At 30.2% G+C, this 72089-nt stretch overlaps 2 protein-coding genes across 2 annotated transcripts; one reads left to right on the top strand and one right to left on the bottom strand.

The window, feature by feature from the left end:
* Positions 1 to 12933: 12933 nt before the first annotated feature.
* LOC121119887 (uncharacterized) lies at positions 12934 to 64430 on the top strand. The gene is made up of 5 exons (XM_040714708.2): positions 12934 to 12952; positions 38844 to 38902; positions 62476 to 62637; positions 62703 to 62834; positions 63745 to 64430. The coding sequence occupies exons 2-5, from the start codon at positions 38845 to 38847 to the stop codon at positions 63819 to 63821; spliced, it is 429 nt and encodes a 142-aa protein (XP_040570642.1). The 5' UTR covers positions 12934 to 12952; position 38844; the 3' UTR covers positions 63822 to 64430.
* LOC121119886 (nose resistant to fluoxetine protein 6) lies at positions 63872 to 68482 on the bottom strand. The gene is made up of 3 exons (XM_040714706.2): positions 67609 to 68482; positions 64490 to 65056; positions 63872 to 64427 (listed from the first exon to the last, which is right to left on the bottom strand). Exons 1-3 carry the CDS (start codon positions 68463 to 68465, stop codon positions 63932 to 63934), a joined length of 1920 nt encoding a protein of 639 aa, XP_040570640.1. The 5' UTR covers positions 68466 to 68482; the 3' UTR covers positions 63872 to 63931.
* Positions 68483 to 72089: the final 3607 nt, after the last annotated feature.

Genomic DNA, 72089 nt, shown 5'->3' with positions numbered 1-72089 from the left:
TAATCCTTAATTTTACTCTTCGTCTTTAATGAACACACAAATGTTCTGTCAGGTTTTGAATATAATATATGTTTTAAGTTTCACTAATAATTAATTATATTTCTCTGTATTTATCTGTTTTTTATGATTTATTGAACGTTCAATTATGAGTAAAAAAGACACAAATATACGTCATTAGTTTTTTGTTCTGAAATGGAAATGCTCTCAACAAACGGAATGGACTTCATGGACCAACGAAATACTTCATATCAATAGGATTACAAATCATGAAGATGCTTTTATATGATTTTATTTTATTCTATAAATTGCAACGAAAGAAAGATAATTGATCAATATAGAAATGTAAATATAAATATTAAAATAAATTTAAGCTTTCTTATTTTCCTTTATCTAATGTTAAAAAAAGCTTCATTCTTAAAGTATATATACTCTTATATCAATTTCAAAACCTTAATATTTTAATTTTAATATTTAAAAGTTTAATATTAGTCAATTATAAAAATTATTTGGAAACAAAATAAAAAAAAATATATCAATTTTTAATTAATTTAATATTATAATTTTTTATGTACATATATATATAGTAAATCACAATTCTTCAAGAGAAGAACAAATTTTGAAACAATAAAACGATGCCTTCTAGTATTTGATATGCCGCCTTTGTTATTTGAACGCAAAAAAAAAAAGTGTAAATATTCATCTTTCTAAGACATACAGAAAGTATTATTCATAAAAATATGTATTCAAGAAATTTTATTGAAACAAATCCGGAAACCAATAATTTCCTAAATGATATGATCAAAAGGCTTGTTTCTTGCAATGCCCTCCTCAATATGGTTAGTCATCCCTATTTAGGAAAATTAATCCTCTCATTTTTTGATTGCAACTTGTGCAAGTTGCATATACAAGTTACAACTTATACAACAAAAACAGGGCGACGACTTAAAAAATGTAACTTCTACACATTTTTATTTTGTGCCTATTTTATGGGGAAAATTTTAAGCAAAAGTTGGTAATTCTACAATTTTTTACACTTTATATGTCCCCTCTATTCTGAATGGTTGCTTCAATATGGGGACAAACAGAAGCACAACTGGCCTTGATGAAGTCCAGGACAAGTTGTTCCACTGCTCTGTGATCACGGCCTTCAGGACATTGATATTCGAGTGCGATATGTCTTGTTTGTTTCTCCTTCTAAGACGTACTAAACAGGGAAGTCAAGGGGGGTTCACGTCAAGTAAGGACAAAGTCCAGGAGTTTGCTCTCCAGAAGGCAGCCATATTTTCTCTACAGGAATGCCCCCCTCTTTCTTAGACATCTGTGCTGTGGTGCTGTCTTGAGTACACACATAGTTGTCTCTGGGGAATGTGATCTTCAACCATGGCAAGACATGCTACCTGAGGACCTTGTAATAGACGTCCGTGTTGAATGTCTCATTGTCCTTGAAAAAGTAGGCAGGTATCTTACTACAGTCGGACACCACGACGCTGAGGACTATGACCTAAGCTGAATGTTTGTTCCTGAAGGTTCCCTTGACCTGAGCTCTTGATTTAGCTAAGAAGTGATCATTTTTCCAGTTCAGATTAACGTCCACTATGAAGATCTTATTGCGGAGATCGACTTGTGCGGGGAGGAGATCGCACACCTTCTGTTGTTTTGCTTGTTACTTGGGCATTTTTGATCGCACAAAAACAAAACAAACATGAAATTATAGCTGTTGAATTGTTCTTTGGAATGGCACTAAGTATAAAATTATCAGACTTTTAGAATTGTGGCTAGATGGCATTGAAATAGATTCCAATTTTTAGGTCGTAACCTGTATATAACTTTATGTAATCCCGTAGTTTCAAATACTACTTGCAATAAATGATGACTACGCATTTTCGTAAAATATGACATTTGGTTTATATATGTACAAACACATAGACATATTATTAACATAAATCAAAGAACACCTTTAATTAAAAATCTTCATGTTATTGCTACTGACAGTAGTTAATTATTCATTTGTGACTTTTGAAAAGTAAAAAAGTCAAAAGAAGGGCTCTACAATGATAAAAATTGTAACTTTCAAGAGGACAAAGAAAGTCAATGACAGTATAATTAAACTTGTAGAAAAAATGATTAAAAATACTTATTATAACAGTTATTATAATAATTGTATGGATAATTTTATATCTATTTAATCATGTAGCACTTTGTAAAAAAAATCTGTAAATACTAATTAATATAGAATATTGTGTAATTCAAAGAAAGGTTGTTACTTTTGTATGAATGATATCACATTCATTATTTTAAAGTAGTTTTTTAATTAGTTTTTTATATTGCAAAAAGACATAATACTTTTTGCAAATTAAAAATATATACATTATTTGATATACATACATTTATATTTCAGATGTATGTACTAATGAATTGAATTAATCTTGCTGAAAATAATATTTCAAAAAAGTATAATAAATTACAGAACCTTGAGACAGGGTATATCATATGTATGGAGCTGAATTATGGTTACATAAAAAATAAAGTATAAAAACACGACAAAATGAATTGTCATCATATAGGCATTACGACTACTTTTTTGAAATAAATAACAGTTTTCAAGAGGATGATAATTTAACCAAGATCAATCTATGTATCATCAACTAAATTAAAGTAATACACTGGATTTTAATTTTTATATTAATATTTATAAATCAAGATCCTTTGCTTAGAATTAGTGACATTACATACTCAATCATTGACTTCTTTATTTTTGAAATTATCAATTCAAGTTAATAATTAACTTCAAAATAATAATTTAGATGCAGCATAAAAAAATACCATAAACCCCCTTTTTGGCTGTTATTCGAACGCTATATGTTCCTAGTTTTCAAATATGTAAAAAATCCATACTATTATGTGAGCCTATTATCAATAATTTACAAACAAGTAAGTTAAATCTTAATAGAAATTGAGATTTAAGTAGAAAAACATCAGGGTAAAAGTTGACATACAATCTCGAGCCATTTTTCATAATTTCTAAATAAGGCCTTTTATATTAATTTTAGGGAAAAATGCTCCCATAGACCTCATAAAAATATGGACAATTTTTTCTAACTTCCAAACTTTTTAATCAGTCACAATTTCACTAAAACCTTGATTCTCGACAAATTAATCTATAATTTGAAAGAAAAACTATTATATCAGGTGAAAGAGTGGATGAGTTTTCCTTCACATACTCATCCATCCAAATTAATATTAGATTTACATCTATGAATATTGCAATATACATCTGCTATCATTAAATTTTTTATTCTCAAAAATTACTTCATATCTATAAAATGTTCCAAATCGCTCATCAAATATAAAAAAATTAATATATATAGGGTTGTCCAATAGTCTTAAGCCTGTTATATTTGGTAGGTAAAATTTTGGCGGTTAAGTATACTACCTGCAATGTGATTGGTTGTTATGCAATCTGAGTTTAATCCCTCTCTTCTGATATAAAAAGAGGACCAGTAAAGATATTTTTATTACTCAAGATGCATCATCTAAGAAAAGTAGTAGAGAGTGTTCATCGGGCTGGCAAATCATCACTTTAAATTTATCATATTTTGAGACCTTGAATCAGTCTCAGTTATGTTAAATATAACGTAAAAAAGATTTGAGAGACTGGAAGCGTTGATGATAAACCAAGAAGTGGACGCCCAATGTTCACTCGGAATCCGAATAACGTACGGAAAGTTAAACTAAAAATATACAGAATCCCCAACAGATCAATGACAAAAATGGCTAAGGAGATCAACGTGTGAAGTACTTCGATGACCTCAAGGACCTAGAAATGGGGTCTTTGAAGTTTAGTTATGGTAAGAATCTCACGGAAGATGCATGGATGAATCGGATTCAAAGAAGTAAAACGCTAATACGCTTTGCACGCGGAGAGGAAATATTGTCTTTTCGGATGAGAAAAAATGGGGTCTGTATCAAAATTTCTTTCTTCACAACGACCAAAATTAAGCCTTATCATCAAAAAATGTATCCTTAGACCAAATAACTATTCTGAGACGGGATAATAGTAAATCCCTTTTGGTTAGGGGAGGGATTTCAAGTAAAGGAGATAAGCTTATTATAGCATTTATTCCGGACGGGCGACTACATTTCATATGTTTTGGAGGCTGTGGTCCTTCTGTGGTTTAAAGCCAATTCATTTACAGCAATTAAGGTGACCGTTCAGCAAGATGGATCTCCAATACATACCAGCGTTCAATGCCAAGAGTGGCTCAAAGGGAATATTCCTTTCAGAGACAAATATATGTAGCTCCTTCGAGTCCAGATCTTAACCCTCTTGACTACTTTATGTAGGGTTATCTCGAGTTGAAGGTAAAAACTCCTCAATATTTAACTTTGGAAGATCTCCATACCTCAATTCAGATGAAACATATGCGAAACTTCCCAAGGTGTGTGCAGCATGTAAAGCATTTCAATCACGTCTAAGGAAGATTAAGGAGACAGTTATATTGAATAATTTATAAAATATGGAATAAAATTTAGTAAATTTTCTAAAATATTTAGTTTCAATGGTTTTCTCTACGATCAATCTATCACTCAATATGTAAAATTTAAAAAGATTTAAAACTTATAGTCACCCCTGTATATATAAAAATAGATAAATAATTACTGTATTAAATGATACTTGTATAATAATAATTACACCTTACTTTAAATAATTTATATTTAAAGTGCTCCTTTTTATTTATTGAAAATTGGAAACTTTTTAACTGACATGTAATGAAAAAGAGTTAAAAAACTGGGGCCATTAATGAATTTAATTTACATATATAAATATATGCAAGTTTATATTGGATTTAGAAGATATCTACAGCTCTTGGGGATGGATTAAGTATTTTTTTGTGTGTGTGTCTGTTTTTTCCATTTTTTTTTTCATGCAATATCTCATTGATAATTTGAAATTCTTTAAGTATGAAATATTCTTGTGTGTAACATACATAGAATTCAATACTTTAAAAAAAGTTACATCGCAGCAATACTGATTTCATCAAGTCAAGCACTGCATAAACATAGACACTTACAAAGGACCAGCAATAAAAAAATGGCAAATGGAGAGTGAGGGAGGGAGGGAAGTAAAGTATATTGACAAGAGCTTTCTTTAATAAGAAACCTCGTTAGAAATGATTAACGCTAATGATTCAAAGGTTATACATAGTAATTGGTATGTTATGTATGTATTGTATATACATACTTAGTATTCTACAATAGAGAATAAAATGCAAACAAGAGAAGTTACCTTTCATTAAAAAGAGAAAAAAGTCGGTAAAAGGTAGTGCAGAGAGACTTGTTCTAGATATATTACTCACATAGAGGGCGCTGTCAAAGTTCTTCTCATTTTTAATATATTATTTGATTAACCAATTTAAATATATACATATATTGGATATTACATATTATATTCGTGTATATTACATTTCATGCTACTCTATAGCTTAAAATTTTTGCAATCTTAATCTTTAACTTGATTTCAACCGTCTATTTTAATATTGACAATGATATTGGTTGGGCAATTACCTATTACTATTGGTTAAAACTAAACGAAATATAGTCAGCACGAATTACTATAACGGCTTCTAACAAGATAGCCAAAATGTGGCTTTGAGGATAGTGTCCAAAGTAGTTGAAAAGTTTCAGAAAATAGGGGTGAAAAAGGTATCCCTGGGAGGCCATATCTCAAGAAAAGTCGCCCAGGTCGCTGTGGGAGAGCTTAATTTTAAAGAAGTATTTCGCAGGGAAAAGTATTGAGATACATACGGCGTGTGTTTATTAGTTATTAGTAGGATATTGTTTATTTATACAAGTATTTTTACTAATTAATTTCTCGGAATATTTCTAGAAATAAACGAAGTCTCCAATCTATGAATTGTATTTTCAATGTTTTACTATTCCTAGTGTAGTTTTTAATTTGTTTCAACGGAATTTAATTATTGTTATATGTTGTATCATTCTCTAATAATCATTTACCAGTGATATTGGTGTGGAAAAAAAATAAATAATGTAATTGTCAATAAATAAAGTCTTTTTCTATTATATCTTAAATTTTAAATAAATTCGGATTGAATATATTAACAGAGCTGTCTAATTCATGAATGATGGATTAGATCAACCATAATTGATGAATAAAGAATAAAACTAAGGGAATCGTATCTCATTAATAAAATTATTGGATATAAAACGACATCAAAATTAATTAGAATGTTCACTCGGTAGAGGGCAAACCTCCATCATTGATCACTTTTCCTAAATTGATTTTTTTTCTGTATGAAGGTTCTTTATTAAGCCTACATAAGGACACCAATTTGAGCTCTCTATGTCCCATAGTTATGGTTGATTATGTATTTTAACGTTTTGTACCTCTCAAAATTCAATGCCCTCCTACTGTGACCATGTATAAATGCCGTACCCAGTTAGATCAAAATCCATGAGTAACTTTTGTTGTCATCCTGGCGACCAACAGACAAATTAAAAACAAACCAAGAGAGACAAAAAAATAATCTCTGTTCAACTTTCTTGAAACAGGTAATAATATTGATTGACTAAACCCCATTTGTGCCATTAAAAGACTGAACGATTGCTCTCCGAAAAGTAACACTTCTCCTTTAGACTCATGGAACCATAATTACCTACAGGCCTTAAATGGAATATTTTTGATTACAAGTCAGAAAGCTAGATATCCATACAATCAATGAAATGTAAGTCACACAACTTTGTTGTGTATATTTTTTATATACATATGTAATACACAACACATCAAATCATAAATCAAATAAAATATATGTATGTTCAAAGAAAATAATAGTCGGATTCATATAATTTATCTATAAATGTAGTATTCATGCTTTATATATTATACATGTATTGTTATAATATATTTAGAAACGGGGGAAAAATGAATGGTTTAAAATCCTTCAAGATTATTCTTCCCGTCTGTCTTTCTTTTCCATATTTTTTCTCTCATTCTCCTTTCGTCTTTTTCTTTTTTCGTCATTCATATACTATTATTAGAAGGAGCACTCGTATACTGCTTCTTTAGTTATAATAAACTCGTATGAAAGGTGTCAGTTATTAGCGTGGAGTGGTTTCTACAAGATCTATTACTGGAGTTAATTATTTAAAAAGGTATGTCCTTGTATTTACATATACCTATATTTATTAAATGTATATTGCCTTTTTTAAAGACATAATATTAACCAACTATCTATTTATGAGTTTTGTTACGATACCAATATATTTGTACTCGTTTCTTATAGTAAGATTTATATCCGTATTTGCAATTCATTGTATGCTATGTGGATATATGTGCAATGATAAAATAAAGAGAAAAATTTAGTTGCGCAGACCGCAGTAGTAAAATTGTAAACTCCAATCTGTCAATGCTATTTTTTTTATATTTTGCCATTTTTGGGGGGAAACATATTAATATTTTCGAAAGATTTTACACTTATCTCAATTTTTTATTTCAAAATAATTTTTTTAATACAAATTTGAAAATGAGAACCATATACCTTTTATATTATTTTACATATTTTCTTAGACTTCTATTACTAAAATCGTAAAATTACGACAAAAAGATATTGAATTAAGTTACTACTAAACTAGTTTATCAACTTGTTTATTTTTTATCAATTAATTAATTTAATGAAATGACTTGGCAAAATTGATTTATAATACGAATGACTTACCCCCTAAAAAAAAAAAAAAAAAATTATATAATGTGAAATAATATATAATAATGAAATCATGATCATTTAGGACTATCTGACAACACGTTAACAGCCATATATTAGATATTTTCATTGTTTCTAGATCAACTACTAATCAAAACAGGATGATCTCCAGAGATAAAATTAATTAAATAACATTGGAGATTTTCTTTCATATGCTGGATAACAAAATTAAATTAAAAAAAAGTGAGACACCCTTAATGACGTTGCGATGAATTGATCTGACCTTCTTTAAGGACCAACACGTGGTACAATTAAGTCAATGTTCTTCTTTTTATTGATTCAACTCAATAAATTAATATTAAAGAAACACATTTACATATACAAGGGAATATGTATAATAATCATATTAAGGTTTGCCATTTTCGTGAAAAATTTCTTTCAGTGTGGTCCTAGCGCACAAATTTTTAATTTCGGGATCCCGGAAACTTCTGAGATGATAAATAATATTTTATAAATGAGGAAAAAAAATACGACAGAAATTCGAATGGAAAAAGTACTAATCACTTAATTATCCGTTATGAATTATCATTAGACTTTAGACATGATAGATTATTCATATTGGAAAATCCTCATTGTGGGCCAAATAACCTTAACATTAGATTAGGCAAGAGCAGTGATTTCCTCTTCGTTATGAACCAGGATGTATCAGTAGAAGAGGTGGTTGGATGTGGTGAGGCAAATCGCTATGCGGATTTTAGGAGGCACTCTAAGGTTGGATCGTAGGAGATCACGGAGAAATGAGAGATGTAAGGGAGGAAAAATTGTACAGCTCACTACATTTGAAGCAACCTAGAATTGAAATAGAGAGATGAGAACGATTTATAAAGTCATATGATATAGTAACACGCCTGTATAAATAATCAATTTATATATGTATTTTAAGTAACATTGAAATTAGATTTGATCCAAATGATTTGTATTAGCATTTTGTTTTATTTAATAGTTAATTATTTACATACAAATAAAAAATAAAAGGAAGGTAAATTCCAAGATATTGCTTTCAAAAATTTTAATTTTTAATTCGGATTATATTGTGTTATTACTTATTGCGAGCTTTATCATATACGAATTTTCCCAGGGCGGGTAATCCCAGTACAAACATTCCCTATACAAATTTTCCATATGCGAGCTCTCCTGACACCAATAATATAAAAATAAAAACTCCCTCAATAACATCACGAAGGATTGATTTTTCTTTCTTTAAGGACTGACATGTAGCACCGGACTGAACCTATGTCTTTAGGTGGAAATAAGAACTGACACAATACTATTCATACGTACTTCATGAAACATTTTTGTCGATGAATAGAGCACATCTGTTGTATTGTACCATAAATCGTTATAAACTTTATCTCAAGCGAATCTTCAATATTATGAATTCTACGTTCCATTGAATGAGTTAAATAAAGAAGGTGTATATTATTAAATAAATTAAATTAAAGATTTGCTGGGAAATACTTTTTCCTTAATAATTTTTTTAGTTGTAAACCACCCGTGAATCCAGCGAAAGCGGGATAAATAGATGCAAGCAGATTCACAAATGTATTGATTGACTATGGTAGAGAAGAATAACGGAAGATCCATGAGTTAATTGTATAATTATAATTTTTTATTACCTTATAATAATATCGGGGTTTACGCGTGAGATATTTTTTTTTTTTTTCGGTAGGGAGTGCTACTTAAAACATTGGCTATTTTTTTCATTAGGTCACACTAAAATATTCTAAGTGTTCCACTATTTTTATGTTGGAGCTGGTCACATTAGATGTTGGGTAAATTGCCAACAGCAATTTCGATTAATATAAATTTTGTAAAGTTGACATTTCGATAGAAATGAACATACGTAAACAAAAAAAAATCTTCAAACCCTATATTTAATGTTAAAGTACTTGTCGTGCTGAGTAAGAATTTGTAATTTTTTTTCTGCATATCTAATCTGATTTGATTCAAGGTTTAGGGTTGTATGAGTAAAAATACTCCAAAAACTCGTTTTAATTCGAAAAAAACTAATTACAGGAAATAATTAGCACGTACATTAATAGAAGATATGAATGATAATAATCCTATAATACACCCCATGCACGGGTTACGCAAGTGAACCCCTTTTCCTTAAGGTTCATCAAAACCTATCGCTATCTGTATCCTGAGTATATTATAATGAACCCCGATCCACGGGTTATGGTAGTGAACTGATAGTCCACAAAGAGGATCCAAATCTATCGCCGCTATACTGATTATCAAGGGCCCGTTATAATATCCTATGATACAGCCGGCCCACGGCTTATGCAAGTTAACCACTGGTCCAAAAGTTAGATCATTACCCACAGCCACTGCCTTCCTGATCAGCAAGGACGCCTTTTAATATCCTATAATACACACCACCCACAGGTTGTGCAAAAGAACCGCAGGTTTATGAAGTGTATCATTAGCCACCGCCACCGCTTTCTTGAGCAACAAGAACCCCTTTCAATATCAAATAATATACCCCATCCCATGGGTTATGTAATTGAACCACTGATCGAAAAGGTGGGTCATTAGCCACCACCATAACTTCATTGAGCATCAAGAACCTTCATTATTCACACAACTCAAGGGATTGATTTTTTTTTTGGCATGATACCTAGTGGGCTCTGTAAAGGTATGTGTAACTTTGGTGGTGGTTTATTACTGTCATGCGGCTCTGTAACTTGCTTCTCTCTGGGAACTTCATCAACACTGAGGAATGACTCCTTGCAAGGAAAAAACTATTTTTTTGCATTAGGCTATATTAACAGATCTTTATTTGCGCCTAATCTATATTATCACTTTTCTGTTTCATGGATCACAACAGCCAAGAAGTAGTGGGGATCAGTTTTTCCACAGTCGATACTTGAAACTTGGACTTTGACGCTCTGTTCTACCTTAGTCTCCTTAAACTGCATTAAGGAGAGTTGCATCATTCTGATTTCTTGTTTTCTTGGATGAGATAAGCTCCTCTCTGCGGCCGTCGCATTTAAGGCCGCAGATGAACAATTTTGTTCTCCGGATACAGATTGTTGGCAGAATATCTATTTCTTGTAATAAACCGCTGTCCTCTCTATGCTTTCCACTTTGGGCCTTTAATGGTCTAGATTTCCACACATCTCTATTACGTGCTGCTCCATGGTTATATCACACTCTTTGGATAAATACAAGCCATCAAGTCCGACCTTTATCAGATGACAATAGATTACATTGTATGAAGTTCCCGCAATACCAGAGTGAAAGCGATGCTCCTTGGTATACTGAACAAACCACTCTCTATCAGCCAACTTACTTGTCTTGTTGTCACGTTGCCACATGATAAGAATGTCTTGAACGTTTCTGTTTGCTCTCTCATATGATTCCTGAGATTGTGATTGATGGAGATTTCCATGCACAAGTTCACTCGTACAATCCGTGGGCAGAGATCTATTATAGGCTATTTGAAGGAGTCGTCCTTAATGGTCAATGAAAAGGTGACACCTTTTCTACCAGTGGATCACTTGCACAACCCATGGTCTAAGGTATATTATAGTATATTGAAAGGGGTCTTTGATGCTGAGAGAAGCGGTGGCGGTGGGTAATGATCCACCTCTTGAACCTGCGGTTATTTTGTACAACCTATGGGTGAAGTGTATTATAGGATATTAAAAGGGGTCTTTGATGCTCATGGAAGCGTTAGCGGTGCGTAATAATCCACCTTTTATAACAGTGGTTCACTCTCACAACCTGTGGTCTGGGGTGTATCATAGGATATTAGAATGGGTCCTTGATACTCAGGATAGCAGCGGCAATAGATTTAGATCCCCCTTGTAGACTAGCAGTTAAATACCGTAACCCGTGGGTCGGGGGTTATTATAATATAATCAGGATACTTGTGGTGATAGGTTTTGATCAACTTTAAGGACCAGCTGTCCACCTGTACTTCCTGCGTGTTGAAATATATTTTGTAAATAAAATGGAATATCTTTTGATGATTTCTTTAATAATATACTTTTATTGTCTGAATACAATATAGATTTCAAAAGAAAGTGCACTAGATTAGGGATTTCGAACCTTTTCATATAATGGGCTGCATTGCCACTTGAAATATTTTAATGGACCGCAGAACCCATTAAGCTAAATTTCTTGAAAAATGGGTTTATAAAATTAAAAGGATACAAATTATTTCAATTATAGAACAAGTATAAAATGAGGCCTAATCTAAATTGTCAAGGTCAAACTGCTTAAAAAAGCTAATTTGTAGACCATGTTAGAGTCTCAGAAAATACATGATACTGTCATATATTTTTTAATATTTTAAAGTATTTTGAGCGTTTTACGTATTTTGACCATATTGCGACTACTTCAAGTGAGAATGAGCAGTGATCATACCCAAACATTTGGCGGTCCTAAATGCAGCTCGTGATCCACAGGTTGGCCATGCCTCCACTAATCAAATTGCTTGCAATGAAATTGTATCATAATCAAATCCTTAACGATCAAATTGTTTAGCATTGAATCGTTTAATAATCAAATCCTTAACGATCAAATTGTTTAGCATTGAATCGTTTAATAATCAAATTACCTACAATCATTTAACTAACTATGTAAATGAACCTAAAATGACCACTCTATTGATAATTTTATAGAATGCTCAGTCATTTTGCACATTGCCCCGACATTCTACACATTGCCCGCTTTAACATGAATTTGCACTTTTCCTGTAACATATAAGTGATGTTTAGATATGATAGAATAAATTATTAATAGGGTTGCTTAATGGGAGAATAATAATAGTTGGAGTTGTAGGAAATATGCCCTGTGGTTACGCTGTAAAAAATGACGTGATAAACCATGACAACTTGAAGAACATTAATTTATCTGTCTTGAAATTTTATTAGATTACTTACTCCCAACATTTATGAGAGTAACGTAATAAATATAAAGCCGATTCTGTATCAAGTGCTCAAGATTTACAGAATAACAAGAACAGTTTTGTACAATAAAAAAAGTATATAGTAAAACTACAACTCTAATCATCGTTGCTTATCGTATTTTAGTAGATGACTGAGTCTACCTACAAGTAATGTATGTATAATTATTTTTAAATGTAAGACATATTTATTAGGTTTTTTGTGTCTTTTTTAGAAAAATGTCCCTTCGGCAAATTGTTCGCGTACTACAAGTTTAAGGTATAGATTAAATTAACTCTAATGCATATTAAGCTCTTATGGATTACCTTTTTTTATCATTCTGGAGTCTGTTTTTATTCTATGGATTAAGAAAATATTTTGTTCTTTGTGATAGAAGAAAATCTTGAGTCTGTTTAGGAAATTGGAGGATTTGTATTATAAAAAAGGCAGAAACTAAGATCTGTTTTGCCGTTTTTAGATTAGATTTAAATATCTTTCTTTAGATGGTTTTTTTAATAGTAGGAAGTCCTAAAAAAGAGCTTTCATATAGCGATATATATATATTATGAATTTTTTTCTGTAAAAATGAGATTCTTTAACAATGAATAATTCAGATTTTAATTTCTTATCATTTAATTAATGCTTCCTTAATGAACCAGTATATATAAGGTGCTCTTTAAAAATGAAGAAGATAAAATTTAATGAAAACTTTGAAAAGGCTTTCAATCGACCCATAGTCTTACCAATCTACATATTTAGTTACAAACATGGATAAAATGCAATTAAGAGTAGAATTGAAGTTACAAAGTTATGAAACAAGTTTTATACTCCAAATAGTATAAATCTCGGCCCTTAATAACACAACACTAAACATAACTAGAGATGTATATGTACATATCATTTATAACATATCGATTGATACTATTTTTGAAAGGGGTTTAGGAAGAACCAAAGATGTTTTCATGTTATTATATAATTATTGCAGAACAATAGAACTATGTACATTGTATAATATATGATATTTGAAAGGAAAAACCATAAAACTTTACTTTGCATTTCACATCCATCACTACGTAAACAATTTTTCTCCCCCAAACCGCAATTATATTTGTACATATGAATGTAAATATGTACATTTTACATACATACATAAGTTCCAGCATGTTTTGTTATGTTTCTTTTATGTAATAGTGGTAGTACACGGCATTGCACGGAGTTAATAGGCGTTGACGAACTGACAAACTTACTCTTCGTTTTCATGAACACACTCACACGACATTAATTAATACAATGATGTTTTCTCCTCTAGAACAAAAGATTAATAATAACAGCTAGATATTTTTTTTGGACTGAGCTTTACAGTTTTCCTTGCACTCTCCAAGGACCCTACTTTTGATTTCCTCCCATAATACCCTTTGGTGTTTGTCGTGCCACAGTCAACTGCCACTTCTTCTGAAACATCCTGCATCATAACAAAGTGATAATCACTCCTCTTTCTTAATAGTATTATAATGCTTGTCGGTAATCCATGAATCTGGTCCAATATGAATAATCTATCACATCTAATGATATTATAATGGAAACGGGGAATTAAGTGATTAGCACTTCTTCCATTCGAACCGCTGCGCAGTGCTTTATTTCTCTAAAAAAACGGTCAAAACTATAAAAATTGATATTTATTTTTACAATTTCAGTTGTAATTTAAGTTTTATATAACTTATTTATCAAAAATATATTAACAAATTTAATATAATTTTTAAAGCATTTATCCTTATGATTATGAAAATAATTGCAATATAATGTATTTGTTGATAAATAAACGAAAACATAAATTTAATTTATTCATCAATTTAATCGTTTACTTTATCAATATTGATTTAGTTTCACCCAATAAACTTTGTTTATTTCCTTTACAATTATGCATATGAAGGGGCCGCTGCTTATCAAAAGACTATGAATCTGATCTGAAAGATTGTTAATTCTTGAGGATTTTCTTGATTGATTAAGTCTGGTATTTCTAATTTCTTGATTTAATGTTTCTTCAGAATAAAGCCCAAAAGGAAAAACAGATGCCTCAATTACTTGTTTTTCATACTGAAAGACTTTATTGATAGATGGAATATTGGTTAACTGACTAGAGGAGGGAAACATGTTCATTATAAAGGGTACCGTCCAAAATAAATATTGAGATTGGAAAGAGTTAACCATGACAAAAGTTGCATCAAGTTGAGTCTTGTCTTGTCTTATGAAATAAACATAGATACATATATTTTTGGGCATCTACTTTTTATTTCAAATAAGTGCACGCACAAGCCTTTATTGCTTCTTGAACCCTTGGAAAATCCCTTTTTTTATAGCATAAGGTATTCATTTTATTATGCTAAACATACTTTTTATAAATATATATTTTTTTAAATTACGTATGACCACAAAAATTTTACTTCACATGGAAACCTTTGAGCGCCAAAAGGTCTAGGGGTTCGACCCAATAAATATTTTTCTACGTTCATTTCTATTGTCAATATACAAATTTTGTCACAGATAAATTCTTGCTATCTCAATTTTTATTTTGGATGATTCCATCTAAATTGTTCAATCTCGCAGTACCTTATCAAGCAAAATTCATATTTTGCAAAAGGGCGCAAATATGCGTAGGTTTTTTTTAACTTTATTCTCTTCATTGATGACGTATCTAAGTAACCTCGTTGAGTTTTTTTTTTTTTTTTTTTTTTTTTGTGCTCACTTGTTCTTCTATACTAAAACATTAGGTATATAAATAAATTTTATTTATTTAAACCATAAACATAGTAAAATTTTCAAAAACAAAAAAAAATATAGATATAAAACTACTATAAAATAGTTACCTTTAACGAATACATTTACTTATTTCTAATTAAAATTGTGTACATGGCTTTAAATAGCCTTCAAACTTTAACCGATTAAAGTATATTTTTATTTGATAATATACTGGTGAATCAAGTTATAAAAAAAACAATATTATTCTTCATTAAATTGTTTTTTTAATGCCGGAACGACAAAATATATACACATTTTTATTAGATGTATACAAAAAAAAACTAATTGAACAATATTAATATTCAGGAGTTTTGGCCTTTTTTTCTATAAAATAAAGCATTGTGCGCTGTTGTGTTTTTATTTTATCTTAATATATATTCTATTGGTGATAGCGAATATATTAATTTAAAATAATTTTGCCAATTTTTCCACATAGTCAGTTTTCCTTTTTTTACCTAGCCATGATTTTCCTAAAATTGTTTGTATACCACTCAGACGTACAAAGTTTGCTTTCATAATATAGATTAATACTACTATTATTGTTTTTTTTTTCATGCTTACTTGATGGCTAGTAGGACCCTTCTATTTATTCTTATTGATACATACCCACTGCTTCATAGTTCCTTTTTCTTTGTTGATAGATACAAAAATACACAGCCTTGATGGTAAATAAAAAAAGTATTTTATATTGTATGCACCTACTGGGCTTTCTCATTTCCCAGTAAATTGTCTTTGAGCTCTTTGAGATTGTCTCCTGGAAAATATCAGGTTTCTAATTATTTTATTTTTCAAAATCTGACATAAAATGGTAATAAGTCAAAACGTGTACCTTTTTAAGTGCACGTATTAAATAATAAATACAGTCTAGTTTAAGTATTTCTTCTTTCAAAAGTTTGGGAAAGGAAAGAAACACATTATTGCTAAAATCACCCCGTAGTCTTGGTCTTGTCTTGCCTTTCAAGTGAGTTTCTCATTGCCTGGGGAATTTCCTTCAGTGAGATTCCGGGGAATATTCTTTGGAATAATTCCAGTATGAGCTATTAAATAATAATTACTGTGAGTTTTAAATAACTTATTTTATACCCAACTAACATTTAAATGCTCAACGCTAGCGTATATCTTGATTAAGTATGCTAAGCTTTAGAAAGATAGTTTATTGATATTTACTAGCTAGTGTTATAATGCTGAACAAAAAACAATTAACTTCATCCCCTTCAAATCCATAAGGTCTCTCAAAGTATTTTTTGAGGTATCTAAGATCCTACTACCATTATTCAAATTTATAAAAAAAATCTGTTGCCAAAAAAAAAAAAAAAAAAAAAATATGGCACATTGGTGCAAACATAAAGGGATATCACAAGCCATACTTATAACAAAATCTCTATTTATGTATCTTCTCTTGCACAATACACACATTTGGTCCGGGTTGATTGTTAAGTTTTGGCTATTTTGTTAGGTATAAATGATGAGCGTTAGTTTGATCCACCATTATGTTAATTAATGTATAAATCCTAGCAAATATTTCGGAGACTTCAATTTTCATTTATATTTCCTAGGATATTTGTATTAAGTGAGCTGAGTTGGTCTTGTTTAATTTGAGTACTTTTGTACACCTCAAATTGTGTTTTTCTTCTAATCTGTCCTTTTTTTTCCCTTCGTAATCACGTGAATGTTTGCCTCAGAGGTTCAAAGCAAATTCCAGTAGTTTCTGTACTTGGAACCTCATCAACAATAAATTCCAAATCAGAATGATTTACCAAGTCATAAATATCTTCACTTCCTATTAAGAGGATATAGTTGTACTCCCATTCATTGGAAAATATATTTTATTGGATCTCTTTCTCATGGTATATGTTTAAAAAGTATTTAGTACAACAAAGGATATTATGCAGAAGAGAACTATAACCCACAACTTGATACATGGACAAAAAAAAAAAAAAAAAAAAATCCCCACACACCCAGAGGGACACTTGCCTTCGAATTCCTAACGAAATCAAACATCAATAATTTCTTATGTATACTTTAGGATTAAAAAATATTTTAAATATAAATGCCTCAGTATATACACAAAGATATATTTAATTAACAGATCATTTCATTTAAAAATAAAAAAAAGTTATAAAAGTTTAAAGTTTTTTTTATTCAATGTAGAATTTTTGAAACTTACAAAATATTCTAAACACACTTTCGATAAAGCATTATAAAATATTAAATATAGTTTGACGTCTTAGCTATCAAACAAGAAAAGAAAAGAAAATTCTTTTTTAAAATAAGCCAGTAAACAATATTGTATAACTTTTGAAAGTAAAGTTAAAATGGAATATTCATTTGTTAGTCTATTATAGGTGCTTCGTCGGATATCATTTTATGTCGATGCACACGGCACATCATTTGCCAAACATAATTGCAATAAACTTTATGGCCAGTAACTTCTTAATATGTATTCAACTACTCATTTAATGTTTTAAATGTAGAACCTTTATTTATGGCCTGTCAACACAAAAGGAAACTAGAATAATTTTTCTCAAAATTTTCGGTGAACTACGTTTTTATTGTTTCACCAATTATGGTGAATTTCTATCAAAAAAAGTATTCTTATTGAAAGCCCTGCAATTTGCGTTTAAAGTTGTAAAAATTGATCATCACATCAAAACAATGAAAAATGTAACGGTTTTATTTGAAAAGCCATATCTTTGCCAATTTATGTCTCCTAAATTTAAAAAAAGTTTCGAAACTTTAGCAAAAAATTCATAATTATCTTAAATTATCCTACAAATTTTAATGCAATGCCAATAATCGACTCAAAGATGTCTATGAAATATTCGGCTGTAAGTTTATATGAACTTAAAATAACATTTAAAGATTTTTTCCTTTTCTGGATTTTTGATTAAGGTTGTTTTTATATTGACACACCACAAATTATAAATATTTTGAATGCAAGATATTTAGTTTCAGCCCACTTGATCTTGTTGTCATATCAAGGTCAAAGCCACTAGATTCAAATGTTGAATGACGTACAAAATAGTTTTTCCTAAAATGAATTAATATTTTTATGTTCGTTCAATTATATATTTTTAAATACTTCAAAAGACTTTTGTAAATCCTTGTTAACGTCAAAGAGAAAGGATAAAAAAAAAAAAATATTATCGTTATATGTCATAGTATGTACATAAATACTTTATTTATTTTGATTGCCATTGAAATAAGAACATATCTAAGTGCATATGTATTAATTACAAGTTTTGACTAAATCAAGGGTCCTCTATAGAGATGATTTTTGAGCTGATGGAGTGAAATATAACCTAAATGTAATTTATGGGGTGTGAAAAATAATAATATGATTATAATTAGGGCCGTAACCATTGAAAATCTGTTTGTGCAAATATAAAATTATACACAAGATATATTTTTAAATTGTTTTGAGGGAAATTTCATTTTGATAGGTAAACCTATTTTTCTTTTAATAAAAAAAACAATAGCATTGATGAGCTTAAGAAATAAAAAAAAAGTTGCCCACGAGCCTAACCCGTAAAACACCAACTTTTACTGGATTCATTTAAATGTTATCTTCGATAACATAATACACTGATTCCAAAGAACTTTGAATAATTATTCGATAATTTCTTTGTAAAAGAGGGATTTACAACATACTTCTAAGAGATTGAATCTAGGATTCAGTCGGGGAATAAGTCTATTAAAATAAAAATATTTATCATTTGAAGAATGATTCAAATCCTTTTTATTGCCACCCTGCATTCATATTTAACAGAAGCAAATTAGTTTAACAATTCCCTTTAATCGGATGTTTCATTCCTTCTAAATATGCCACTTGTTTTCTTCTCTATACCAGCAAAATATTTTTTTTCATTCCATTTTTGAAGTTTCAAATAGTCAGAAGTTAGCATAAAGGACAAAATCTAAGAAACAGGGTAAACTATTTAAACTGCAACTAATTATTGATAGCAGTGGCATTTTGATAAAATGTTGTATGTTCTTCTTTCATAAAAGCATCGACACACACAAAAAAACAATTTACACAAGACTTGTTCAATCTAAAACAAAAGAAACAAAAAAATGACATAATAATCCTTACAATTTGAAGATTTTTTTTGAGGAGAGTTGCTTAGCTTACGAGCAAACTCTCTGTATTATAATGTCACACGCACTACCTATTAACGTATACTTGATTTCTTCAAGAATTATATAATAAAGATAACAAATTCAGAAAATAAAAAAACACTGTTCAGATTACCAACTGGATAAATGAATTGCACGCGTTAAGGTCATATTTTATTCAAATCTACTTATAACTCCACAAGAAATAACTATCATTATCCTCCGTTATTCATGAGCACATGATACACTCGTAATTACAATTTATACTTAGTTACGGATTGTCAAAATCCTTGTGAGCATACATTAAAAAAAACAAAAATAAGTTGGTAACACTGACATGAAAGCTGTTATTCATTAATTATTTATCGCTATTATGAAAATTCAAACTAATTAGTGAACAAAGCGCACAATAGCTTTTATAGTGATCTCTGTCAGGAAATAGGTCAATTTTCGATTTTCGAGTGGCAAGTGGCACCGTCTTGTTGGTACCAAATATCGTGGAGACCATGTGCTTCAATTTGATGTACCAAAAAGTATGTCAAAGGTGGCGAATCGATTCTTCACGATCGTCGGCTACACTCTCAGCTACGGCCGCAATATTTTCTACACTGCGAGCTGTACGTGGCCAACCAGAAGACGGGGAATCCTAGCAAGTTGCTGCCTCTTCAAATTTTTCGATTATTCTGCGAATTGTGGATTCTGAAGGTCGATTATGTAGACCATAAGTTGGGCGTAATTTACAAAAAACTTCTTTCATAGAACGTTGATTTTCATAGTACAATTGAACAATTTGTACACGTTGTTGTGGTGTATATCTTTCCAGGAAGAATTGTAAAACAATACTGAGTAAGAATGACGTATGAATTTGACGGAACTCGCACGCGCCAGTCAAAAAATCCCTACTGGAAAAAACAGCTCGTTTTGAATCACCCTATATAAGTATGTATGTAAATCTTAAGTGTGTCTTTTATAATGAATATAATGTGAATTAAATAGCCACAAGATTCCAGCTACATACATAATCAAATAATTATTTCCTTCTTTCGACCATAAATTATATTATATACGAGTACATATTTTATTGATAGACATAAATAAATTGGAAATACATATAATGTAAAAATGAGATTTTCATATTCCTTATTACGTTTTGGAAACTATTTGATTTACATAAATATGATACTTACATATTATGCTTATAAATGCATATTAGGGCGGATTGGACAGAGATAAATTTGAAATTTTACTCTTTTTTGCAAAATATAAGAATATACTAAAGTATGTTTGACACGGTGATGACCCTTGAGGCAGGTTAAATTCTTCCCCTGCCACTTCTCATAGCATCGAATAGCCCTTCTAGTATCCAAAATTCACCCCGGCTCTCAGGTTGTATTCTAGTAGCACATTAGAAAGAGTTTAGACATATTTTTGCTTATCCCTTCACCTATACAATCTGAGAGCCGTGGTTTAATTTTTGGGGGGATATTAAGAGGGTTTCTTAATACCCAGGGGTGCAGCAGTGGAAAGATTTAACTTGAATCCGGCCCAAGAGTCACCTGCACAACTGGGGTGTACTGTAGAATATTAGAGGAATTTCTTGGTGCCTAGAATCACGGCGGCGGTAGAGTTTAAATTATATTTCTGCCCAGTATTTCAACTTTACAACCTGAGAGCCAGATTGTATTTTGGGCTATTAGATTTCCTTGATGCTCAGGAAAGTCCAGTGTCTGACCCAGAATAAAGCAACTACTCCCTCATTGCTTGAAAGAAGAATGCCGATATAATGCCTATATATATTAGTATAATCATGCTCATAAAACCAATATGAGAATAATTCTTCAAATTGTCCGTTTTTTATTTAATATTTTATATTAAGCAGAAGAGTTCTTAATTAATTTTAAATTTTTAATGTCCTGGCAATTCCGGTCTAGCCTACTCTACTTTATTCATTTAATGTAACTGTCTGTGCGTGCGTCCCAGAATTGCAGCCAATTCAATAAATAGATTTTGCTGAAATTTGTCATGTAGATTTTTAAGGCTATAGCGATGGTTCTGATAACAATTTTTTTAGCCTTCAAAACGGTGGCTCTTTTAAGAGCTTTTTGACTAACAAATGATTACTTCATATATAAAAAAGAATAAAGAACGTAAAATTCTAAGAATTATTCTCGCTACATATTGGTATGTATCTTTGCACACTTTTTTTTAAAAGGAGATTATAAGGAGAAGAAAAAAAAAAGAAGTAGAGAGATTATGACAAAGGATTTTTGACAATAATATGAAAGTTGAGCAAACGAAGGTTCAACCCGAATATTTTTTGTTTTCTAAACCTTATTATCTGTTGTTTATTTTAAAGCGTGCAAAGAAAATAACAACATGCAGTGAGAATAGTTCTTTATTTTTTCTTTTATTTTAAGCAGAAGAGTTCATTATTTATTTATTTATTTCGACAAGTGGCGATAAATAAAGCCTATAAATGTCGACTTACTTTATAAAATATAAAAATCATCGTTCTTAATACATAATAGTGATGCATTTATAATATAAGTATTAAAATATAAAAGACAAAAACATGAGAGGAAAAAAAACAAAACAAGTGTCACACAACAAAAATAATTTACTAAAAATCACTTGAGGTGAACCTCACTTCCCTGGCGAAAGCAAAAAAGTATTGTGTTCCAAAGAATCTTTTACAGAGTGGTCCATTAAAATCTAAATACTTTGAAATTTAAAATTCAACAAATTGTAATTTAATAATTAACCATAGAATTTTAAGAAAATTCATATAATAAATATAAGTGTGTCTAAACTCTCTTAATCATTAATGTAGCCACCCATAGCTACAATGATTGCTTGAAGGTGGTGGAAGGTCTGGCACCCGCTGACGATGTAGTCCTCTTTTATGTAGTTCCAATGTTGCCTGACAGTTGCTTTGAAGGTCTCGGTGTTTGGATTACGTGCACTGGAGTTCTTCCCCTCGACATGTACCCAAAAGTGTAGTTGAGGGGGTTGGCATGAGGGATGTAGGGGCCAAAATTATCAAAAAAGAGTCCAAAAGAAGTCAAAAAACTCATTCTTGCAACGGAGGAGATTGATTTATTTCCTTACTGGTGTCAAAAGTGGCCTCTCAGCCCTCACGAGGCTCTTTCTACTCGCCTTTTGAAAGCTCTCTGGACAGTCTGTTGTAAAATTCCGAGATATCTTGGATGGGCCCTCATGGCCCATGAGAGGATTGGCCTTGATGTTGTCCGGGTCCAGTTTCCTCTTTTTGATAGAGCTTTTCTTCCTCTCCAACATTTTGGACTTGATGACGGAGTAGATGGTTGTCCTGGAGACGCCCAACAACTTGGAATGTGTAAATGGAAATTCGTCGATTACGTTCAAGTATCCTTTTCACGACTTGTGCGTAACCTAGAGAGCTCAAATTTGTTTTTGTTTTGTAACTAATTGGTTATGATTTAATATATCGAAATATGAATTAATTTCAATGACTCAACATTAATTAATTATTGAATTAGGAAGTGTTCAGATTTCAATGGTGGAGGAAATATACTTGAATGTATTAAAATAACCACATTTTTATTTACCAATACATTTGAATTGCATCATGAGTCGTTCAAAAAGTCCGTAACTGTAGGAGTTGAGTTGAGCGGTTACTCTGAAAGTATTAACTATTTTTTACTAAATATTTATTTTTGTATGTTTTCCTGAGTCAAGTTCGAGTCACTATTATTCATCCCGGATCCATTAAAAAAGACACAAGTCCAGACTCGAGCAATAGTTTATATATAACTCAATTCCTAGAGCAAGTATATAAAATTCAATTAGGAACTGAACTGTTGACAGTTCAAGACCATTTGACCTTATATGGGCCGAACCAGTAAAATATTAGAAAATAAACTATTGTCGATGTCGCAAGTATTTTTCTTAATACTTAAGGTAGTTAAAATTAGATCAGAGGCCGTGGGGACTCGGAAGACCGACTTTAAATATCTAAAAAGTTAGACATTAAAAAAAGAAAGCAATTTAGTTATTTTTTTATGAAATTTCTTGATATAAAAGAAGGAGTTGTATCGAAACCGGAATGGGATGAAAATTTGGTTTCGTTACATCCGTAATATATACATATATTTATATTAAAAAAAAGATCTTAGACTTTTAGTAGTTGTAACCTGAAGAATGTTTTTTTATTTTCCAAAAATGTAATCATTATTTTTTATTCAGGGAGAGAGAACATCTAAGTAACTACACATAAATGAACTAAACTTTAGAGGAACAATTGGGATAGGTTGGGTAGTTATAAGTGTAAGTCCTCGCAGAAGAATTTAGAATCTACCTCAGGGTAACTTCTGCAAATTTTCTTACATTTTACAGAGTAGGATTTTTGTTAATTCCCATAATCTCATAGTTGTTCATGCCTCATGACAGCAAACATTTCCTCTTTCAAAATATTCTTCAAATTGTCAGGATTACCATGTTAATTTTCGGTTTCATTTTTTACCCGTAAGTTATATTATGTACAACTCTTTGTAAATATCATATGTAGGTATATTCAAGGAATGATATCCAAAACAGAGTATAAAAAATAGAAATATTATGTCATTGACACAAATGAAAGAATGTCAATTCATTTTTCCATTAGACAACTTTTTATAATTACAAATGCATTCATAAATCAAGTTAAAATTAATTATCATTGCTATGATACTATGTACAGAATTTATAAATTAAAATTAATTATTGGGGTACATGTTGCATCTCTACATATATTGTTGATGTCCAATATTATATATATCGATTTTCAATTTAATTACTTGACCTATTATTTTGTTCCAATATTAAAAAAATATATATATGTATATTCAAGCAGGCGTAGGTCATGGTACTATGAGTAGGATTTCTAGAAATGTTGATATAAAGTTAAATTTTAGAAAGGAAAGAAAAAAAAACAGTAGTAAAAGACCTGTGATCAGTTCTCAGTATTTTATATTATTTATTGTCAATCAGGATAAGCTTATAAAATGAAACAGAGGAACCAGATAGTAAATGCGGGTGTAATCACTTATCTGAACAAAAGTTACAACCATATGGATGTATCTATAGACACTTTTGGTTGAGTTCATGTTGTATCTAACCCAAAGACTCAGAGTTGAATAAAATTCTTGACTTGTGTAAAGGAAGAATTTCAGTTTTTAAGGAGGAAAATCAATTTTTTTAGGGAATAATTTTTCAGTAATAATTTAAAAAATGCATAGGATGTGGTCAAATAAAAAGGGTGGGAAAAGGTTCAATAAAATAAAATACTTGCGTGGAAATCCTATTTTCTACATCTTTGTGCTCTATCTTTGATTCAGTTAATGTGTCTCAAACTGTTTGACTTCAGTCCCCTCCTTCCCCGTTGGGAGATGGTATTTGAGTCACATGATTCTTCCAAAGAAGTGACTTATACCGCTTTAAAAAGGCCTTGATTAGATAATTCAGATAAAATATATAGCCATAAACTTTTGAGTTTTCACAATTTTATTATCTTTGTAAAAGTTATGCCAATTTAATAAAAATTAAATTATTATAAAACTTATGATTTGAAATATTTATAATTTAATAATTATTTATTTAATCTGAGTAATGATGAAACTTTATGAGTTTACATTTTGTCTACTCTTTGGAGAGAAGATTAAATTAATTTTTAATCGTAGAGTTGTAAAAAAAAGATAATGTTAAAAAAAGTTAGAAGAGATTGGAGGAATAATCCGGTTCATAAATATTTTCTGAATGGGATTTATGGTAAGCTCATACCTCAATTGTGAAGAATTGAAATATAAATTGTTTCACCGTCGTCATTACCTATGCTATTGATTATTCTAGAATATTTTTAAAAATAAAGAAGAGAGGCCAGACTGAGGCCACATATTTTTAGGTTTATAAATAAAAGTACTTGTTGATTTTTTTTTGGGACACTTTCATACTTTGAGAAACCCTAGAGTAATGCAAAAAAAAGAGAGACAATGTGAGCTTAAATTTTTAATCATTCCCCCAATTGGTTGATTTATGAGCCGTACAAATAGCCAGAAATCACTCTACATTACTTTCTTACTTGAAGCATGTTTACAAAATTATATTTGACTTTTTTTTCAATCAACATACATTATATCTTGATTTGTTCTGTATTTATTTAAATAAATGTGGCCATATTCTCCCAAGAGAAGTTTCTAAAAATGTAAATAAAGTATTTCTACTTAATGACACACCTCCTTTCTAAGTAACCCCGGGGAAACGTGCCTTAAGATAACATTATAAAATCATAAAAGGGTATAATGGCCCTTTAATTGGAAAAGAGACTCATTAAATATCCATTTAGGAAATTATTATAGCATTCAAATGATAATGATTATTATGTATATAGTAGAAGTATACGCTTGTAATATTTCTGTTACTGTTGTACATATGAGAATGAGTAGGTAGATATTATAGATAAGCCTCTTGAATAACCTACCGAAAATCATATTAACATTTTTATGGACATTTATAGAAAGTCTGTAAGGATTAGACATCAGTTCTAATGCGTGTCTGAGCAAGTCACTGTTGTACTCACTAAAACTCCATTTTGAGAGTAAATGTAATGAGTAAGTCCTTATGCAACAATCCTTTTATATATAATGTGATGCCTCCTACTTTGTAATTTTGCCTTGGACTATTTTTTCGTCAGAACATATTGTCTTAAAGTTATTTTGCCCCAAGGATATTTCGCCTTAATATATAAATAAATGTGTATATGTGTAGGTCGTTATTGTCTATTTTTGGTTGAAATTATTGTTCCCTTTGATTTTTTTAATCAAAATAATGTAATATTGATTAATATAAAATGCATTAAATGTTTGTTTTCTGTTGGAATAACAATGGAATTATGCTCTTGTCTCATATTATGCTTTTTCACAAATCCATGAGTCCTTTCAAGTATGAATAATCTATCATCTCTAATGATAATTACTCGAAGAGAAGTGATTAGCACTTCTTTTATTTGAATCGTTGCCTTGTTTATTTATCTTTATTTTTCTTATTGTACAAATTTCATTACTTATTTTGTCTCTGGGTCGAATTGATTACATAGTGAGTTTTTGTCAAGTGTATGCGCTGAAATTAGTGTTACTCACTGTCTTTCAAGAGCACATACACTCGTGGTTATACGAGTGAAGTGAAAAAATAACTATAACAGGATAAGAAAAATACAAAACATTTTTCGAGTTGCCAACAGAAAAAAAACTTGCACGTGAGATAATGCTTAGAATTTACAACTATATTTATTATTTTTCTAATTGTTTCATGTTCAACTTTACATGTAATTACTGTATACTCTTTTTAATAATTAAATAATTATGATAACAGCATTGGAAAATTAAAAAAAATCTTGGTCTGCATGTTGCAATTACAAATAGTCTCATACTCGTTCTGGTCCATATTTTATGGGATTTTTGTAGATATTAAACTATCACAAAAAGAAAAACAGTTGGTACTTTTTCTTTATTTTTGTTCTTTTTAAATAGATCATCGTGGTGTTAAAATCTATCTCTAAACGCCTATCTTTGGTATAAATTGTTTTAAAAATGTACCTATAATAAAAGTATCTTGAAGCCCCTTATTTGACCTCATAATATTTTTGTGCCAAACCTTCAATCTGCAATCTCATTAGGTGTTAAGCAATCTGGATTTTATCTACCTCTTCTTTTCCAAAAAAAAAATTATTCACGTTAACTTTATCGGACAAGATATACCACTTAAAAAGAGCAGCCAAAAAACTACATTATGCTGGTAAATCACTTCTTCAAATATTCTCGATTCTGGGGCCTCCTGTAAAATGTAATGTTAAAAAAATTCAAGAGACTGGAAGCATTGCTGAAAAGTCAAGAATTGGACGTCTAAAGTCGGCTTGTAATCCTGTGAACACCCGGAAAATTAAAGCTCAAACTTAGAGAATCTCCTTCAGATCGACGGTAAAAATGGCCAAGGGGATCTTTGTGTCAAGCTCTTCGATAAATCGAATCATACATAAGGACCTTGGTATAATTTACCTCAAGTTTGACTATCGTCAGAATCTCAGGGATGACTGTCAAATTTGTTGAAATTTGAGCACACAAAAGGGTCTACTGTTTTTTTGGATGAGAAAAAATAACACAAAAACTCTGTTAGCCAGCCAACTTTGTACATAAACTGATCAAGTGGTTATCTTTTTGTCATTTTGTTTCATAGCTTTGTTCATGGAGGGCAGAAAAGTTTTTTATAAAAAGAAAAATAACATGAAGTACCATTTAAAAAATTAAACCAACAAAAGGACTGTTCTACGTATAAGAGTTTTTGACCCTTTTTTGATTTTTGTCAATTACATTATTCGCTGACTAAAATAATTAAGGCTCTTCTCGTCTAAAACAGTCATTAAGCTAGTAATTTGCAATCAGACACTTTTCTATAGATTTTAAACATTAAACATTTATCTTTGCACTCAACAAAGTTATATTTAAGATTTTGCTTTAATATTTATTTCCATTTTAATACAGATTTTGTTAGTTTGACTCAAACAAACATAGTCTAAGAGACGCTTTATTAAGTTAAAAAGGATTCATTTCTATACATACCTATTATAAAACAGAACATGGCAATACAAAAATAAGATTGAAGTATTTTTTTAAAATTAGATGTGGAGTACATTTTTATTTTTAGGCAAATAATTATGGTCAATTTATATTAACACATTATTTTTATTAACGCATTGGATGCGCTATAAATTGACTTAAAGTATGTAAAATGGATATTAAAATAATGAGAAATTGGTAGATTTTATTCGAAAGGCCATATCGGTTCAAACATTTGAAGTAAAATAATTTCTTGATTTTTATTCAATATTGTTTTTATTTTGACGCACCATATTTCATCTATGTTACTTTACACAAAGTGACATTTACAGAAATAAATTTATTTTTAGTACAAAGTGCCAACTGATAATGTATTATTGTATTATCAAAGATTAGGTGCAAAAATAAAATAACATTTCATTATAAAATAAATGTCTGAGTTATAAGATAATAATAAGTGCAAAAAATGTACAATAAATTAAACTCAAGTTTTATTGCATTGAACGTGCAAGTTTGACGTTAAATCATTCAAAAAAAATTGTTTTGATTAATCTCCTATATAAATTTCTTCGTGTATATTTTCATTTTCTATACTTATATTGAGGAAACTTTATAATATATTTTTTTTGTTTTGTATGGATTAAATCTCAAGTGTTGTTTTTTCATTATAAGATAATATATATATTATCTTATAATGAAAATTTTGGGGAAAAGTAAATTTGTATTTTTTTCTATATTCCAATGCTTTATAAAAAGTGTTACAATCCTCCAATTTAAGCCAAGTAGGCCCTCTTCTGTTCTATAACTTGTTACCAATGAGAATCTAACTTCATAATGCCTTTCGTGTAGAAGCCTAATCCCTATTGGCAAAAAACTCGGACAACCAATTTTCACAGGCCTCTATTGAGGCCAAATTTGTACCCCAAGCACTTTGGTCATGGACAAAAAAAGGTAAATGACACTTGGTGCCTGGTCCGGGTTGTAGGGGGGATGTATAAGAAAATCCCATCCGAGCTCCCGAAGCTTCTGGTGCGACATCATAGATATGTGTGCCCTGGCGTTGTCTTGGCCTCTTCGTTGGCTTTTGACGACTATCTTTGCCGCTTGACATTAACGGAAGTGATCCATGTTTTATCTCCAATTAAAGTCCACTTCAGAAATGGATCGATTTTGTTTCGATTTAGGAGCGATTGCCTGATGGAAATTCGGTCCATGACATTTTAAAAAAAATTGCATTTTTTTACTGTAAGATCTCTATACTTGAGCAACGATAATTAAAGACTGAACCGGAAAAGTACAGTGTTGTCAGAAATTTATTTGTAATGTACATTAACACCTTTACAAGGCTGTGGTGTATGATAAGGTGTGACGAATAATGAACTGGATATACTTAGTTAAAAAAATTATGTTGGGCCTTGGTTTGATAATCCTAGACCGGTCTGAAACCATTATGACTTTTAGTTGACAAACTAATTCGGTCCTTTTCAGAAGTTCAGTCTAAATCAATTCTAAGGCAAGGATCTGTCTGGATATCTCTTAAAAAAGTTCGGAATGGATCGGTATCATTTAAAATTCGGTCTAGACCAATTCTATAGATGAATTGTTTATGACGTAGTGTGTGTTTCAAATTGTAAAAATCATTACAATAGCGTCATATGAAGTTAAAGGTGCTGGATAAATTATTTAAATACAACTAATAAATCAGATGTTAAGGGAGAAAATCAGTTTATAGATTGAGACAGAAAAACATCGTTTAGTGATTTAAAAACGATTAAATTTTAGTATACGGTCTAGACCAAAATATTGGTATGATTGCTCTAGAAAAATTACTTAAGACCGAACCGAAAGAAATTGGGGTTAACCAAGGTCTCAACACTAATATATACCTATTTATAAATATCTTTATTCACTCTGAAGTTGTATCATAATATATATTTCATTTGTAGAAATAGATACGATTTTTATACTTGATTAAAAAAACACAATAACATTATAGTGTAAATATAATATTCATATTTACATATAAATGCAGGGTCGATAATATCGGGTTTTCCCCCGCTTTGTTTCTTTTATTCTTTAAAATGCCTGTCTAAAAACATAAATTTACAAACATACAATATAAAAACTATTGAATGTTTATTTCTCAGTCTGTTTCTTTAATTTATCTACTTTTCTTAGTTATATACAAACAACATTTTAACTGGTAGGACTGTAAATCCTTATTATTTTTTAGCGTGCGAGTATGGTTGTTGTAGGCAAGCTGAGCAGTGTGAGTGTGTGTGATTTTTTAAAAAGATCTTATCATTATTTTTGAGGAGGGAACGTCTAAGTATAAAGTGTAGCCACATGTGTTTGTTCTCATAAAACTCGGAGAGTAACACTGCAAATTCCCAACTATAAAGTTATTAATTCAATAATTATTTATGAAAAAAAAATATTCTTAGCTTAAACAGGAGCTAGTTCTGTTTTAACCAATCAGCATTCGGAACATAGATTAGTAAAAAAAATGTAGAAAAATTGAGAGCTGACAACAAAGTGTATTATAAAAGTTGTGTATTAGTCAGGTAACGTCGTGGAAGAACGGTAAAAATAATTACAAGTTATCAGCATATAATTTATTTTAAATGTATGCTCACAAGGATTGTGATAATTTTGGATTCCCTTAAGTTGAGGATGAACAACAAAGAACTTCTTTCCTGCGTTCTTTCCAAAAACGGAGTGTATTGCTGTTTATTTCCTTTCTCTTATCGCTATTTTAAGCTAATCTAGTTAAATATAATGACAGCCTAAGTGTTCTTCTTTTTCAGCCTTCCTCAAAATGTCAGGATTATGACGTCCTTTTTGGTTTTCAATTTCTATCAAATTTAATTGTATTTTAGTAGACTAATATACAATTATAGGTTAATAATATAGATAACTGATCATTATTATGGATTAAAGATATTCACTCTCAAAAACCGTTTCAGAGTCTTGCTTTAGATAAAAAATATATTTGTTATAATTTTGATAAAGAAGCGTAAGCAATGGAATGTAATTGCAGAACTTATTGCAACTTTCCCCTATATAATTTGCATTATAATATCAAAAATTTCTCCTCACCCAGTTTGTTTTGAATTTTTGATAAAATTATATCAAATGATAGCAAAATAACTAATGATTGAACTTATATGAGCTGCTTAAAATAAAATGAAAGACCGATTGCAGTATTACAAAAATAGAACTCATAAAAAAAAAACTACTTTTACCACTCAAAAACAGTTTTTATCTAATGTCTCGAAGAAAAGTTGGCAAAAATAATCGATTTTTTTTACAATAATCTGTATTATAAAATACAATTGTGATGTAATTTTATTATGCTTGAGAAAGAGGGACATTTGCAACACTCCCCCTTACACATTACTCCTTAGCTTTACACGTAGGTTAATAAAGAAGGAATAGTGTGTGGAGATAAAATCTGAGTCATTGACTTGATCTGACAAAAGGAGTGGGTTGATAAAATACTCAATAGAGGATGCGTCAGTTGTTTTGAATAACATTTAGGCTTTTCAATTTGAACAAAACAACAATACATTGAAAATTGCTGATGGAATCCAGAATAAACAGGATTAATTCAATTATATCCATTACTCCTTTCCCCAGGTAAAATTACTATATCGACCTGCCAATGAAAACAATTCCTTCGACTCCTATACGGGTTTCTTTCTCTATGGCTATTGACCATACCTACAGAGTGGGACTCAAAACTTAGAGGAACATTTAATTACCCCCTTTATTTTTATCACAAGGTTTGATGACGCAACTAAACGATAGGCGAACAAAATATACAAGTTTTGTTTTTATCATATATGTAAAATGTAGTAGCAATAACAACAAAAAAAAAGTTAATTGCTTTGGAATAAAAAAATAATAATTGGAAAGCAGGGGGAAACAAAAATGGAGGATTTTTTTCTAACTTTTAAGGTCAAAACCTGAAAAAAGAAAATTAAAAACACCAATAATATAGTTTTTAAACTTGTTGGAAATTGGTTGTGAGTGATCTTTTCTAATTCCATAAAAATCAAATTTTTTTTGTAATTAAGTCATGCTACTGCAAGTTCTGAGTCCCCACTCTTTATACGACGAGAGGAAAATATTAGCCTTTAATGGGTCTATAAAAATAATAAATAAATTTTAATGATTGTCCTTACAACTAACAAATTGTTGTATAATTAAACTTGGGAAGTTTCTTATTGTATTCAAAATTTACTTTGTTATATTATGAGTGTATCAACCTTTATAAACTCAAATTACAAGGAATAGCTTTTTTCATAGTTCTCACTGATGATTTTCGATAATTAACTATCCAGGAATAACCTATCAGGTAAGTATATAAAAAGTCTAGTAAAAAAAAGTTTTCCGATATATAGCTTTAGTAATCTGGATTTTGCGTTGTATAAGTCTGATCGGTATAAACTAGATGGTACTAGAAAGATAATATTTCGTATTAAAATTTTACTTTTGCTTGACTCAGTACTTTTTAATCGAGTATCAAAGATGGACACAAGTAAAGAAAAAATCAACTAGATTTTACAGTTTTTCTTTGATAATGACGAAATTGTAAGCCATGTGGCTAAAAATGTAAATAATGTTTATGGTCCGTATACTTTAATTTTGATTTCAAAGATGCAACACACTCTAGAGGACTAATTATCGAAACCATCGATAAAATTATGGAAATAGTCCAAGCCAACCATTTTGTAAGCACTGTTTCAATTGCTCAAGAGCTCAATTTTGCAGAAAAACAGTTTGGAACCACTTTTATAATGCTGGATTCAAAAAGAATCTCAATGTTTGTGCGCCGCACGAGTTAAATAAAAAACCTCATGGACCGAATTTACATCTGTAAATCCCTGCTTAATTGCAATAAACGGAAGCGGATGATTACTGTTGATGAAAAGTGGCTCACTTACCACAACACCAAGCGAAAACGGTTGTGGTCCAATCGCGGGGAGCCACTGGAAACGGTAACCAAGCCAGGATTAACGCCCATGAAGATTATGCTGTATGTTTGATGGAATTGGCATGGAATTATCTACTATGAGCTGCTCCCCTATGGCCAAACTCTTAATTCAAAATTGTACTATCATTAATGTGATCCTCTAAAGGAACCCATCGCCCAAAAACAGCAATCTTTGGCCAATAGGAGATAAATTGTGTTCCATTAAGATAAGGCCAGGCCACACACATCGATATTGACTCGCCAGAAGGTCCAGAAGCTTTGTTGGGAGGTTCTTATTACAATCTGTTCATTTCTATGGCGAATGATTTTGTTGGTGAAAAATTTGCCTCCAAAGAAGCTTGTGAAAATCAACTTTCCCAGTTTCTTGCCAATTAGGACGAGGGTTTCTATGAAAGAGGCGTTATGAAATTACTTTCTAAATGACAACAAATTATAACAAAGCACTTCATATTTTACCTGAATCGGATAATTGTTACATTGAAATTTAGGAGAAATAATGGATTTATTTTTACTAGATCTTACTAGACTAGACGAACTAATATGTAATTCCAAAAACAATATCTGCTCCATATCTACATTTGAATTAACTAAAAAATTAACTTTTTTTATTTACAATGTTTATTGTGTTTATGGGTTTTACGACGTATAAGACACTTTATTAACTTGATGTGCTGCTTACGGGGTAAAGGCTTATTTTAAAGAAAGGATAAGTGGAGCTGATATTTATTGAAATCGAAATAATCAGTGAAGAGATATACTCAAATGAGTACATTTTCCCTAATAATCACCACATATATTAAGGTTGGTGAGAGCGCCAAAGATGTTTCAGAAAGGTTTAGAGTAGCTAGGTATGTACACTGAATACAATGTCATGTGCTTTTGTGATGAAACTGGTGGCTATGACAGGCAAAAAAAAAGGCAGTAGGCTAATAAGTTCCCGTAATAAGTGGGTAATTCAAAATATTAAGTGCCAAATTGAAACCAATACTACAATCTCTATCTGCAAGCTCGCCAGGGACAACAACGTGTCTAACACCAGTATGTTGGAATTCATCAAACATGACTTCAACAAGAAATCCTGTGTAATCAAGAAGGTACCGGCACTGCCAGATGTACAATGTACAAAATAAGCTGATGGATGCAAGTAAATTGTGAATGTAAAAACAGGACAGACGTCACTGTCACACGTCTGATACCTGATACGGTAATTATCGAAGAAAATATGTCCCAAAGTAGGACGGAAACTTCTTAGGGATTTACTTTCTGAAGGTCAATCAAAGTTGCATCAGTATTTGTATTTGAAAATCGATTTTATTTATACTATTTCCTTTTCTAGAGATTAAAAAAAATATTTGTACGTATACTTATTAAAAATACAACATGACAAGATATTGTACAAAAAAAAGTACCTTATTCTCAAACAAGATTCCATTGTTTATACATATTTTTTACATATTGTGAATATTTTTAGAAAGCATCATCGTCCGTCGGATAAATTATGGCAGGGGAATTTTTATTACTGTAGAGTTTATTATAACTTTTAACGTTTTTTTAAGTATTTTTGTCCATTTTTCAATATTTTTGTTAATTCTTTTCCTTTTTATGTTTGCTTCCAATATTATTAATACTTTATACTTTTATAGAATTTTTGAAATTGAGACATAACAAAAAAGAGCAGAATAATTGGTCTATCTCTGGAGGTCTAGTTTTAAAATAAAATGTGTATTTATATTTTTATTATGCAATTCCTCCAGGTATTTTATTTAATCATTAATTTTAGTAAAATGTAATAGTTAATGAAAAAAATAACCACTTAAAAAACAAAAAACAAGTATTCGTTGTTTATTTTTGGTTTAAACTATTCATTACTTAATAAATTGAAGTCATTGGAATATTTAAAAAATAGACAAAATGACATATTGAGATGCAAATTTTATGGCATAATTATATTATTACTTCAACAGAATACGATAGGACCGTATTAGAACACGAGAACATAACAGACGTAAGTGAGGGAAACTCTAAAGCTAAGTATTGTCTAGCTCATTCAAGATGAAGGTTTGATTCAAACCCTCGAAGGTTTCAGATGGCAATCCAACCTATGAACGCCTCTCAGAATTATATTATTGATTTGCCTCACCACAGCCACATAACTCCCACTAAGTATTTTTTCATTCGGAAGGTTTTAAAGCTTATCAAAAAAATGTGCTTTTTCGGATTTAAAGCTTTTTTCTTCCTTGTCATTTTTCTTTTCTTTTCCATTCCCATTTTTTCTTAAAATTGTACAATATACCTACATACTCCTTTAATAAAAAAGAAACTGTTATTTTAAAAACTATTAAAAATATCGGATTGAACTCAAATTGGGTATATAGTGTAATTGATATTCATTTTTAGTTAAATTTTATTTCAAGTGGAAAAGAACTTGCTGAATATATCCCTTTTGACATCCACCTCATCGAACATTGTACATTGATAAATTGTATTCTTGTATCAGAGAAAGTAATCAAAAACCCTATATATTCAGATAATATCTTTCATGTCTTTATGTCATCAATTATTTTATTAAGGCTTACATTTTCACATTGAAAAAGGCTTTTCGAAAAAACTTTTATGTTATACATAATGAAAAAATTGGGGGGTATACTCGGTACAATGACATTTTATTTTTCCTTTTTTAAACAAATAATCATTTAAGGAGAAGACTACTTCAACACGTTTTGAAAGATTATTCATCTAATATAAGTATATGAAATAAATTACTCTATTTTGACATATATGTCGACTATTTTTTTATAAGAATTTTTTTTTTTTTCATAAAGTTATGAAATTAACAATTTCAATGGCTCTGCATAAATTATAAGCATTAATTAATATGGCTTAAACTTGATATTTTGTCATTTTTTACCAAAACCAATGATAATAAATGGTAAGCAGATGTATTTACTATGACTAGTTAAAAAAATAATTTATTTTATCTTTTCGATATGATTAGAGATCAAAGAGAAGGCGCTGTAAATCTCTATATAAAGAGGTTTCAGCCCGAAGGAGATTTTAAAGATATCAAACGCACTTATTTCCCTATGAGGAGTTTTTAACATTATAATATAATTCAAGGAGAGTGGTACCGGAACCCCAGCACAAAGGAAGTCAATAATGAGACTGAAAAGTACTCCAGAACCCATACTAGCTGTCAAGATGAGGATTTTCTGAAATCTCTTCAGATGTATTACAATAATTACTAAAGATATGAATATATCTCAAGATTCTATGCACAAAATTATCAAGGTAATTATCATTGGTCATTGTCTTACAGAAGCCTTTCATGTGAAAAGAAGAAGTAGATCTACATCGCTTCTTGAAAAAATCAAACAGCCTCATCACATTGTATTCAGCAATGATATTTTTTTTAATTTGGAGCCCATCAAATACCGTGATAGGCAAGAAATCATATCCAAAGACATAAAAAATGTCCCAGAAGATTAATAAACTATGACCAACCCCATAAAATCTCCATCCGTAATTTTTTGAGGAATGATTTCGTCCGTAGAAAAAAAAAAAAACTTTTGTTAATTTTAATCTAAAAAGGGCTCAACATCAACTCCAGAATCTATTTTTGCCACCATTTTGTATCCTCTTGTTAAGCCTTTCTTTAAATCTAATACAACAAGCTACAAAAATTTTGAATTTTAGTAAGATTCGGCCCTAATCATGGATCAAAAAGTGGTTTTCATCATATATCTTATTTGTTCTAAGGCTTTATGGCCTTCATCATCTCCAGATTCAAACCCTATGGATAATTTCATTAAAGGTTCTCTTATAAGAGGGTAAATGCCAAAACCTACTCAAATATCGAATCTTTGAAGTCTGTCACTGCCAATTATGGAGGCTATGAACTTTTTTATGAAACAGTTAGTCATTATATGTACTGTATAATTTTTAAAATACGTTTTCTTAATTAATTAATTATGTATCGATCTCTTTACAAGTACTTTTTAAACCTATTACATGAACCAGTTGAATGTACTTGTTAAAATACGTATCATTCTTTGTTTAAATCAGAAAGTCTTTCTGGAGTCAAGATCTTTAAAGTACAAATTTTTTATTAATACAATGAAGACAATATGTACAGGGTTCGGAAGCAAAACGTGGACTGTTAATAAATTATAATTATAAAATTAAGATAGAGAGGTTTTGTTACTTTTTCCGGGGTATTCCGAATCTTCTGTTCTTTCTGAATAAATAAACAAAAAAAAAAACATTTCTCAAATCTTTCGTCATGAATGAGCAAGAAGCAAAAAGGCAGAGGAGCTCAGACCTTCTGGATGCCATCATTGAGGTGGCAGAGATTATGGACATTTTGACGTGCTCCATATATGAAAAAAGGTAGATAATACCTCTTAAGGAAAGAAGGAAGTGGGGGACATAACTTGAAAAGGGGTTCTGACTTTCTGGGGTACCTGAAGAAGAAGATCAAGGAGGACCCCAAAAAATCCAAGAATCGCCTCTCTAACAAGTTTGACGTGGACGAGGGGACAATCAGGAGGGCTTTGAAGTATGACTTGGGGTTGTCCTCTTACACAATGACACCATGCCACCTACTGACGGATACTCTGAAGGAAGAGAGTCTGTAGAGGTGCAAGAAAGTTCGTGCGTGGATCAAGGCAAATAGACCCACAATAAAATTTTCTTTGATGAGAAGATTTTCCCTTTGAACCAGGTCTACAACCGTCGGAACGACCGTTGGCTCGTGGGATCATTAGAGGAGATTAAGGGGGTATTCTTTACAAACCATACGGGCCAAACAATTTTCTTGGGGGTCGTTGCGTCCGACGGCAAGAAGATGCCTCGCTTCTTGTTTAAGACTGGGGAGAAAATCGGCCTGGATGCCTATTCGAAGGTGCTGAGGTTCACCATACTGCCATGGCTCAAGGCCACTTATTCAATGGACAACTATGTGTGGACCCAAGATGGTGCACCCTCATACACATCGGCCAAATACCAGAAGTTTTGCGCCAACAAAATGGGTGGTTTTTGGCTGAAGGAGATGTGGCCATCATATTCGCTGGATTTGAATCTACTGGACTTTGTTGTGTGGGGCACTTTGGAGAGGGAGGCTAACCGGACATCCCACCCGAACGTGGACTCCCTGAAGGCTGCCATAATGAAAGAGTGGAACAACTTGTCCGATAAGTTCATCATCAACTCCTGCAAGGCTTTTCGCCACTGTATGGAGGTTGTGATGGCTGCTGAGGGGTCCATATTGAGTGAACATTTTTAAAGGGTCGTGTCTCAGAGTTTTGTTAAAAAAAAATTTAAAATTTTTACCAAAAAATGTAATTATTGACATTTTTCTAAAATCAGTAATTCAGTCCACGTTTTGCTTCCGAACCCAGTAGATTCCCTCTTTTTTATAATATTGGATATTGTTTATGGATATTATTGTGGGAAGCACATATTATCTATTATTTGGGAGTTTAATGTTATTTATTATTTTTTCAAGCCAAATTTAATCCTCTTTTGAATAAAGAAAAATATATAACGAGTAGCTCAATGTCTATATTTTAACAATATATTTGTGTTTCACTTTGGCTCTTCCATTTTCCTAATATATTTATTATTATTTATTTTACAGGATGATGTTACATACGAAGAATTTATGTATGGGCTTCGCTTTATTCCTCATATCTCTAAGTAAGTTGATATCGTCCGCACAAGTTTTAGCGTTAGTGGGCCTAAGGCAAATATAAATGTGAAGGAATCTTTTCATTTTTAGATTTGGACTTTTTATAAATTATTTCAATTTTTAGAAAATAAATGCAGCACATATGCACCTTTTCCTATTCAACAATTTAAAATCGTTTATATTTTTAAGGCGTTTTTTTTTAAATTTAATGTTGTACATATTATATCATTAATTAACGTATTATTTACAACAACAATCTATGTGCACTTTTTTAATTACCAATTGATGGCCTTTTTGTAAAGAAAATATTTTTGCTGTATGTTTAAAACTTTACTCAGCACGGGGCCCAAATTAAGAATGGCCGGCCACACTTTTCATCACCCCTTAAATTACCTATGAATTATATAAAATATAATTCTGCCAAAGATCTTACCCATTATTTTAAAAGAACATATGTACATAAATATTGGAATTAAAATTATGAATACATTTTTTACTATATAAACATATATATATGTGTGTGCAGTGCGGACAATCAAAACAAAAGCAAGCTAGACTGATTTTTTTTTTCAGAATTGAGTTGAGACAAAATTTTGATTTCTTTGAGGAATCATCGTCCAATTTTTTTTTTTTTTTAAATAGGCCCTTTAGAGTGCCCGAAAATTCAAAATCACATAAAAGAAATAGAAAATGATAGCTTTTATTTTAAAGGCCATATCAGGACCAATTTAAGTATCTTAAATAAAAAAATAGTTCTAAACTATAGTTAAAACTATTGAGCATCTTAGCTCATCCCACGAATTTGAATACAAGCCTTATTATAGAAATGTGTTGGTATGGATGTACATATGTAGTAAAAAATATTAATTGGAATACTTATTTTTCTTGATTTTTGTATAAGATTGCTATTATGTTGACGCACCACATCTATTCATATAAATATATAAGCCTTATCTACATAAGTTATCATAACAAAAGTTAAATGTAAAATTAATTTATGTAAATAAAAATTTCAGATTTCTAATATTTTATATATATATTTTTTCATGAGCAGAATGTTACTATTTATATTATAATTTTTGGGTTCCCTTCAAATAGAAAATAATGCAAATTATATGTATGGAAGGTATGACCTAGTTATCATTTGAAATAGTTCATAATAAGAAAGTGTGTTACCTAGTTAAATTGCTTTCTAAATAATGGATCCCCAATTATTATTTTTAAATCCACTACATCTTCCTTTACATAAATGCTCTTTAAGCAATACATATATTTTTTACTGTTTAACTATTTATTATTTGGAATCCTCGAATCAGTGGTTTAGCCAATGAGGGTCTGGTTGGCCTGTGCTTTTTTTTGATAAAATATAAACGGGAAATCAAGAAGGAAAAATGCCCAGCGCATTAACTAATGGCTTTGACTCTCACTAAAGCTCAGCTAGCTACGCCACTATCTCGAATCAAATGACATCAAAAAACTTTTTGGTATTATGGGATTGAATAAAATCCTGAAAAGCTTTATAAAACAGGGGTTTTTAACAAGACTTATTTCCTTAATTTTCTTCGCTATTAATTACTCTATGCAATAAAATGAAGGTTTTGGAGTGCCTGCAGACTGAAACTCACATTCATTATGATTATTTAAGCCATAGAACACGAATATGATTATTAATACTTTCAAAGAATGTATGTTTTGCCTTTAAAGCCTTTTTTTAAAAATCAAGGAATTTTTATGAAATAAGCTAATTAGGTTCCGTTGAATATCGATTACGATAATACTCCGTGAAAAAAAAAAAAAACTCTTCTACCATTTTTCACAAATAATATATACTAATTTGATTAAACATTTAGATTTAAGGGGATTAAAATAAGTTTATAGATGCTTCATATTCAAAACTCTTGATTAATTGATACCAATTCAATTTTCCCGTCCCGAATAATGTTGTTGTATATTGTCACGCAATATAAAAAGCTTATTTAAAAAAAATTCCTTTATAAATATTTAAACAAAATATACCAAAATTAACCTTTTTTATTTGCTTTTAAAAAAAATATTAAATGTAATGTATATTCTATAAGTTCAGCTAGGATTTACAGCACTTGAAGAAAAAATAAAGAGATATTCGTTTCTAAGTAAGTTCGTTCATTTTACTCCATTTTTTTATGCTGATATAAATTTTTTATCAATTGTAATCAAGATAAATTAATAAATGATATATTTTTCAAATGCTGAATGTTTGTATCAATATTTAATTTAATTTGATTTGCATCTATATAAGTCTTGCATGCCAAAATATGGTACTGAATCATAGCTATACCCTAAAAACTTGATTTTTTAAAAAAGGCTTTAAAGACCAACCCTGTAGAGGTTCAAAGATTTAATGGTCTTTTTCGTGTTCTACAGTTTGAATAACATGTGGGTTTCAGCCTGCGTGCAAAAATGTTGTTGCATGGTGTTATAAATACATTCTCCCTCCACTCTTTAACCTTTCCAAGAATTCTGTAAATTGCTTTAGATAAGGTAACCATAATATGAATAAGTACGTTGATTTATCAAAGAAACAAAATTAAAAGTTAAATAATGAACGAAGATTAGAACATATGTAGGTCGATCAAAATTTGGAAAGACCAAAATTTCAACAGTTTCTGGTAATCACGAATAACTTATGTTCGATTGTCCTGTTTAATTTTTTTTAAATATTACTTCGAGATATACTTCTATACTTAATTTCAAAAAAATCCCAAATCGGTAATTAGATTTGACAAATAAATCAAATTTTTGTGAAAATTCAATTTGATTTTTTGAGTATTGTAACTCTTATTATAGTTTAGAAGCAAGAAAGAAATCAGTCATTTTTATGAAATTAAGCCTTTTTATTTCAATTGATATTCAATTTTTAGCCTATTCTTGCACTATATTCGTTTTTTGAACGTTAATTGATTGAATTCGAGTAAACTTTGGTAAAGTTATGAAAAATCCCATAGTACCGGTAGGAAAAATTAAATCTGCTGCGCCGAAAAATGAAACTAGAAAAACCTTTCTGTGACCCTCTGGGTCGGGCACTTTCCTCTCCACCGCTTCCAGGGAGTTTTTACACTCCCTAAGGTTCGCTCTGATGCTTCTAACCGTTTGTTATGGCTTTTTCAGAATGGAAAAAATATCCTTATTGTTAATATTTGAATAATCACAATCCATAAGTAGAATAGCAGCACATCTTCGATCTCTCTCATTGAAAACATGTCCTTTTTTTTTCATGTAAGAGAGATGTTGTTATGACGGCGCTTTGTTTGTAACTATCCAAATACTATGATACCCCTTAGAAATAGTAAACTCAGTCCCATTACAAAATATATGGCTGTGGGGCGCGACAAAGTTGCGGCAGATTTAATCGTTCCACCCTGTATTATTAAATAATAATCCAACAGCCTGGAAAAATTGGCTAACTACCATTGGACTTTGGAACTTTTTTATTCCTCTTCTTGAAAAAGGAAATGTTTTGAGATACAATAAAGAAACGTAGCAATAGTTAAGACTATGAGATACACTAAAAAGGTATAAAGCACCCTAAATAAACAATTATTTGACTAATTGTAAGAAGTAATGAATACTTCAGAAGGTAGAAAAGTTCAGAATTTTAATATAAATAAGTCGAGAAGATTACTTAATTTGTAATAAATACTTATAAAAGACATTGGATATGACACGAAACATGTTTAAATTGGTGTTAACCTTCGGGCCTCTAAAAAATGAATCGCTTGTTACAGCATGTTTCTTTGGTTAGGAGTATAATTTTTGCTTATTCAAGTTTTTTGCTTTTTATTTGCGCAACATTATCCTTCTTTCCTGTTTCAAAATGTATGATGAATACAAGGAGCATTTTTTTAGAAATGACGTTGGTTTTTTTTACAGAAACTATGACTAAATCTGCATTTTTCTTTGATATTGCATAAATAAAGTCTTCCATCTCAATTTGTTGAGATGTGGCAACAGCAAATAAAGATGGATTCTTTTCTGAATTTGTAATATATATGCAGAGGATTTAGTTTTTCCAAATGTCTTACATATAAAACTACTATATATAAAATTTATGATGATGTAGAGAAACAACCCATTCCTATTACATATTATAAGGAGTTAAGCATGATATATTTCTTGGTATTTGATGGATAAGTCTAATCGGTCATAACTTTTTTGAGAGATTTATCTATTTATCTCCCCTTGAGATTCGATGTGAACTTTTGTGCATATAATATATCCTCCATTTTTTTTTAAAACCCGAATGCCTCATATTACATTCCGATGCCTCAAAGCAATCTGCATTCACACAAAAATTAAAATCTAGAGTTTAAAAAATTTTAAGACCGAAAAAGTTTTTAACAAGAATAAATTATCTTCATATTTCATTCAATTGAGTAAATATAATAAGTTATAGAAAATAAGAAGGAAATGTTGTGACGACTAATGTATATAATGATGACAAATATGTTCTCTTATTCTTATCCTTAATGCTTCATGGATCACTATGATTTTTAAAAAGTATTTTTTGTGAGAGGGTGAGATATTATTGCTCATTAATTACTTCTCATTATTATGAAAATTTAAACGCATCAATGTGCAAAAACTATATAGTTATAGTTCTCTCGGTCAACAGATATGTTGTTTCTCAGAATATCCATATGTTTTATTACATTTTCTCATGCGTTGCTTTTACTATCATCCGGATTTCGACAATTTCCCTATACCTAACCATGGCTACAACTATTGTTGAAAGCGTTTGGTAGAGAAATATCCGGTCATCCAAATTCAGATCTACTAGAATGCAATTGCTTGATAATTATGTCTAAGCGATGTTTTAAAAAAATGTAATTTCCTTTTTTGATTTGTTATATGTGTGTGTTTATTTCCACATTATAAATATTTAAAATATATTAAATAAATGAAAAACATCCCCTCTCAGTTTTTTTGTGACTCCAAATCAAAACATTTATGAAACAGTACAATTTTTACATTTTCATGAATGTATTATGATAAATATTATGTAAATATATAAGAATGTTCCATTTTCGGGTTAATATTTATCTCCGTTTGTAGAATACCTTTTCTGGTGAATTAAAAAATGACTTTGACAAATTTAAAGGCCCCTCCTGGCCTATACTACGACAAAAAATGGTATGAGAGGCCTCACACTTTGACGAAGAAAGTTTTTTGATTGTCCCCAGAAGAAAAGGTCTTTGTGCAGAGGTATATAAAACCGAGTGGTTCATTAAAATCTTAACACTTTGAATTTTAAATTTCAACCAAATTTAATTTATTAATTAACAGTAGAATTTCAACAAAATTAATACTATAAATAGATGTGTGCCTGAGCTCTCTTAAGCATTTTGTAGCTGCCCTTAGCTGTAATGATTGCTTCCAGGTGGTGGTGGAAGGCCTAGCACATGCTGCGGATATAGTCCTGTCATGGTGTCCAAGTGCTCACTGACTGGCTTTGATGACCGCGGTGTTTGAATGACAGACACTACAGGCCTTTCCGTCGACATATTACCCAGAAGGTGTAGAGGAGAGGACCAGCACCAGGGCATTAGGTGGGCCAAAAGTGTCTAAAAGAGTTCAAAAGACTCATTTAAATATTTTCGAAACAGAGGAGATGGGTTTCATTCAATGTTAGTATCAAAAGTAGCGCCTCCATCTCACAAGGCTCTTCCCACCCACTTTTTCATAGCTCTCTGAACAGTCTGCTGTGAAATATCTAGATCTTTTGCATGGGCTCTCATGGACTTGATCACGATCACGTTTAAGTGTCCTTTTCCCGACTTGTACGTAAGTAATTGAGCTAAGATATGTTTTGTCTTGTATTTAATTGTTTTTTTAATATCGAAATAGGAATTAATTTCAATCACTCAACCTTCATTAATTATTGAATTAGTAAGTGTTCAGATTACAATGGACCATCTGTTATTGTTCGGAAAAAGGAACAGTCTAATTTAAATGTATATGTCGTAGTAGAGATTGAAATCCAGTAGAATCTCCTAGGACAAATTACAATTTTACTCACGAGAGAATAAGAGAGAATAGAATTATTGATTCTCCTAGAAGCCATCATGATCATAATATATCCTAGGACAGATTACGATCATGATCTCTACTAGGAGAATCAACGATTCTACTGGATTTCAATCTCTACATACTATGACACATATATATACAATGTGTCTACATACATATATCCAGAATGCTCACACTGTATTTAAAACCCTATCTATGTGCCTACATACTCCCCATCAACATATTTTGAATCATTTTTATTTATAACTTTTTTTCTTCACTCAACATTTTTATTCCTTTTTTGATCAATGAAGGAAAATCGATTTATCGAATTAAGGAACTAGACAAATGTGCTCGTTTTTTTTTCATTTATGCATCAAAATGATTACAGATAAATTTGACATTGAAATTTATCGATATAATGTGCTATTCACTACCATACCTATCTTGTATACATATACAATGTTTAAATAAAACATTTGACATATACATATTCATTTCATCTCTCAACTTTTCCTTCAAAAGGAGAAAGAGAATAAGGAGTTGTACGGCATTAACTTAATCGGACCAAGATGCGAAAAGATGATCACGTGATCATTTTGTGTCCAATTTTAGCTTCCGAGGATAATATTTCTTTGTCTACGTGCTTCAAACACTAAAGTGCCACATATTATTACTAACTACGCAACCTCCATACAATCACATTTTAATTGAATATCTCGGGTCCCTTTTTGAAATAATCAAAGATGTGATATATATTTCTTTTCAGCTGTTTTAATTAATTTTCATAGGTTGAGTCTTGTATGATATAGAGTAGTTAACTCTATGTATCATGAACTCAAAAGATGATATTTTTGTTCCAACTAGTACAATTTGATTATACACGTAGCAATTTGTGCACGAATGATACATTGAATTGATAATTTTACCAAAATAAGTATCAATGACAGAGTATGAAATGACACGATTTTAAAAGGAGTTTCATTGAGATTCATACTCTGTCATTGATACTTATTTTGGTAAAATTATCAATTCAATGTATCATTCGTGCACAAATTGCTACGTGTATAATCAAATTGTACTAGTTGGAACAAAAAAATGAATTGATGAATAATTTTAAATGAAGGATTAACAGCACATGGGATTAGGACAATGCTATAATTGAATATTTTATGGATAATTTAAATATTAGTGGTATAATTTTTGACTATTTCAGAAAAAATTACTAAAATATAAATACTATGTGACACATTATATACAAAGTTCAAATGCGCACAATTATATTACTCATAGATACATAACAACCATGTAACTTTAATAGATCAAAATAAAATGATTGTATAATTTATTAGCTGGTCATAAAAATGACCGATATTGTAATTAAATAATCCATTTTAAGACGAAGGAATTAGAACAATGTGCTTATACAAGTTGTAACTCGTACAGACATTACAACTTGTACGCAACATAGTTTATAATAATTAATTTATATTCCATAAATAAATATTTAATATCTAAATAGATTATTATTGAGCAAAATAATGTTTTTTCAAATTTTTCATTTCTCTATTGACCGTCGAGGTTGAGACCGTGTGAAAAAGCTAGTCGTGGGCAAACAAGGTGAATTGTAAGAAAAAATGGCGTCAAGCGGGAAAATAATATTGTGACGTCATATGTGGTATCATAAAAAACAACATCTTGCAAGGACCAAGGGATTTACATGAGCCTTGCTTGCTAGTCCTGTATATTTTCCTTGTTGCCAACTGTTAGTTATCATTTAAATATTAATTAATGACAATATACAACAAAATTCCGGTTTTGAAACCGCCTTCCAGCTAAAACTTAGGAGTCGGCACAGTTTTTTTAAAATTCGGACTCGTAAGCTCTAAATAACTAATTTACAAAATATAAATGATAATGGTAAGAAATATATGTAAGAGTACCTTCAAATTTATTCATTAAACAAAAAAAGAAATACTTAAATTTCGCAGGATTTATTATATACTAAGGGGATTCAGATATTTACCAGAGATGTTTCAATTTAAAAAAATAGTTGATTATAATGTAAAGCACATAGTCGTAAGATGCAACCTCAACCATTTTAATCTTGCTTTTATTATTTTTCATCCTATTGGTGCTCAGTTCCAAATACTTGTTGGAGTTCATCTGTGACAATGATAAAGTGCTTCCTGGAGGTCAGAAAACCCTTAGAAATTGCAATGATTGAAATAGAATTTTTTTTTGATTTTCCTCCCGAACAAATAAAACTATTTAAAGAGTTTTGGAAGCTATTTAAACATTTTCTGATGAACCTCGTTCAGTATTTTCATCATTGCGAATATTTGATGTTTTCATTAATAAAACAAAAGTTGTCAATCTTTCAATCAAGTTGGTGATACGACTGTTTACAAGTGAAAACGAGTTTTGTAATAAGGAAGTAATGGAAACTGTAGTTGTTCAAGAATCAACCTCAACTTCAAAAGGCCAAACTTATCGGGTAATGCTTAAGGAGTTCTTAAATTTAAAAAAAACCACTGCGAAAGTACATTTTGCACTGATAAAGTAGTTGAAAATGCTATGGCATTGTATGACTAAACTCGTGACTTGAATGAAAATAAAATCCTGGATATTTGAAAGAGGCAAACTTAACTATTACACCAACTTATACCGAACCAGAATGAAGCTTTTCAAGTCCTACAATTTTTTTATTATGTTTTTGGATCGACTAAGAGATGACTTAGCTATTATTACGCACAAATGTCAATTTAAAGGATCTAAAAACTGACATATATAACTTATTTTTGGCTATAATTTTCCCAATAATTCTCCATAATTTTTAAGCATACTCGATATTATCGATTCGCGGGAATCCCAAAAAGATCAATAATTAATCCTCACTAGCTTCTACCAAAAGTTGATACATAATAAATACTACTCAAATATATATGCGCAATATTTGAACAAGAAAAATACTTTTCAAAACCTCTTTCATTCTCACATATTATGTTTGCTTTTGAATATAATATGTATGTAATAATGCATGTAAATCTGGTGTGTTTTTTAGTCCGCCCGTTAATTTGTAATTGGTAGTTTAAAGAATGAATTTTACTTTCCTAAGCAATTGTCATTATTATTTAATTCCTGAGTAGTGAACATACTTTTCTAAATATATTCACAACCTGATTGAACATTCGTTACGGATTTGTTACGGAGTTATTATTGAAAGTTTTTGTTGGACTAAGAGTAAATTGGGGATTAAAATCGGAGTAATTCTAGTAAATGTCATTTTTTCCTTTCTCTCTTATCACAGCTGATTGTAGCTGATCTAATGAAACGTCATGAGCATTATTCTATCTCTCCTTCAAAAAATTCTCCAAATTGTTTTTTTTTAACATGCCCATTCCACACTGGATATCACCTTTGTATGTAATCATTACATAACGACAGGCTTGTGAACGGAACGCAAAATTGTACGGCGTTCCATGGAAAGTGCGTTCGATGAACGGGACTGAATTTTTTAAAACTTTGAACGCTAAAAATGAGATTGTAGTGTTGTATATTTTTTTAGTTTTTTAAATATGATTTAAAGGACTGATAAAGCAAAGACGAACGACTGGGATACCTATTTTGTGCCAGTGGCTCAGGGTCTTTTTGAATGCTCTTATAGAGCATGAAAGTTTGTAGTAACCTACTTTAACTCAAACATATGAACCTTACCAGCTCAATAATTCTTAATTATGGGGCCGAGACTCATTACTTGGACCAATAAAAATAATAAATTCTGCTCTTTTGTGTTGCGAGGAGTGGAGTATAGTCCTGCTGGAAAACATAGTTTACCTCTAGGTATTTGGAATTCACCCTGAGTAGGATCACCTCCTTGACGACGTCCTAGTACTCCTTTACCCCGATTTTTGGGCCTTTTCGGAACCAATATGTAGACATCCTCTTACCGTCTGATGCTACAATTCCCAGCATAATCGCAGAGGCTGGAAACTTTGTGTGGCGTAGGCGAGGTAGCAGTATGTTCCTGGTGTTTCTCGACAAGTCCAAGGTCCAGTTTTTCTTTTCTGGTTGTTGTACTGGGTGCAATTCAAACCGGCTATACCTTGCGTTATGGGCTCCATTCTGACGATTTTCGTCAGTTCTAGCTCATTTCAACGCTAATATTCCGCAGATTATTGTTTTACAAAATCTTGAAACTTTGTTCTCAAATGCGGCTTCTCTGACACCATCAAAGTCGAAATCGCAATTTGCTAACGTACAGTGTACATGGTACTACCTTGTGATTGGAACACGGAACGGAAATAATGGCTGAAAGATGGACAAAGAAAAAAAAATGAACGGAACCCCAAATAGGGGAACGTTTTGGCCTAAATTAGGAAGTAGCTGATCAAAAAATATCGACATAAAACCAATCTCTTAAATAACATTAAAAATCAATTAACTCAACATACTTTTCTTCTACAATATGGAATGACGTGTATAAGGAGCAATGAACTACTAAAAAATAAATCGCAATAAATGACAAAAAAAAAGTATATGTCTGAGGGGATTACCATTAAACTATATATAATAAATACATATTTAAAGAGACTAATTTGTCTCAAAGGTATTATAAAGAAAGGAACATTGAGCCAGAAATTGGTCCTTGCGGACATTGTACTAACTTTAGATTAATATTAAAGTCTTGAAGAAGACGTATCGTAAAAATAGAGCCATAAAAATATGTAATTTAAATATTCAAGAAGGTTTTATTGTTTAATTTTTGGGTCCAATGATGAGGGTTTTCCTATATGTATTACTCAAAAATATTATGTAAACTTTTTATTTATTCCTCAAATAATGATATGTTTCTTTGATCCTTAAAAGTACATTAGGATGAATGTATGTATTTTGAGTTTATATTTTTGTTTTTTATAAATTTATTTCTCAGATGAAGATTATGCGTTTTGTTCTACTTCTTGAATTCATTTTTTATATTATACATGATATAATTATCCTCATCATATAATTTACACGATCAATTCTCCAAAACACCAAAAGTTTGTATACATGTTTGGTAGCAGCCAAGCTGACTATTGTCTCTTACGACTGGCTTTTTGAAATAAACAATGATATGAATTATTGATATTTTAGCTGTTTTCATAAGTTAACTATAGTTAATGATGTGTTGATCCTTATTTATTTGGTCCAATTGAGTCTTAAAAAACGGTCTTATCAGTCTTTAAGACCAGTCCTTAAATGTCCTTCTTAAGAATTTTTCAAAAAAAAAAAAATGATTTTTTAAAAAGCCAAATAAGATATATGTGGTATTTGATAAGATTATTACACAAATCTTGCAAAAAATAATCCTATTTTCATTATAATACAATATAATATATTTTTATACTTCTACTATGTTATATAATATATTATATTTTTTAACTAAATAACTAAAAAAGGAAAAACACCCTCAATGAAGTCACGAGGGATTGATTTTACCTTCTTTAATAACCAATAAGTGGCACTGGGCAGATCTTCCATCCTTGAACCTATATAAGTACCAACAGAAGACTACGTGTAATTTAGGTAGTGGAAAAGTTGTTTCCGTATTTCCCTCCCTTTTTCTTAGTTAAGTATATCTTGCTCATTATTGGTCACATCGGATCATACGGTAAAGCGTTGTAAAGATGTAGTTGTACACTACAAATGATTTTTGTACTGTGTTGCGCTTTGCCAGCTCAGTTGCTAATTATCTTGCGTCGAGTATGGTGGTCTGGAAGGAAGAAAGTCGCCATAATTACACTTTTAACACCTCAAAGAAAAAATAGGCGTCGGAACCAGCCAAAAAAAATGCGATGTATACAAGGCCAATTCTCTTTTGGTTCTTGTTGTACAATAGTGGTTCAAACGATTTTGTCCCCCTCAATTTTTCCCTATACTGTGCACAACTGAACCCTTTGAAGCTGGTGATCGAACAGAAGCGACCGACATTAGTGAATAGGAGACAACCAGACATCATGAATACAACGCCAGGTAACACACATCTATGGTGACACGCCAGAAGCTCCGGGAGCTCGGATAGAAAGTTCTTAATCATTCACCTTACAGTCCAGACAAATTGTTTTCAGCTTAACACTAGCTAATTCTAATTAAAACAATCAAGGTTTAGAACGCTGATAAGTAGAAAAGAAGCAGAAACATCAGCAGCTAACATAAAAATACACTGTATATTTTTGTGTTAGCGAGGTAGCGCCGTGTAACACTGATGAAATGTTGGTCCTTGTTGGGATTATGATTAAAACTAATAATCAACATCCGAGTAATTCCTCACCATTACCTTACTTGATACGAAGAACAAGTTTGTTTTATATTAGTTTGTAGGGAATCTAATAAAACGATATGAAAGCTAAGCTGCTCTCCGCGAAAGTATTCTTCAAATCATCAGAATTACCATATTAATTTGGAGTTCTTTGTTTCTTTAACAATCCAAAAATGCTTTCATAACCATGCTTTAATACTTATGCAACACACAGTAGTTAAGAATGGGGCTTTAATGGGAAGCGTAGTAAGCATGTGCCTAAGTAATACATGTATTCACTAATAAGCTCAAACTTATTTTTGAGTCCTTCTTTCAAATGGATTTGAAACTTCAAATACCCTAATATAAGTAATAATTCATTATTCATCCATTTGTTTTATATTATTGAAATATTTATCCAATATCGTATAAACCAATAATGGTTAATTTATGTACATATTATATCCTCTCTTTTTTTCTTCATATATATGTGAAAGCATACTTATATCTCTCTCTTGTTAAGACTCATTATTCATTCAGTGTATCTAATTGTATATACACGTTGCTTTACCGTAATGACAAAAGTTGGCAATTTAGTATCACCTGATATTTTTTATTTTACTCCTCTAAACAAGAAAATAACCATCGAACGTCCAAAAAAAATGTGCCTCGTGTATGCGTTTTTATTTGAAAATCTCTAAATTTTCTAAAAATAAAAAATGAAATTTTGATGTTGTTTCTTTAAAATTATTGATTAATATCCAGTTACAGGATTTTTATTTTATTAATTATTATAAATTAAACATATATTTTGCAACAAAATTTTAACAATCATTCGTTAACATAACTTTTGATATGAATATTTTAATTCCAAACATGCTGCCAATTAATAAATATCCTTTTTCTGTACTGCGTATACCGCGCATTTATTTTGACTACTCAATCCTCGTTTTTTGATAATAAGTGTAAAGTATACTTTAATAGCAAATATACTTACGTTGTTCATTTTTGCTAAATAAGACACCCTATTTTACCAATTTATTATTTTGGACTACGAAAACAGTATATTAAACTATTATAATTAAAACTTTTTATTTTTTATTACTTAATTTCTATAGTTGATTTGTTATTAATTTTTATGTACTATAAGTTTGATATTTTTCATTTATTTTTGAATATTTTTTTTTTCGATAACATTTTTGAAAGAAACTATGAATGAATAATTGTTTTCATTTATTTTTTGTTTCATTAATAGGGAAAGTCAAACGCAATTTAAATTTTACTCGGATGTGGTTCTACAATAGAGTGTTTGCTATTTTTAAAGTAGACCAAATTCCAAATTATCATGGATCATGAGATGTGTTTAATTGTTGGTAATAACCTTCTACATTTTTTTTCTGTGCAATCAAAAACCGTTACCCTCGATTCCATCAAAGTTCCAGCGTTCCGAAAGTACTTCAAAATGAGATCAAATTAAAAAAGAAAAAAATCTTATTAAAATTAATGCATAAGAAAATGAAACGTTTTTATAATGTTTTTGAACTTTGAATATTTTTTTATTTAATTATGGTGTCGGTTTTGGGAGTAAAAACTCATAAAGTAACTATTGACAGCATACAAATATAAATAAATAATTATGGATTTTTTATTTATTCTGGCTATTTATACAATTAAATTTTTTCATGAACACAATACAAATGTCCATAAACGTATATAGTTTTTAAATTTTTGAACAATAAGTATATTAATTCATGAAATCAGACTTTTGAAAGTTTTTATTCAATTATGATCTTGAGTGATTTGTAATATGATCATATGTTTTCTGGGATTTGTTTGTTTTTGATATTGTTTACTTCACATGAATGAACTGACTTTAAAAAAATATTTGAATACTATGAAACGAAAACAAAGGGGCCAAAATCTTATACAGTTCTCAAATTTCAAACTGTTTATGTAAAATGTACCCTTTAACATTTGTGTCTATCAAAGAATGTGTACCAGACATAGATGAATATTTATATCAATGTTTGAGCAGATACCAATAGTACTTTGTCCAGATTTGTCAGATTGTACAAAATGGGTCACATTATGTACCTGATTTTTTTTTTTTTTTTAGACATCCTGGAACAGTGCAAGATGCCAGATTGATTATTACTGATTCTACCCTTTTAAGATTGTACAATCAAAAAATCGAGCTTAAAAGACTTGTTATAATGATTTTAAATGTCTAATTTCCTACTTTTCTTGATATAAAGATCCCTCATATCAAACACAAATCGAACAATTTCTATTTTCAATAAATCAAGCAAACTAGTATCTCAACTTTGAAGAAAGAATTGAAAAAATCGGTTGACATACTCTTAGAAGATTGTAAAAAAAGACAAAAAGGTCAAATCAGAAAAAAATTTCCAACAAAAGAATTTCTAAATAGGCGTCTAACTAATTACCTAGATTTAATAAACTTGAATACAAATCCTAAAAATTACTAAAGTTAACATCTTATAATATTTGATACAACGAAAAATGAGTTGTCAAAATATGCACAAAATATTCCGTGTGATTCTCAAATCGTTGAAAGATATATAGCATCAACAACAAAGGAATCCTGGAATATATATGATAAACAGAAAAAACGAAGAAAATTAATTGCTACAAATCTCTCAAGATCAAAATTGAATAAAAGCTTTCAAAAGTCTGATTTCATGAATTAATTTACTTATTATTCAAAAACTTAAAAACTATATATGTTTATGGACATTTGTATCGTGTTCATGAGAAAATTTAATTATCTAAATAGCTAAATAAATAGAAAATCCATAATTATTTAATTATATTTGTATGCCATCAATAGTTACTCGTACATTATCTTCTTCTTCTGTTTTGTCTCTTGAGAAAAAATATTTAAGCAATAAATAATTCATTAATTGGTATATTTTTATTGGATTAAAAGTAAAATCATATTTTTTTGAGAAAAAGTAGTTTATCTGCCATGAAGTGTCAATAGATTAGCTATAAGTAAGCTCTAGCCCCCCCAAAAAAAAAAAAACAATCAAGGAAGTTTAGCTTTTTACTAGAAAATTTAATATTTGAATCTCTTTTTTTTAAATTAAATATTAAAATTTAATTTAATTTTTTAAACTTTTTCCCCACAATTTAATTTTCTGTACATAACTATATAGTTTTAAATTTTTATCCTACAAATTTGATAATTAATTTTTTTTTTTTCAATTTATTTTTCTTAAAAGTTAATTAATTTTTTATGAACAACTATGAATATTTGATTTTTTTGTGAATAGCTGAGGATTTTTGAAAAGAAAAAAAATCAATAAGTTTAGTTTGTTTTTGAAAAGCTGCACATTTTTTTTTTTTTTCCGAAAAATTTAATTAAGAATAGCTCTCGATTTTTGAAATTTCTTTCGAAAAAATTTAATATTTTGTAACTTTTTCTCTAAAGGTTTAAATGTTGATTTTTTTTAAATTTTAATTTTGGAATTTTTTTTCAAACAAATTCCAAAAGCCAAGCCTCCCCCCTCAAATATATATATATTCCTGCGGGTGCCCCTGAATCCTCACTTTTACCTTGAGTTCAACAATGACTTGTACTTATAACTCCTCCACAAATCATGAGTATCACTTTCATCAAGTGACAAATAATAGGCATCGTTGAATAATAAGCACTATTCAGATTGCAAATTACAAAAAACTCGTAGGATATAAAATGTTTAGAATTTACAATTCTACTATTACATCAACTTATTTAGAGTTGACATCTATGAAGGCCCCTTATAAAGATGGGTCACCATATCTATCATGCGTAAACTCGCTTTTTATTTATCAGATCTTTGGATATTATTATCTTCAAACCTCAACAACTCTACTTCTAAATAAGAGTGTCTGTGATTTAAAATGTTTTTGATTGGTGGAGAGATAATGTCACGTTATCAATTTTTGTGTATCCAAAATTTAATTGATCATGTTTATTTTCACTCTCTTAATCAAGACACATTTTAATTCACAAAAAACCTTCATTTTGAAAGGGAGAGTTTTTGAGGTTTGAAGATTATAATGTGTAAAGCTCCGTACTACGTGTACACACATGATAGATGCGGCAAATAATGTAAGTTGTTTATTAGTAAATAAAGCACATAATTATTCAGCAAAGCTATTAAACAAACTGACGAAAGGCGCTGGGTAGCTTGATCAAATCTCCTTGGTTATTATCTGAAAAACGTCTGAGGACTTTACTTTATACTCCCAATTTCCTTCTTGGATGTATAGATTTTGTTCGCCCCTTCGCTTAATTAACTTTGCTATTCCATTTATAAGGATGATTTAATTTAGGTTTCCTTGTTAGTGATACATAAATATTTCTGGTATCCGCAGGTCCCATTACTGGACAAAAATATATTCTTGTAGGCAAAAAATTGTGGTAAAATTGATATTGTGGGCATCGTTTCCCTACTAGTTTCTTTTATTTCATTAATATTTCTACTGTATTGTCGCCTCTTTATTTAGAGTTTCTTTGACAACAATATCCTTTGTTTAAGACAGTTTTTTCATACAAATCATTTTTTATATAGTGGGTGAATATTTTTGTCCTTTAGTATTATGTTCTGCTATAAATAGTAAATCTATATATCCTTATTTAATTGATGTAATGATACTACAAAATAGGGTATCTTAATTATTAACTTACTCCCATTTATTTCAAATAGTAGCATATCTATTAGATATTACCACGGAAGTCGACAGTTCCAAATTTAGAGCAAAAATATTTATTTTTATTACGTTTATTTTCTTGAGGAATAGCGTCTCCAAATGGATGTCCAGGGAATTTTTGAACTCAATCTGGTAAAACAATATTTCAATACAAAAGGAGATCAGTACCTCTCGAATATTTCGATAGGGCTGATTTCATTTATGGCAGACACATTTTGTTGGTCCCTTGATACACAACTGTAGCAGAACAATTACAGTACATACATGAATAATATAACTAGAGATGTAAAAAATGTAGAACTCCAGAACTGTCGTCTTTCAAAGATACCATAAGTTTATGACATTATCTACGAGATGATTTTTAAGCTCACCGGGATTTCGACCCTTTTCATATCACAAATTATAATAATTTCTTCGGAAAATTATAAGGTTATACTCCCTTGCTATATCTTTTTGACAGATTGGAGAAACAATCTCATTCACATGCCAACAGAAACAAATTTATGTCATGGCTTGGAGCCTAGGCTTAAAGTATGAAAAGTAGGACTGTGCAATGTCAAAGCTCCATTTGATCTCAATGGAGAAATAAAACGAAAGAAAAGGCACAATGATAAGAATAAGGAATTTGAACATTGAATAGAGTAAATAATAATATATGAACTATAATATATCCTTGCTGAAAGAAAATAAAAAATATAATATATTATTATAAGAAAATGACTCAATATAAGAACTTTTACTCATTTTATTGTCATTTTCTGAAAACTATTTTTATAGAGTGTGGCCGCAATATAGAAGGAGTTAAAACTGTGTTTCATAAAAACCAATCCATCGATTCATTTAATGTCTTTAGTAATTTAATATTCGCAGATTTGAATAATATATTTATGTGATACTAAAACATATAATAGAGCTTTGGAATATTTTAACATCTATAAAAGTATGTATTCATCTATAAAAGTTTTTTGACATCAAAATATGATTTACTACACCTAATCTTTTTCATAATACTTGGATTCATTTTTAAGTACAACAATTCATTCATTCCCTATTTGTGAATTTTTACACCAAAGCTAAGGCTTCGTTATCGATATATTAGGTGTAGTAAAATCCATTATTCCGACTAAAATGAAAGGTTTTATTTGAGCTAGTTATAACTATTCAATTTTACTCATATCTATATATACTATTTTGTCTGTTAACTTGTTGTCATTATAAAAATAATTTTATTAATCCACTTTTATAAAAATCCTTGTCTGTACTATCAAAAACCTAGATAGTTGATTTAAACAAGCTTATATTGAATCAAAGCAATCACTTAATGCTAGTTCCGCGCTGAAAAGTGAATCTATAAAAACTTACTAATGAAGCTCTCAGAGTTCAAACAATAGTTATTCGAATGATGTAAGCCTTTTAAAAATGGTTCTAAAACCATATAGCATTAGTTGCTTGAACTTAAATTCATAAATAAAATCATCTATTGAAAGATTAACGAATGATTTTACTAAATCTAATATAAGGCTACTAGGGATGTATCGATACCAAATTTTCAATTGGTTCCGATACCATCTTTATCGAAGATTCTGATACTAATTCCTTATTATGTATAAAGGAATTTAGTAAACAAATAACAAAATTATTTACTTTTTCTTATGTTTAACTTTTTATGAATTACAGATACATAAATACATAAATTTATCCATCATAACTAGTTCTTAATAAATTTAAATTTGAAAAAGTTAATTACTCTCCGTGCTCAAAATTTAATTAATTTATGTTTTGCTTTTATTAGAGAGTTTGACGGCTTTCTTTTGCTAGATATTAAAAGTCAGCCTCCTCACTCCTCGGCCTCTGATCTAATTTTAACTGCCAAACTGCTACAAAAACTACTTGCAATACTAACAATAGGTTATTTTTTCTAGTTCGGCCCACATGAGATCAAATGGTCTTGAACTGTCTCCAGTTCCTAACTGAGTTTTGTATGCTTGGCCTAGAAATTGAAATATGTATAAAATTATGTATGTTTTAATGAACCTGAGACGCAGACTGTTTGCTCAAACTTGACTCAGAAAATATGGACTCGTCTTAAGTTATATTTTAAACAATACTATTCAACAAACATACAAACAAGAAATATTGAGTGGAAAAGTTACTTAACGTTTTCAGAGTGAACCAATTAACCCAACTCCTACCATTAAATAATTTTTGATCGACTCATGATACAATTCAAATGTATGGGATTCGAAAAATGTGTTAATTTCAAAAAATTTACTTAAAAGTAAATTTTCTGTAGAAAACTGCAAATTTGTATAACCTTTTTGTGTATTATGTAACGATTTTTTGGATTTGTAACTGGAGTTTTGTCTCAAAAAATGAACTCCAATAAGTCATATTATCCATATAAATAATTATGCATAGTTATCGGTGGAATCGGTATTATTAAGCCGATTCCGATATTTCAAAAGAGGCCAATTATTAGTGATTCTGATGCATCGGTACAGCCCTAAATGTAACTTGACACTTCTTTGTTACTTTGTGGCAGAAGTGGGGAAAGTCCCATGTTGCAAATTCAATTTGATTTTTAACTCTTTGGGATCGAGTTTTGAGTCGTATATCACGTTCTTTTTTATCACACAACCTTTTATCCGAAATGTAAAACAAAAAAAGAAAGACCAGAATCAATTGATAGTTAGCAAGTTCTTCGCAACTATCAAATTATTATTCAATAACTATTGGAAATTGTTCACCGCATAGAAAGAGCTTATTATAATTCAACCAATCTACTTTCAGAGCACTGATTAGAGACACAGAAGCAGACACATCGATTCAAATTCATATCCACCTATATGTAGTGTTGGGGACTCAAAAGTCAACATGATTTCATTATCAAAGACTTTAATGGAATTGAGACAATATTTTATACCAATGATTTAAATTTCTTCATTGAATATAAATTACTATTTAAAGTACCTTTTATGGAGATAAAAACTCAATTCTGGTCAACATTAGTAGCAAAATATTAATGACTAGCCATAGTATCTGACCTTGCGGGAGTTATTAGGCGTCAACAAAGAGATTTTTTTTTTTTTGATATATCTAAAGTCATATTCATTATTTTTTATTTGATGTAAAGTATTTCCCTATTCTTGTCTTTTTAATATGAGCTTTAGCTATATAATTTTGCTGTTAAAAATGAGTCCTCCACTCATATTTGATGAAACTCCATACAGTTGTAGATGCGTATAAAATATGAGTTGACCTAAACACTTGCAAATTTTCTTCAATTTTATAACTCTATACATATATATTTAATTTTCTTCTTTGCATCGATGCGCACGCTCGATGCTACATTATTACAACGTATATTATATAGTATGCGTGAGCACTATATACATATTTCAATTTATTTCCTTTTTTAATATGACGTGACAATAAATAAATACACAAGCTTGTTGTAAAAAATGAGCCCTCACGAAGACAATCATACCAATAAACAAACAAGCTGACAATCATACTTTGCTTTATTAGTAATATGCATGATTTACAATTTAACAATGGAGAGTTGATTGTGAACATTAATTTTGATTTATTATTCCTAGTTATTTAGACTGGACTCAAATCAACAAATAAAACATTATAGAATTGAAATGAGCTCTAAAAAATTGCATCTACTCGACAAATTCAAAAATATGATGTTAGATCATAATTAACTTGTCAAATTCCTTTATGAGTTTTGTACTGCAACACATGTTTATGTAGTTTTTAGTTATTCTTAGGGATGGTTTAAAAGCGGTCACAAGTTTGTAAAAAAATTGTCTCGCTCCATAGATACGTATCCATAACTTTTGTACATGAGGTATATATTGGTTATGTAATAGAGTTTTCTTTATTTGTATACATATTTTAATATAAACCCCAGATGCTGAAGTATCAAAAATTACTAACTCCCTTTGGGGAATAAAATAGAATGTGCAATACTAATGCGTCTTCAAGCTAGATACATTAAAATAAATTGAGTTAGGCTTAACTATGTCATGTGAGTATCTATGTAGGTATATATCTCAGGGCTTCTCAACCATTTTAGTCAAATATGGGAGATATGTTGATATATGTAGAGTTGAGCTTTCTAAAAATAAAGAAAAAATACTTGCTTAACTTTCTTGTTACGTTCACGCATACTCAAATTATGATATTTTCAACTCCAAAAAAGGATTTATTAGTTTAAAAGAGAAAGCGTGTGTTAATATTTTGAAGATTTTAAGAATAAAATAATTTTCTTCACACGGTCTTGATACCTTAACGAATTGTTTCTGTTTTGGAAATAGATAATCTATGTGCACTAATAATTAGATATGTGACAAGCTTCAAAATCACCGAGACCTTACGATTGACAAAATATTTTTTTTATAGTTTGAATTAATTTGTCAAAAAGTCAAAGTATCATGACTTTTTTTTAATTAGTCATAGCGATAAAAAATATAAAATTGTTGTTTTAAAAATATATATTTAATCCTCCATTTTTTGTGAGAGATAGGTCATTCAAAATTTTGTACTCAAATTTTTGAACTAGTCTACAATCCAACCCCCTCAACTTCCCGAAGAAAAATGGTAGTCATAGTCCTATTTACTCTTAAAGAGAATCCTTAATCTAAATCATAGATAGAGTAAGATTTTTGTTTAAAGGTTCTTTAGGTAAAAAGAATATATCTAACAAAAAATAAAGTAGTTTGTCCTTTTTTCATTTAATTATTTCAACTACAAATTTGTATTTTTTTTGTTCATTAAGGTAATGTCCCTATATCAAAACTCGACCTTATCTAATTTTGACAGTAGCGCTTCATGTTTGTAAATTGATCGTCATTAAATTTGTTTTTATTATCTAATTCATTTTTTTAGGGTAAAAATTAACTATATATTACATAAAAAGCTAATATAATTTATTCTAAATTTATCCCTTCAGTATAATCTTGTTTGTTTTGTATTTAATTATATCTTTATTATCGTTTTAAAAAACTAATCTGTACTATTTTTGAGTTATTTAGTTCCATTTTTAGAATAATAAATTAGCAGTAATTTGTTTAATGCGCAACAAAATCGAAATAAAAGGAATTAAATTTTTGTTAATACACAATAATTATTGAAAACATACATTTATAAATCCATAGAGGCAACAAGATATGCAAATGATTAAGGAAATATATCAGCTGACAAAAGGGATATAAAATGACGTCGCATTTGTATGTTTTTCTACCATTAATATAATAGGTTATTCCAATTAAAGAAATGATATTTAACTCTGATTCCTTTGGATGATATAATAAAAAGTTAAACAATCGTTTAAGTACTGGACCGGAGTTTATAAGTCAATGCGAATTATATATATATACCTATAGAAAAATTAAACTGAGGGGGGTCTCGCACTCCGTCACCAACTCTCGATCCGCTCGTATCTTGATAAAAATTCGTATTTTGAGGCACCCGTATCTCATAGTATTACTGTATCTATGTTTCTACTATTTGTCATAGCTGACATTAATTACTGCAGACTCAAGATTTTAACATAATTTAATACAACCTTACCATGCCGAACAACACATCAAAATCCATTTGACATCTCTATGTGTTTTTTTTTTATTTAGATATGGGAGCATGTACATACTCGGAAATATGACTCGAGCACGCTTAAGTAACATAATACTGATTGTTGAATTTGTCCTAGGACTGCGTTTTGTTACTACATTTGACATAAATTAATCATTTTCTGTTTGAAGTATGCACTTTTAGACTTCCCTTTGCCGATTCAATTAAAAAATTAAAGTCAAAGGGGCGAAACGATGACCACGTATTAATTTTTGTCCATATTTAATTGGTTAGTCTGTCCCCTAGGACAAAATAAATATCTTCAAGCTAACAAGCGCGTTTCATTACTTTGTTTCATATCTTGGGAATACTAAACATTCTCTTTTCCCAGGATGATTTCTTCTTTTTTTTCATCTTCTCCTGTGCGTCCGGCAACTTTTTACATATTCATGAAATGTCCGATTTTCTTAAGTACTAATGATACATGTTAACCAATCGACTTAAATTGAAAATAAAATTTAAATTAAAGAAAGACACAAGTCCAAAAGATTTGTACTAAACATGATTGAAAATATTTTTATATCATATACAAAAACAAGAATCAATCATTCATCATTATGAAGTTTATTTTATTGCAAAAATATTAACCCCCTCTCTTCTAAGTCAATATAGAATTCATAAAATAATCAGCCTAATTTAAGCGCCATTTATATATGTTTTTATATTTTTAAATCATAATATTGATTATGATGACTGAATCAGAGCTTTAAACTCTAAATCACGACATGGACTCAATTCATGATAAAAAATATATAAGCTGCAATTTCAGACTTTACTTGGACTTAACATGAAAAGACTTGCCACTTGACTTGAAACAAAAAAAAAAGACAGCAATGAATTAATAATTATAATTCATACTATTTTCAAACATGTCTTAATAATCTATATTCAATACAGATGATTTTGGAAGCACCTGTGATGATGATGAGGTCATAAAAGGCTGTCGTATTGGATTTTCAAAAGAGGACGAACGCACTTTAGACTGCTTTTGTGGAGTGGGTTGTGAAAGAACATTTCCCTATCGAACACGATCACATTGTAAAGAAGCAATATTAAAAAGTAATTTGTTCTCAAAAAATTATTTAGTTTTTTTGTATTAATTGACGTATTTTGTCCAACTTTAGGTCAAGAGTTTTTTGATGATCCTTGCACTTTGTCCCCTTGTCAGAATCATGGACAATGCATTTCGTTGCAGTTTGGTAACTTTAAATGTGAATGTGCTGGCACTCGGCATTATGGGGTGCGGTGTGAAAAAGGTATGGAATGGGGGGGAGTTAGTTATTGTATTAAATATTAATTTAATAATTAAGAGGAAAAATGCAATTATCATTTCATTAAGACTCTCTTTTATTAAAGCGTAATGAGAAATAAGTAGATGTAAAACTTTTTAATTTGATAAATCTCTTGATTAATTATGTTAATTAATAAAAGGTGATTAGTGACTATATATTTTGACAAATAATTTGTATAATATAATTATTTTAAAATATGCTCCTATTTGCCTACAAAGTCCACACAGGAATATTACAGTTTAAAAAACATACTATGTTCTTTAAAACATGAAGAACTCATGGCTTTTCATCAATTGTTGATTAAAAAATAATTAGTTAGATCATCATTTCGTGAATTGAACAAGTGATATAAAATCTATAAACAATATTATCCGGGTTTTACTCTCGTGATTTTCCAGGGTTTTGCCTCACCGAATAAAATTCCACATTTATTATTTCATAATATAAGCTTCACTGAACTATTATTATATAGTTTTATAGTTATACCGAGTTGAGTTTTAGCCCACGGGTCCGGTTATGTATTTTACAGTTATACAATCCATAGCTCCACCAAAAATTAGCTCCTTTAGCACTTGCTACTTAAGTTTTTTGGTAACGGATTTTAAAAAAGAGGGGCCTCTAGAAAAAAACGATCCACAAACTATTAATGGTAAGGATATAATGAGAATTGAGAATATATATGTGTAAAACTAGCCAAAAATGGTCTTCTTTTGTTTTTAATATAAAAATATTAACATACATTTCACTGTATTTATTATTTTTAAACTGTTTCCCAATATTGATCGGGATTCCGCACTTTAACAAATATTTCATAGGGAATAAAAAAGTGTAGCTGTTAAATAAATCAGAAAATAATATTTGTTCTTTTTTTCAGAATGTCCAACGTCCTTGAGGAATATTTTTGGATATGGACGAGTTAACTTACCAGCAGATTGTGTGAACAAGATGTAGAAATAGAATAAAGAGCATCTTTTTATAGGGAATACATATCAAATACGTCATTTTATATATCTAAATATATTTAATCCTTACTTTATTTAGCTCATGAATAAATACAAACATTATTTTTTAATAAGTCTAGATATCAAGTATTTTTCTAATTTCCCAAAAGGGACTTCCAACAAGATATGAATAAAATAGGATACTAGAATGCTTAGTGATAGTACGAGTAGGATTCCACATGTAATAGTAGTGACATCAAACCTTTCGGAGTAGTCTATACGATCCCTTAAGACACGGATTACATTCATGTGTATGAGATAGATCAAAAATGTTAGCTTGGATAGAGGTTTGAAAAACTCCCAGGAAAGAAATTCATGTATGATACCTCCATAGCCAGTCTCACATGCAAATATGACCCATCCTACAGCTAATCCCCAAGAGAGTCTTGATAAACTACCATAGGCAATTCGCTCTGCAATAGGCTGCGAAATGAAAGAGTCGCTTTTCATGTATTTACTTATATCTAGGCCATAAATTGTTGTAAATCCGATGGCAAATCCAAGAGCCCATCCTATAAGGATGGTCCATTTGGATAAATTGATGCGACATTGGAGTCTGGAATGTATAAAATAAATAGAATATACAAAATTGTTAATCAGTTCAATAACATATCTTACTTGAATAAAACATTTCCTACGATCAGACCAACTAAATAGGGCTGAATACGCATCCAGGGAGCCACATAATTCTCAGAAAAGTAAATATCTCTATCTGAACCGATAATAGTACTTCCCCAAATATCTCTGTGTTCGTAGTGCTTCCATGCAATGATCCCCGTCGAACCAGCAATCAAACTACACCCTAAGAATATACCTGTCCATTGCTTTTTCCAAAGTGGATATACAATAAGAGGTGAAATAATAAACATTTGCATATCACAGTCCAAGTACCAGGAAGGTCCCACGCAAAAAGAAGATTGATTAATAAGATTTCCAATGTAAAGTAAGTTTGTCCAAAAGACATCTCGGCATTTTTGGCTCTCTTGTAGGATTATATCACTGGATGGACCGATATGTCTATATAAGGAGCTTACAAACAGAATAAGTATTCCATAAACGATCGTAAGTCGAACGTATCGATGAAAATAAAATAGAAACCAATTCAGACGACCAGAGTTTCGTTCCAGTTCTTTGGATGTGAGATATGAGACCAGAATTCCAGATAAGACAAAAAATGTATCAACACTATTTAGAAATAGGAAAAAAGAATATTGATATTGAATTCACAATTTTTTTTTTTTGAAAGCCTATCAACAATAATCATTTATCAATCAAAAATCCATCATCAGCATGATATTTATAATAGCAAAAATAATATGATAATACAATCGATTATTTTGCAAATATATGTATATAAAACTTTTTCTCTGATAAGTAAATACATTTAAGAGTTCTTTGTTCATAAAATATAGAAATGGAAAATTGAAAATAATTCTTCAAAACAGCCAAATAAAGAACATACTAAACTTGAGTTTCAATTTTTTTTTTCCTGTCAAAAGTGTCATAATTTTCTGCTTATTTTGATAACAAGCCTTGTATTGTTGATAGTATCAATGAATGATATTTGTGGCATTTCTCAACATTTCTTTTAACATTAAACATGTAAAAAAGATACAAATCAGTTGTTTTTTTACCAATTACATCACTTTTAAAATAATGTTAAACATATCAGAACAGCAAATAAGAAAAATTATAAAGTTATCAATTGGAATGTTTATTTAGTTTTTCTTTTCGTTTTTAACTCTAATTTTTAATAAATTGTCTACCCTAAACAATGGCGCTTGGGAACTTATGTTATGGTTTATTATAAATTGTCCAACTATATGTAAAAATCTTGGAGTTTGGGGTGGAAAAATCAGGAGCCTATATCTAAAGACTGACCACTTGTATTTTTATATTTTACCTTTCTTATATCCAAGATGGCACACTTCAAATTTTTAAGGATGAGGGCAATAAATTATATTCAATTTAACAATTTAGTATCATAAATTGTTAATATAAAAAAAAATTTTGCATTATAGATTTGAAATTCCAATTTTAATTGACTGAGACGGGCATTTATCTCTCAAATTATATTATTCGTTTATCTTATTTAAGCAAAAACTCAATTTGTTTGAAATTTAATTAAATTGTAATATTCTCACGCATATTATATATTAATAAAACAAAGTTTATATGTGTGTTTGTATGTCTTTGGAGGATTCATTTTTATTACCGAACTGCTATAGCTTAAGCTGATTGCGTTTTATTAATAAATAAAAAAGATAAAAGAAAAGAAAAGAAAAATGGAGTACATATTATATGAAATAATAAATGGGACTTAAGATGAGGGGTAGGAACGAGCGTATGAAGCTAAAGCTGGCGTGTCATATAAAAAAGGGAAGTCTGTTAACATATTTACATTATTAAAGCAGGATTTGTCCGTCTTTGTGTCTGTTCATCAACATCTAGTAACTACAACGAATGTCAAGTAGTCCCCCCCACTATATAAATAAAATAATTAAACAAAAAAAAACATGACTGGAAGTAAACTTCGTAATCTATTTATCAAATGAATTATCTATGAATATTTTTAAATATGGGAACAAAAAATCATTAGTAGGGAAAGTCGATATATATTGTGTAACGTCGTTATTGTTATTGCATCACGCAATCTTTCCTCCGAAAAAAAAGAGAGAGAAAGACCCAAAATTAGTTGTAATTAATTCATTCTTCCGAACTATTGTTCATTGATTGTTGGGAATTGTTTTGTAGTCAAACAATAGTTAGTTCTAATTCAATGATCAGAACACTGATTAGTAGAATAGCAGCAAAACATAGACAGCTAACAACAACATCCAGTTAAGTCATGGTATATGTACATTGTACATAAATACATTAGGTTTTAAATGATATATTTAAAAAAATGGAGGATTGATCCTTTATAGTTGGTATAACTCCATCATTATTTGATCACATAAATTATTTAAAACTTAAGAAAGGGTCTTGGAAATACTTATACCCGTCGAATCAAACCTGTAGCATCAATGTTAAAAAAAATAGCCGCATATATCTGTCAAACTGTCTACCAAACAAGTATTTCCTCATGTAAAATTTAATACAGTATTCAAATTTAAATATATTTATTGACGTCCTTTATCCAGTTCTCATGTCTTATTCCCCATAATCGTAGATTCATTGAATGAAGTCAAATTTTGTACAAAGACCACTTTTACCTCGGAACTAATATATTTCATAACAAATACCTATTTACATTGTACATCCACGTTTCCTTATTAGTAATTAGTAACCATTTAGGTATTTCAATTGATAACAATGATACTGTATACTTGTATATACTTTGTAGTTTGTACCATAATTCATATTTTTTTATAAATAAAGTCATCGTCCTTCAAACTTTCAATCGAATGGACTAAACTTAATTATTGTATTTACAAATAGATGCATAAGGTTTTACTAAGTTAAATGTATTTATTTTTAAAAACATGACAATTAGTTCCTACCAAAAACCAGGAAATATGTAAATCTTTCTTTTCCTCTTTTTACATTTTCATAACAAACAATATTTTGAACTTCCAACTAAAGGTCTATTTATTATGTAGTCAGATTTTTTTCTATGTATGATTTATTTGCAAAAAAGAAATACATTTATCCTTTCTGTCCCAGTCATCCCAGTACCAAGCTGACAAAGTTATTCTCATATGAGTTAGAATAAGCTTGTAAAATAAATGTCTTACCTACTAAAAGCATTGGAAATTGTCTGAGACCAAAAGTTTCCAAAGATCATGTCCATGGCATCTGATCCATTATTTAACTTGGTCACATAACTTTCAAGAGTATGACAAATTAGCACCCAAGTGATTGATATAAATCGTATTCCATCGAGAGAATCCAGTCTTTTACCAACTTTATCTGGACTTTCTGGTGGCGGGATTGCCAGAAACTCCTTTGTATTTGTGATGAGTGAAAACATTTTAAAGATTTTCAAGAGCTCCACATCTTTTTTCATTGGGTAAATCTTATCAAGGAGCTCTACAAGAGTCCCAACAAGAACAAAGATACCCATAATTGATATAATGACCATAAATATGATATCCACCGCATCAAACACAATTTTTCGCTCCTTAAAATCATCTTCAATAATTTGAACATCCACTGACCCTGGTCTCAATCCCTGAATCAAAAAAGTGAAGTCCTCCTGACTACAAATATCAGGAAGGCAAAAGGCACGACTGTATACACGAGAGAGACCACTGGATGTTTTAGCTTCTTTGGAAATCCCCAATATGGCTCTAATATATCGTCCTCTCACGTCAGGTCCCTGAACGTTGACACAAGCAGTTCTATCCCCAATGTTGTTTATGTTTCCAGAAAGAATACCTGATGGGATTTTCCCACTCGCATCCAACATTTTGAGGGCCCATGTCTCTTTTGGAATAGAGGATATGAACTTCAAAAGAGCAGAAGCACAGTCGGGGGATAGATTGACTCTCTCAAGGAACGTGGAATTAAGAGAATTAGAGAAGAGATTAGACTCTGATTGAGAAACTAGAGTGAATATGAGCAGAAGTAGGTATTTGATTGAATCCTTCATAATAAGGAATGAAAATATATTTAAAGTCTTATACATATATTAATCTCCTGATAAGAAATTGGAAGTTTTCATAAATTCGTCTATTGATAAATTAATATCCTTTTATTTTGAATCCTATTTGTTTATGACATCCACTGGGTTAAAATCCTTCTTCAGATTACCGATTAAAAAAACAAAACAAATGTGCTACCTAAAAAATTCACGCGATTAACATCACTAGATATAAATATCAATCTCAGAGGACTACATGGGTGGACCGTCAACAAAAAAAAACAAGCTATAATGATTACTCTCAAAATTGAGTGTGGGTTACACTTGTATTCTTCGACACATTTTCCTCAATTTCTATTTACAAATTATTCTTATTAACTCCTTGGGTGTGCCACAAATTGTACTTCAAGTAGGCAAAATTGATCCTCACAATAAACAAAGAAAAACTCATAGATTTTATTTAAAAAAAGCTATATAGGGACGACTATATGTCTTGTAGATCAAATAAAGGTTCTGAACTATTTTGTGTATCATAACTCCACCTTACAAATTTGAATAAAACCCCTATAATTGACTCAACTATGTGTGTGAATAATTGGGCTATTATTATACTAAATAATTATTTTTATATGCATTACGTCAATACAAAATTAATCTTTAACAAAAATGAGAAATTATTTCTTTTTTATACAAAGAGCTGGGTCATATAGTGACTGCTTGAACTGAGAGAGCTTTTAAAAATGAGTTAATTATCTAGATCTTGATAATTAATTACAAAAATAATTTTGCTATGTATTTATAAGTAATTTTGCTGCAGAGATTCACACCATATTAAAGCAAGAAAGATAACACATAGTTCAATAAGTCCCGAGGCAAACTAAGTAAAACTCAATATTTTAGCAAAATTCAACTTTTCAACTCCATCTGACCACGGAATCTTCTTTGAACTCAATATACATAAAGTATATTTCCTTCTTTCGGGGTGCGAACCTACGCACAGCGAATTTAAGAAAATAATTTATCCCGCGCACTTTGTTCATTGAGCTACGTCAATAAAATTATGACCTCTTTTTTTAGAATAAATCTTTAAAAAAATGTTTATTTATATTTAGATACACTAACAAGGGATGGATTATAAAAAATAAACAAATACATTAGTCATCATAACAAACATAGATACGCCCTCTAAATAATTTATTTTCAAAATTTGAATATTGTGAAAACATTTCTGGAAATGAGATCGAGAATGATTTGTAACAGATAGAAAAATATAAATGGCTCAAAAAAACTAGCAAAAGATATTATTAAATAATATTAGACTTATATTTAATGTTCTAATAAGTATGTATACTGCACATTTAATTTTGATATTTTTCTTTGATCCGTAGTATAATTTTTTGTATTACAGTTTTCCCAATTATTAATTTGGGAACCATGATCTCTCTTTCCTGTAATACAACTTTTTATGAATACAAAGATCATTTTTTCAGTGATGATGCTTGATTTTTACAGAAGCAATGGCCAAATTTGTATTTAATTTGATGTTATATTTATTAAGTCTTCCACCTTCATTTGCTGATTAGTGAGAGCAACAAAGACAGATTGATTGCTCTCTGAATTTATAATTAATTTTACATGGATACCGTTTTACCTAATGTCTTCATAAAAATTACTTACTAATAAATGTACTAAATATAACATTTCTGATGTTGATCCACATCTATTACATATTTGAAAGAATTTAGTATTAGAGGTTTATTAGTATTTGAAAGATAAGTTGAACTTGTTCAAACTTTTTCAATTACCTCCATCTATTGATTTTTCTCTGTAGGATTATATAAGAACTTATGTGGACATAATATATTCTCCTTATTTTCATAAACTGTTTTACATCAGAGTCTTGCAGATAAATTTGGACCAAGGTTAAGGACACCAAGATCCATAATGAATGGTTTTCGAGAATACTTTAGTTAACAAATATTGAGCAGAGAAAATTTTGAACACTTTTTATTTAAAATGCCCTGCTCCTGCTTCAAGGGCAACCTCCATACGGGACCTGAAATCTTTAACATACTTTGAGACCTCCACAACGTCTATCGAGCTGACCACGGATATTATGTACGATTTCAGAGGCTCCAGATAGTTATGGTAGGTTGCAAAGGCCTCCCCCTCCAACTTTCGCTACATATAATAATCACAAGGATTAATATCAGGAGAGTGGAGGGTCAGGTCTTGAAGTCCCAAAAATGAGGCATATTGTCCTTCAGTCATTACTACAAAATCTTGTCTTTATGGACGGGTTGGAGTCCTGTGGGAAGGTGAAACTTCTGCATCTAGCTACTTTGTCCATCCAGAGCATGAATACGTCCAAGTAGGTATTTTTGTTCACCTAATGCTTTGACTTAAAGAAGTAGATTTGCATGACGTGACCCTAATTTCTAATGATCCCAGGACCATCCCGGTGGCTGGGTTCTACGTCCTGAACACCATGAGGATTTCAGAAGGTTTTTTACATACCCATCTGTCATTCTGGGTGTTTCTTTTCTTTTTACCAGTGAATATATTCATAATGTCCTCCAGTGTTCCTCATGGAAGACAAGATCTTCTTAATGAAGCTAGCCTCTTTGGTGAGCTTCATTAAATTTGTTAACAGGTGTCACGAGTTTAGGACGTAGCTCTTTCACCCTAAGTTCAGATGACTCTAGAGATGGTACTGCGGTATACGATGCGGTTTTTTTTTTTTTTTTTTTTTTTTTTTTTTGGAAAGGATAGACATGGATTTGCCTGGGTCAGCTTTGATAGACCACTTGAACCCAGTCAGGAACTAGAGAGTCCTCTTTTAGTTACTTTTGGGGCAGTGCTTGTACCTACTGGATATGCCCGTGTTTTTGTACCTCTTGATGAGGGTGTAGAAGGTTCTTTTTGGGTACATCAGGAGTCTGATGATATCAGAAGCAGATTGTTCTACGTAGTAGAGGAGCAGAACGGATCTTTTGTGGTGCTCCGCCCTCAGGAAGTGGAATCTCATTTTGTTTTTTCATGGAAAGTTATAAATACACCCTAAGAGAACCCCTCCAGATAAAAAAGCTACTTGTAGATATGAGATATCACTGTTGTTGCTCTTGACGACGATAAACTTGGTCCAAATTTATGTGCACGGATTTAAATACAAAGATCTCACATTATCACAAATATTACAACCTAGAGCTCTCAGGAATAATAAATGAACTTCTCCAATCATAATACATTCAAAGGAGTAAGAATATTTAGTTATAGAAATGTTATGACAACTAATGTATAGAATTCAAAAGGGCATTTTATCTTGTTTAATCCATGCAAATATGTCTTGTTTAATATAATCGTACAACTTTGTTTTTTGTATGAAATAGTATCATTTTATTTAGGTATAATACATAGGATTCAATAGGTAAGATATCAGAGCTTTTTTAAGTCTCTAAAACCAGGGCCGTCTGCATGGGCTTTGCTGGAGGGATGTAGCCCTCCCCCCCAAAAAAAAAAAAGGAATTTTTGCTTTTTACTATATTTATTTTTGGTCAGGATAAAAAAACTTCATGAAAAAATAGGGGTAAAGAATGTTTTTTGAAAGATTTATTTTCCTTAAAAAAAGGTCAT

This window comes from Lepeophtheirus salmonis, chromosome 6, assembly GCF_016086655.4.
Source record: "Lepeophtheirus salmonis chromosome 6, UVic_Lsal_1.4, whole genome shotgun sequence".
Classification (NCBI taxonomy): Eukaryota; Metazoa; Arthropoda; class Copepoda; order Siphonostomatoida; family Caligidae; genus Lepeophtheirus; species Lepeophtheirus salmonis.
The sequence above is the reverse complement of the archived record's forward strand: the minus strand, read 5'-3'. Positions and strand labels throughout refer to the sequence as shown.

Coding starts and splice junctions, on each gene's coding strand:
- LOC121119887 (XM_040714708.2), top strand. CDS start 38,845: ATGATGTTACATACGAAGAATTTATGTATGGGCTTCGCTTTATTCCTC. Junction 38,903..62,475: donor TTTATTCCTCATATCTCTAA/GTAAGTTGATAT, acceptor TATTCAATACAG/ATGATTTTGGAAGCACCTGT. Junction 62,638..62,702: donor TAAAGAAGCAATATTAAAAA/GTAATTTGTTCT, acceptor GTCCAACTTTAG/GTCAAGAGTTTTTTGATGAT.
- LOC121119886 (XM_040714706.2), bottom strand. CDS start 68,465: ATGAAGGATTCAATCAAATACCTACTTCTGCTCATATTCACTCTAGTT. Junction 65,057..67,608: donor ATTTCCAATGCTTTTAGTAG/GTAAGACATTTA, acceptor ATTTCTAAATAG/TGTTGATACATTTTTTGTCT. Junction 64,428..64,489: donor GTAGGAAATGTTTTATTCAA/GTAAGATATGTT, acceptor TATACATTCCAG/ACTCCAATGTCGCATCAATT.